The sequence below is a fragment of the Microtus oregoni genome, unplaced genomic scaffold (assembly GCF_018167655.1).
Source record: "Microtus oregoni isolate MIOR12 unplaced genomic scaffold, Mior012 000002F_ref0000024, whole genome shotgun sequence".
NCBI classification, from domain to species: Eukaryota; Metazoa; Chordata; class Mammalia; order Rodentia; family Cricetidae; genus Microtus; species Microtus oregoni.
Genome location: NW_024543061.1, coordinates 70,451,054 through 70,522,240, shown reverse-complemented (window position 1 = coordinate 70,522,240; position 71,187 = coordinate 70,451,054). Strand labels below are relative to the sequence as shown.

At 41.4% G+C, this 71,187-nt stretch overlaps 3 protein-coding genes across 6 annotated transcripts; 1 reads left to right on the top strand and 2 right to left on the bottom strand.

The window, feature by feature from the left end:
- Window positions 1-11,467: 11,467 nt before the first annotated feature.
- On the bottom strand, window positions 11,468-20,783 carry Gabarapl1 (GABA type A receptor associated protein like 1). Its single transcript, XM_041641277.1, has 4 exons — window positions 20,443-20,783; window positions 16,221-16,299; window positions 15,127-15,245; window positions 11,468-12,694 (listed from the first exon to the last, which is right to left on the bottom strand). Exons 1-4 carry the CDS (start codon window positions 20,530-20,532, stop codon window positions 12,629-12,631), a joined length of 354 nt encoding a protein of 117 aa, XP_041497211.1. The 5' UTR covers window positions 20,533-20,783; the 3' UTR covers window positions 11,468-12,628.
- Window positions 20,784-32,592: 11,809 nt separating this feature from the next.
- Window positions 32,593-56,783, bottom strand: Tmem52b (transmembrane protein 52B). Of its 4 annotated transcripts, XM_041639068.1 has the most exons (7): window positions 49,542-49,566; window positions 40,079-40,207; window positions 39,203-39,351; window positions 38,034-38,077; window positions 36,024-36,062; window positions 35,394-35,560; window positions 32,681-33,838 (listed from the first exon to the last, which is right to left on the bottom strand). In XM_041639068.1, exons 3-7 carry the CDS (start codon window positions 39,284-39,286, stop codon window positions 33,594-33,596), a joined length of 579 nt encoding a protein of 192 aa, XP_041495002.1. In that variant the 5' UTR covers window positions 39,287-39,351; window positions 40,079-40,207; window positions 49,542-49,566; the 3' UTR covers window positions 32,681-33,593. The 4 variants fall into 4 exon arrangements, with proteins under 4 accessions (XP_041495021.1, XP_041495008.1, XP_041495002.1 ...); XM_041639087.1 differs by lacking the exons at window positions 40,079-40,207; window positions 49,542-49,566 and adding an exon at window positions 32,593-32,649 and having other exon boundaries at window positions 33,694-33,838; window positions 39,203-39,728; XM_041639074.1 differs by lacking the exons at window positions 40,079-40,207; window positions 49,542-49,566 and adding an exon at window positions 32,611-32,649 and having other exon boundaries at window positions 33,580-33,838; window positions 39,203-39,728.
- Window positions 46,897-63,113, top strand: Olr1 (oxidized low density lipoprotein receptor 1). Its single transcript, XM_041639096.1, has 7 exons — window positions 46,897-47,013; window positions 49,934-50,035; window positions 52,839-52,933; window positions 56,693-56,843; window positions 61,204-61,343; window positions 61,952-62,067; window positions 62,344-63,113. Exons 1-7 carry the CDS (start codon window positions 46,929-46,931, stop codon window positions 62,486-62,488), a joined length of 834 nt encoding a protein of 277 aa, XP_041495030.1. The 5' UTR covers window positions 46,897-46,928; the 3' UTR covers window positions 62,489-63,113.
- Window positions 63,114-71,187: the final 8,074 nt, after the last annotated feature.

Below are 71,187 nucleotides of genomic sequence, written 5' to 3'. Positions count from 1 at the left end.
AAGGTGTGACCCAGATTAGAAGTAAATCTTTTCATGTCCAACTCAAAATATTTGGATTAAATGTGTATCTTCCCACTTGAAAGATCAGGACAGAAGTGGATCTTTATTTGGTGTGGACTGCATGCTGCTTGACAAAGTTCCAACATGTCAACATTATAAGTCACAGTTCTGGAACACATTTTTAATTTCATTTTTAGTGATTCTCACTACATGTTAAGGAAGTTTCCATATACCTTAACCTTCGGGAAATTTTGGGTGGGCTTTGGGGAAAGATGAATATATATACAATGGCAGTCTCTTTAAACAAAATAATTCTTTGGGAAAAAAAATCCCTACCAATGTGGAACCATAGAGCACAACAATTCTGCTTACCCTCCCCTCACAGGATTCTCATTGGTCTCCCCTGCACCCCATTGACCAGGGAAAGAGAAGTTAAAGATTTACTAACTGGACATACCTTGAAATGAAAAACATAAAATGGAGAGAAACAATCCAGATCCAGAGTCTGAGGCCATTTGAATTAAGAGTTCTGTTAATAAGTACAGAATAGTGCCCATGGTTAATGACTTACTGGATGAATGGCAAGATCTGATCTGCCCCACTGGAACAGATTCTATTAAGAAGTTAGACTGGCTTGATCCCTGTCAGATATAAGAGCATACATTGTGGGAATTAGAATGGTATGAAATAATGGGAAAAGAGTAAGATATCAGGACCTTCCCTTTTGAGAACATATGAGGAGAATGGGCTCATAGTATAAGGCAAAGTCCCAGAGAAATGCAGCTAGGAAACACTGTGTCTGTTGTACCACATGGCATAAGCACAGTATCAAGCCCCTCAAGGAATGAAAATTGCTCTTATGGGTTAGTTTCTCAGGACTCAATGTCTGTTACCTCCAGACCACAAAGGCTGAGACCCTGCAGGAGGAAGCATAAGAGGGCACCTGGTGGGGTTACTGAAACTTAGAGAACAATAGGCATTTAGATTCTTGATAAACTTGCTGCTTTTTGCTTCAAGAAAAATGCAGTAATGATGTTTATAACTGCTTTCACACTAAACACATTAAGTATGCTTTCAATATCGCTTGTGGTTAAACTATAATGCAAGTATAGGATACAGAAGCTGTAGTCTAATTTTAATAAACAGCCATCCTGATTTACCTTCAGATCTTATCAGTATCCTTTCCTTTTCAACTCCACACATTCTCCTTGGGACATGACCCCCGCTGCTGCTGGACTTCAGTATTTAGTAGCAGAATTATTTAATAAACTTCCTAACTTAATTAATAACTTGCTCTGCTTCAGGTGCTATGATTCTTTTTTTTTTGAGTTTTTAATATTTATTTATTTATTATGTATACAGTATTCTGTCTGCTTGCATGCCTGAAGAGGGCACCAGACCTCATTACAGATGGTTGTGATCCACCATGTGGTTATCATTTTTAACCAACAGTCTCCAGAAAGCAACTTAAAGAGCAGAACTAAATCCTCAGTAGTGATAGGTAGGTTAGGAACATACCCAACTGACATGGTCAAAAAAAATTGTAAGTAATTGAATGTACATTATTTGAGAAGATTTAAGCTGAGAAGATGATGGTGAATTTGTTGTCAAGTAATAATACACCCTAAATGACTACAAGGTGACTATTGTTGTATTTTATCTGGAGCTATGTTTAAATGTTGCTCTTCTTAGGTTATTTACTATTAAGTTAATCACTCATTTAAGGATTGATTAGATAACCAGGAGAAGAGACTCTCACCCATATAATGAATGACCAATACCTCAGGAGAATTAATGAGCACAGACTTTAAGTACTTTGTCTACATAATATTGGCAGTCAATGGGTCTATGTTCATCCCCTGTAGTAAAATTTTCCACTGATATTGGGTCATTGGTTCTTGACCATTTAAAGCAGGAACAGAGAATACAGAACATTCCTTATCAGGATGTAAAGGAACAGAGCAAAAACAGTCTTTTCAGTCAAGGATAATAGTGTAATGTCCTTACAGAATCAGAGTAGGAGCAGGGGTCCCTGGAAAGAGAGGCCCCATTGTTTACATAGCTGCATATGCCCTTAAGATCATATAATAGTAAAATTTATTTTTCTGTCTTATTATGGATTACAAAGAGAGTTTCAGGTACTAACTGAAGGTTCTATATATCCTAATTCCAGTTGTTTATGTATAGGAGTTGAGCCTGTTTTAATTTTTCCTCATAAAGGGATCATTGATCAATCTATACTGGGTTATTTCTGGTGTGAGAAAAAAAACAGTAATCTAAGCTCTGGGGCAGTAGGGCCCTAGTATTCACACAGAGGCAAAGCTCACCTGCCATTCCTTAGAATTTAGGTGTTGAATCAGATACCATGCCATGCTTAAACTGGGAAGCAGAATGGTCCACATGGCAGTACACAGCAGGTGGACTCTTCAGTTCCCATCAGATCACAAGCGAGGGAGAGCCCCATGCAAATGGCTCAATGACCACAGGGAAGCTGGAATAGTCCTGGAGTCCACTTGGCCCACCATGCCAAAGCCTACCAAGATGTATCCTGCAGAGAGTTTTCTCTCCCTTTTTCAATGATCCTCTTAAGAGAATCAAAACAATATGTTACTGTACTCCAGCTTGCAAAATGATTGTCAAGGATTTGTATCTCCCCTCTCACTCTTTACATTAGTTCCCATGCTCTTCCAATTATCAGCATCAAGGATTCCTTGTTTAGAAAACCACGGAATAAATTCTATCATTACTTGGGCAGGCTGAGTTCCTCTGGATCTTAACAAATATCTCAGCAATTGTATAAAATTCTTTGTCTCAGAGGACATGCTCATTTTGTTCTCTCACTTACAGCTGTAACCTTTTAGGTGAGAGATCCAATCTCCTACCCACTGTTTCTATTTAAAGAAAAAAAAATTATCTTCTCTGAGAGTTAAACTTTTCATGGTGGACACCAGTTGTGGGGGAGTTTCCAAACACCACAGCCAGCAGAGTGTCAATTCAGGTAAGGCAAGAAGGAAAATTGGTTCAAGATGACTACACAGCCAGTGTTGGCTCAAACTTCAAGAGTCTGACAGCAAGTAGTTTATTTAGGTATATTTAAACACAGCAAAACTTGGGGGGCAGTTTTTTAGTGATAATTAACTAAATTCCAAGTATACAACAAAACTTAAGACATGATTACATCAAAACTCTTGTAGTATACATGTGACATTGATGTGGGAGTGTCATATATCAATCTGTTGATTTCATTGGTTAAGTAATAAACAAACTGCTTGGCTCATAGCTTAGAACATAGGTGGGTGGAGTAAACAGAACAGAATGCTGGGAGGAAGAGGAAGTGAGCTCAGAGACTCCACAGCTCTCCTCTCGGGAGCAGACACCTCAGAGAGACGCCATGCTCCCAGCTCCCAGGCAGATGCACGCGATGAAGCTCCGACCCAGGATGGACATGGGCTAGAATCTTCCCGGTAAGCGCACCTAGGGGTGCTACACAGATGATTAGAAATGGGCTAAATTAATATGTGAGAATTAGCCTAGAAGAGGCTAGATAGAAATGGGCCAAGCAGTGATTAAATGAATATAGTTTGTGTGTTGTTATTTCGGGCATAAACTAGCCAGGCAGCCAGGTTGCTGGGGACGCAGCCCCGCCACCCATATTACTACATGACATCTTCCATAAAGATAGGTTCTATGCAATAACTAAGAAAATAGACCTAAGGTAAGCAAAGTACATGAAAAGAATCTGGGGAAGGATAGCACTATAGATTGACCAAGATAAACAGGCTCAAGATAAAGGTCTAGGGAAGCCAATGTGGCCTGGCCATACAGATAGTGCAGACATCAGGCTATTATCCACCTTGCTCCCTGTCTTCTGAGAATAAAGCAGGTTTTACATCTCTCCCTTTGAAGAAACCTTGTGTGCTTAACATTTCTGGTTTCCCTAATACTTATCTATGAGCACAAGTACCCACATGCCTCTTACAAATTAATATTATAATTTGTAAAAATAATCTAGTCTCTTACTAGCCTTATAATAAACCAAGTACATGAATTTAAGACTATCAATGTATTGCCATGTAATTATTAAATTGAATTCATTTATTTATAGTTGTACCAAAATAGTGAAAAAAAAAAAAACCACAAAAACCAAAAACCAAAACCAAAACCAAAAAAAAAAAAAAACCAAAAACACGGAGTCCTAAAAACTGCCACTGGGAATTCAGAGGAATTTAGAGGAAAGAGTGGGAGGTCTATGTGTAATCTCTCTAAGTGGCCACTGAGGAGGTAATCCATAAAGCTCAGTGAGTAGGGCAACAAGTACATTTGGAGACCCCTGGGATTTAGAGATGCCAGGAACATGAAATTTCTACCAAGAAAAGCATGAGCAGGCTTAAAATGCCATCCCTGCTACAATCAGCAGGGGTGTAGGGGTAGACTGTCCAAGCCTTTGGAGCCCACATTATATCCTCATGAATCCCATATGCTGGATATAGAGGTATAGAGTTTAGTGTTTGCCTTGATGGATTTCAGTCTTGCTTTAGGTTAACTTCCCATTGTTTTCCTAGTCTTTCCTTTAAGAATGAGTATTGCCAACTGTATCTTGTAAGGATATAAACTCCTTTCTTTTTTTCCTTTTTTACAAAGACTCACAGGTTGGGTTCTCCTTGAGACTTAAGAGGGTAGAACAAGGGCTTTAGATCTGTTAAGATTTGGGGGACTAAAAAATGGATCACATGCTATATGTATGTGAAACAGACATGAGCAGTGTTATAATTTGGATCTTAAATGTCCATGAAATAAACATACTAAATGCTTGGACCTTGTGTTTTAATGTTCAAGAAGTGAGGCATTAAAGCAGTGTTGGCACATTCCTGAAAAGACTATTCCTTAACTTCTTCCTCTCTCTCAGTTTTATGGCTGTCATAAATAAACAAAAACTCTACCACCTACTCTTGGTATGATGTTCTACTTTGCCATAGTCTCAGGGCTAAGCAAGCTGTGAGGCAAAATCAACATTTCTTCCTGTAAGTTGATGGGTCTTGTAACAATACTTTCTAGTTGGGACAGTCAGTCTGCAAACAATAACACAGACACTTATCATTAATTATGAAATCTTGACCTTAGCATAGGCCTGTTTCCAACTAGCTCTTATAACTTAAAATAATCCATTTCTATTCATTGACATTCTGTCAATACCACCATCTTGATTCCTCTATGTCTTCTTCTGTGCTTAGATTGTTCTCTTCCCCTCTCTTCCTCGAAGTCATGCCTATCTCTCCTGCCTAGCTATTGGCTGTTCAACCTTATATTACACCAATCACAGAAGCACCTCTTCACAGTGTGCAAATATCTCACAACAGTGTCTACAATATTTTGCTACAGTGATGACAAATTAACACACTTTAACTCAAAATCATCTCACTAAAATAAGTATGCTTTGGAGGAACAATTAGTGTGAACGGTTAATGGAGAAGAGTGTAGAGCAACTTGAAAAGCTAAAGCGGGTATTCTCTGAAAGCAAGTGAGCATCATATGATCATTTACTATTGCCTTTCTCTGACAGACATTGGCTTCTGTTGTAAGAGACCACTTGTTTCCTGGCTACCCAACAACTCATTATTCTGAAATAATCACACAGAAACTATATTATTTAAATCACTACTTGGCCAATTACTTCAGCATATTGCGAGCTAGCTCTTATGACTAGAATTAACCCATCTCCATTATTTTATATTCTACCATGAGGTCTGTGGCCTACCAGGAAGGTTTCAACATGTCTGTCTCTAGTGGCAACTCCATGGCTTCTCCTTGACCCCACCTCCTTTCTCCCAGCATTCAGTTTAGTTTTCCCCACCTAGCTCTATTCTACCCTATATGGCCAAGCCACTTTCTTTATTAACCAATGGTATTCACAGCATATAAAGAGGAATCTCACAACAGGCTTCTACATATTTGTAGATTCCAGTATAATGGAGACAAATAACACATGGTCCCAGGCCTTGCAAAAACTAAGATATAATTTGGGAAGCAATTTTGGTTAAAAACTAAATAAAAAAATGTAGAAAAATATATAGGATGCTTTAACAGAAGTATTATGAGACAGGCTGCAGTGGCTGAACTAAGAATTAATTTGTAGATTTTCTAAGACAACATTGGAGAAGAATGTGTGTGTGTGTGTGTGTGTGTGTGTGTGTGTGTGTGTGTGTGTAATCTTTTTCACAGTGATAAAATTCTTAGTCGCACAGATGGCTGTCCAGAATAAGGACCATTTCCCAATTCCTTACAGCTCCATGTGGTCATGTTACCACATTCTATTCAGCAGAGACAAATAGAACTCCTTAACAGCTACAGAGACCCTTAAGAGAAAGCTGATCTGTCCTACATCACTTCTTCTTTATGATCCTCGGAGAGGCTGTCTTGGATGAAGACTATGCCCAGTTGATGAGGAATGGAGGCAGGAGCAGCCTGGGTCTGAGGAGGTAGTCTTCAATCCATACCTAAGTTTTTATGTTAAAGTAGAATAAAGTACTGTTTCAACTACTCTACCATTTAAGGTTGCTCAAAATCTTCACACAGAGGTGCTTCGGGAGAACTCATTAGGGAGATGGGACAAAGAAAGACAGTCAATACATTGAACGGTGTAAGGAGAGGGCTATGGATGTAAAAATAACCTGATATGTCTGTGGCAACAAACAGAAGCATCCTAAGGAAAAAGGATCATCACAAAAGGAAATAGAAACACTTAGTGGTATCAGTATTTGTCCCCTTTTAAAACTCACAGATTAATTCAAACATCCAAATTTGCCTTGACCATGGTGAGGAACCATCACACACTTGTGCAGGGATACCTGGGTTTAAACTCAACTCTGTGGATTCAATACAAGTACTTTGAAAGTACTGACTCTACAGTCAATACATTATTTACTCAATTGCTTATTGTTTAGCAAAGAAGTTTATTATTAGCTGGTAGAACTTCTCTATACAGTCCTCTAAAATGCTGAGCTTCTGCATGGCCCTGCAAAGGGAACTGGAAATCTAGTTGATCAACAAGGGTTCTCTCTCCCTACCTCCCCCAACGCACTACAGTTCACTTCTTGCTTACCCAGGAGTGTGTTACTGAAAAACTTGCTAGTTAAGGTTTTCAAGTTGATTTCATGAAGGCATAAAAGGGGCTGGAAAGGTGGCTAAATGGTCAAGAGTATGTACTGCCCTTGCCAAGTTCAGTTCCCAGCACCCATGTTAGGCAACTCACAACCTGTTACCTCCAGCTCCAGGAGGTCTGATGCCATCTTATGGCCTTCATGGGTACTTGCACACAGGTGCACACTAATAAAATAAATCTATTTTTAATAGGCATAAAGACATATGATGTGCTGTTTTGTAACTGGCTTTTTTGGAGAGTTAAATTGAGCACAGATGGGAGAAAGAGTTTCTGCCAAGCAAGCAGTTTTGGACTCTGAGGATGTTGAACTGAGTGCAAATGTCTTGGAAAGGAAGTGGTTTACTGGCCATCCTGAACATTAATGGATAGGAGTTGATGTGCACACAGTGTGCTTGTCTGAAAAATACTAGATAGTACAACGTCTGAAAAGATTTATGATATTCTGTCCTAGTGGGGGTGAAACAATACCAGTTTACTCCCTCTCAGAGCTAACTTGCTGATGATACTCCTGTGGCAAAGTGACCTACAGTGACACCTTTGAGGACAAGCAGCTATTACTGGTGCAGAGAATCAGCAGTAAATAGGGGGTCTAACAAAGTATGTAGAAAGTCTAGAAAGTATGTCTTTCTAGGTGTCTCCTTCAGCAAACTCTGCCTCAGTTTCCCTGATCTTGCCACATCCTGCATTTTCATCAGTAATGATTCTAAAAGATTTCTGAGAGCTAAATTGTTAACATCAGTCATAGGCAAGCTTTTTTCTTTGTATAAGGATGTGCGTGATATGGATTCTAGGGCAGGGGGTGAGGACGAAAGGGAAAGGGGGACTACAAGGATGTAAGGGGAAAGGAGGAGAGTGTAGTGACAGGAAAGACTAATAGTGGAGGTGAATTTGACCGAAGTATATAGAATTTAAGTGTAGAAGTGTCACAGAGAAAGCTGTTAAAACTAATGTATTCCAAGAAGCAAAACAAATGTGTTTCCATCCAGAAATTACCTATCCATGGATTCTCAGAATCATTTTATGATTTTAGGAGCTAAATGTGTGTGAGAGCAGGCACATACTGTCAGTTCTCTCCTTCCACCGCGTGAGACCCGGAGATGAAACTCAGATTACAAAATCTGGCAGGATGCACCTCTACTCACTGAGCCATACTGCTGGTCATGGAGTAAGTAACTGTAAAGAAATGTCTTCAGTACCATAAATGCACTATGGTTACAAACAGGACTGCAGTGCAGACGGTCCTGTGATGCTGATCATGCACAATACCGTAGGACATCGGTCACTGATGAAAACTGCATGCCTGCCAAGGGCATGGTAAAATGCATCATGCGATTACTTCTCAGGGTGACGACTTCCTGCTACTTCACCCATGGGAACTGCTTTGGTCATGTGGTGTGTTTACCAAGGTCCGCAGCGCCCAGAACCAAAAAACTATTAGAGGTAGGGAATATAACACAATGGGACAATCAAGTTCACACACACACACACACACACACACACACACACACACACACACGCACACCAAGTTTTCTAGTTTTGGGGTAGAGACTATTGTGTTTGTATCATTCTTTCATTAGTTAGCTAGCTGGCCATCTTATTAGGCTGAGAAAAACAAGCTGTTTTCCAGATGTTCCCAAGAGAACAAGCTACAGGCTGGAATTGGTCGTATAACTTGCATTGAAAAAAAATATTGAGGCAAAGAGGGGGTAACAGGCAGGAAACAAGTACCACCTAGGAAGAAAATAATTACTCAGGATGCACTGAGGAAACAACTCACTCAGAACCAGTTGAGGGAGAAACATACCAGCTTCTGAAAATACTGAGTGGGTTCACACATCTAAAAAAAATAATGAGCCAGGCGATGGTGGCGCACGCCTTTAATCCCAGCACTGGGGAGGCAGAGGCAGGCGGATCTCTGTGAGTTCAAGACCAGCCTGGTCTCCAAAGCCACAGCGAAACCCTGTCTCGAAAAACCAATAATAATAATAATAATAATAATGAAAACTTGCCTTTTAAAAATAAGACAGTTAATGGTTTACCCAGAAAGCTGGGGATACAACCAAGTGATAGAACACTTACCTGCACATGTGAGGTAATAAGTTCATGCCCAGCACTGAGAAGCAAATCACAAAGGGAAAGCTAGATAAAAAAGAATTATCAATCAATCGGGTTATTTTCCAGAATGCCTAGCTATTTTCATTGTTGAACTTGACTAGATGTTATCTCCCCAGACATGTACATCCATACCCCTGTACCACATAACATGGCTACTTTATATGGAATTATAATCTTCATGCTAATATTCTCAAAGGGTAGTGTCTCAAGGGTCAGAGCAGCACCTGGGAAACAGCACCTGACCCTGGAGAGTCACCTGCAGGCTGCTGTTAGGATGCCAGGAAGTACACTCATCAGCCTCATCACTTACATTACTTAACATCATGTTTCATTATTTTGTAATCTTGTAAACTCTGAATAGGCAATACAGCCTATACCTTTAAATTGGTACAGGATGCTTGGAGGGAAGCAAGCAACTCGGCACTAGAAGAAAAGTAAACTACATCCTGGTATTCAGAATTTCAGAGATTCCCTGTCTAGCTTCTACTCATGTGGGGTTGTGGTCCCCACTGGGATACATAACCTAAATGTATCACCACTGAGCATCTCACGGTGGAGACTTCTAATGATAAGGAGACCAACCAACTATTTTATCCACTAGGAAATCTGCAGCAGTGAAGGAACCAGTCATAAGAAAGGATTGCCCTTGGCAAATGTCAAAGTTTACCCTTGCATACAGTCAGACATTTCCAGGAAATACAGAACTAGACTTGTCTCTGATGATGACATCACATGGCGTCTAAGGGAAAGAATGATTTGTTGGATGTATCATTTAACTCCCATCCTGACAAAGCAGATCTGGAGTCAGCCAATTAATGTGAAATGGAACAGAGTCCAGGTTACCAGGACATTTCCCATGTTGCTTTCAGCTCATGGAAAGCCAGCAAGGCCTTAAAGGCATTAAGCAGACAAGACTGGGGAAAGTATGAGGTGCTAAGACCCTGTGTTCAGGAAACAGGACCTAAACAGGACACTGGAGCCAAACTTAGCTAAGTTAATTAAAATTTTGCGTATGTAAAATGGCACTGGTCTAAAATAGCAATGACACATCTAATAATTTTATTTTTCATCTGAAAAAAATCTAGCAAAAAAGTGGAGCTAGAAAAAGCTAGAGCCTTCTGGGAGACAGTCCCTGAATTCGAAGGTCCAGTTCAGCAAAGGCCCGATGTGTTTCAGATGAACCTGGAGGGCACAGGCTCTGCTGTGTGTGTGTGTGTGTCCTTCAAAACACTCAAGTTTTATTCCCAGGTAGTAGGTAATAGTTTCAAAAATAGAATTCATCTCAACAGCCCAAGTATCGGCCTCCTGTGGCTTGTCCAGTAATAGCACACTGCCATTTCTGTAACCACAGGCATCTATTTTCAAGGTCCTGATGGAAAACTTCAAACCACTTCCAACTTCTAAATTTTTTCTTGTTCCCTGGTCCAGGCTTCCCTCTCCCCTTTCAATGCTAACTGAATTTTCTCCATCACTGATGGGCAGATTGGTAGAATCAAGGCGTAGACCTATGACTTCCTAATTCCTTTCTAATGACTCACTTAGTTCTTAAAGATAAAGAGGAAGCCACCACCTAGGTGGGGAGTTGCCAAGAAATCAGAGGGAGAGAAACCGGACTGGGGGTTCTTCACTCGAGTGCTGATTGTTCTGATTTTCAAACACACAGGCTTCCTGACTCGCTGAAAGACCCACTCCTAGCCAGAAGACACTGAACTTATTCTTGACCCCACAAGCCAGATTACTTCCTGCCCTGAAAGGTCTTAGCTTCTTGTGAAGTATAAAGGAGAGAGTAAGTTGTGTTTAGGACCAGCAGTGACGCCTGGAGCAGACTTGAAGGCTCAGCAGTCTTCTGAGGCACTTGTTCATAATTAGCAGCACATGCAGCTGCCAGCCAAATCTGGGATGAGGCCTAAACAGTGGCATTCCTAATTAGCACAGCACACAGCAGTCCTCCACCGTGAGGTAGGCAGACTCTAGCTTTGAGAAACACATGAAGCAGCGGCTTGCACTTACTTGAGACACACCAGGCAGGCTACACTAACATTCACCCCTGAGCAACAACTAAATGAACACATATACATCTGACTCGATGTTGGTGTGCACTACCAACCCCACACCCACTTCCATCTCCACGCAACCCTTATTCACATGCAAACCAAAAGAAAAAAGGAAGTGACAATTCGGAACTCAGGTGGATTTTTAAGGTAAGCAATTATTTTATTTTCCTGGCCTGACATCATTGACTTCAAAGAATCGGAACCTGCAGCTGGCAAAGCAGACGTACACATTGCTCCCAACAGGGAGGACGCTCTTCATGTGTTGAGATGAATTGAAATGTCATGTGTGAGTGCAATTCCTGCTCCCACCCCCTCCCCACATAGCCCCTAAATGAAAATGAATGAGTAAAACTCCCCATGAAACCCTGCAGTCCTCACTCCATCTTTCCTGAAGAGCAGATGGCATGGAGGCAAACGGCTGGCCAATCACCTAGTATTCCAGTGCGTGTGAGACTGAAGAGCCCGCAGAAGGGGGAAGATAAGTGGCAGGTGGGTAATCTTGCTTACCTTGTGCCCTGAACCTTCCACATGTAGACACACTGACCTGGCACATGAGAAAGCTAAAGGAAATGCTAGAGGACTGATCGTGAGGTTCCTGAAATTCTAAGGTTCTTATGGGATGAGGAGCAGAGATGCTCAACCCCAAACTCCAGTTTAATGCCATTCAATCTACTGGCAATCGTAACCACGTTTTCGTACAACTCTATTTCCCCCAAAAAACTCCATCTAAACATTTGTGTGAATATCCACTGCCACAACTGGGGTGGTGCTGTGACACCTGTGTGGAAGGAACAAAAGGACCAGGAGAGGGAGGAATTGGAGACAGAGGTCACAATGCTTCAATGACAGTGAGTATTTTTTGGTCCCTTAGTATGGTCCCCTACAGCTCCTAAAGCATTTCCCCCTTTCCCTATGTGGCTTGTGCAAATGCCAAAAATCAAACCTCTGCCCAAAGAGACAGGAGTTGCTGCTGAACTGTATTCTTCTCTAGTGGCCACCTTCCCTCCTCCCAACCCTCTGATGAAACTGCACGAAAACTCACAGCAAGGCTGTGAACGATGTCGTCCCCATCTGGCTCTCATAGCCAATCCAATCCAAGTTCTTCCTGGGCTGAGGAAGCAGAGAAAACTAACAATGGAGCTTGTGAAAAAAGACGACAGTGTGTGCGGGATGATGTTTTCCGATGTCTTCACCTTGCGTCTCTTCCATGGTTGGGAGCCCTCCCTCTGGTTCCCTAAGTCCCATGCGCACCCCACCCCTACCCCCAAGTCCAGGCGCTCCTATCTGCTGGGCTTCTGCCTCATTTTCCATAGACACTTTCATCACTGTAGGCCACATACAGAAAATAGTCTTCCTCGTGGTTGTCCTAAAAGGAGACAAGAAGACAGTAGAAAATACTTAACATTCATGTGCATTGTCTCTATGACTCTGAGTCTTGCACAACCTTGTGGAGAAGACATATGGTCATCATTAGTCCCCATTAAAAGAATAGAAGTACAGCCAAGGAGTAGAACACTCTCCTAGCATGTGTGAAGCTCTGGGTTCAAGATCTAGGTCAGGGAAAAGGAAAAATAAAATTAAAAAAAAAAAAGGAACAAAGAATAAGAGGTGTCAACTACATGCTGAGCTCTGGCTTCACAAACGCAAGATTTATAGAGAATATAATTTTTTTTTTTTTTTTTTAAATATTTTTTTTACAGTTTATTTAACTTTATTTTTTATGTGCATTGGTGTGAAGGTGTCAGATCCCCTGCAACTGGATCTTCAGACAGTTGTGAGCTGCCATGTGGGTGCTGGGAATTGAACCCGGGTCCTCTGGAAGAGCAGTCAGTGCTCTTAACCACTGAGCCATCTCTCCAGCCCCTAGAGAATATATTATATCATCAACAGCAGAAAAATAACCATATTAAGCCATAGTCGTAAAAAACATTCATTCTGTAGCCATGGACATTTTCTTTTTTCCTCTTTTTTTCTGGGGGGGAGGGGCACGGCGGTCTCAAGACAGGATTTCTCCGTAGCTTTGAAGGCTGTCCTGGAACTAGCTCTTGTAGACCAGGCTGGTCTCGAACTCACAGAAACCTGCCTGCCTCTGCTTCCTGAAGGCTGGAATTAAAGGTGTGTGCCACCATAGCCTGGCAACATTTCCTTTCTCAGTGTGGCTACTGAGACTAATACTGGTCAAAGTGCAATAATAAGTGATTAATGTTTGGCCACATATGGTTTATCTAAACTGCCCCCTCCAAAGTTTAGGGAATACTGTGGAAGAAAAGGAAGAAAGAATGTAATGGGGGCAGGAAGTCACTGGGAAGGTGTCCATATTTCCGTAAACACTCTTCCCATTGGCCTGGAAATGAGCCTGGCCATTAGAGGTCTAGCTGACAAGAGAAGCAGCAGTAGGAGGGAAGAGAGACGGTAAGGGGCAGGGATGAATGTGACTGAAATATGATATGTACAAGTACGGAAGTCCAAAAGTATGTGCAACTTCAATGTGAGCAACCGAACCCTGAAAGCCGGTCTACATTTTCAGTAAAATTCTTTCAACTTGTTTTTTTGTTTGATGTTTTCAAAGCTTTAACAAACAAAACATTGGGAAATAATTTTTAACTTGAAAAGAAATATTTTATGGCTGGAGAAGGAGTGAGGCTAGTCAGTCAATAAAGCACTTGCTTTGCAAGCCCAGAGGACCTGAGCTCAATGCCAAGATCCTGAATAAAAATGGCATGAGCAGTGTTGTGTGTTTGTAACCCCAGCTCTTGAGAGAGAGAAAGAGAAGGATCCCTGGGGCTCATTGTCTAGACAGGCCAGCATACTGGTGTGCTATAAGCCCATGAGAGACCTTGTCTCAGATGGGGCACAGAGTGATCTTGAGGATGACATCCTAAATTATCCTCCAACTTCCACCTGTGCATGCACACATGTGAGAAAAAATGACAACAACGACAACAACAAAAAAAACCAAAGAAACAAATAAAGAAAACCCCTTCACTCTAGCAAGGAAAGCATGGATATCACAAAATACAGACCGACATGCACAGTTAGGGGAATAAATGCTGTGGAATAAGGACTACACCAGGGGCTCCTAGATGCGCACGTGACTAACGAATGGGGCACAACGGGAAGGCAGCACCTTGTGTGACAGTGTTCAAGGAGAAGTACAGTTGCAACCTTAGATCACATCATTTATATATGAAGTCCTAACTACAGCTTTTCCCCACTCAAATTCTCCCTTAATTTTATACTTTAACTTATTCACTGTATGTACCCAGACAATGGGAACTCTCTGTGGTCTTAGGTTTGTTCTACAAAGAAAAGCGTCTGGATGTGGTTGACATAAACCAGATCTGCAGAGTTCACGTGGGAACTAACTGTGATGGCAGAGCTCCCGGTTCAGACTGTGAAAAGGGGTCAAGTGTAGCTGGTGTTTCCTTTCTCAAGTCTACCACTAGATGGGGATGACCGACAAACAGGTGGAGTGCACAGTTCACTAACAAATTGTGCTTCCACATATAGAACGAGGACCACCCAGGAAGCCCCTGCTACCAGGAACTGCTCAAGCCAGCAATAAAGCACTATTGTCAGACCAGATTGAAAGTAGGAGATTTCAAAAGATTAAACCGAGAAGGTGCTCCATCCTGAAAGGACAAGGAAGGGGTATCTAATCTAACAGCTTCACACTGCTGTGTGTAAGAGGATCCCCATTAAAAACACCTCCTGCCCTACTTCCCAGGTGTATTAACAAACCCTGGAACCAGAGCTAGGGGAGGCCGGGCTGCTCGGTATTGTGACCAAAACCATTACCTCATACAGCTGGCCCATGGTAGCACTCGTGGGAGGGATAGTGTTGTTGACAAAGAAGAATAAGGCGTCCTCAGGTCTCAGGTGGATCCTCTTCCGGATTAAGAAGTAGAACTGGCCAACTACATGAAGGTAACAGAGAGCAGGGCAAAAAAAGAAAAAGGACTAAACAAAGAGAAACTCTCAGGAAAACCAAAATCTGTATCTATCCCCCTTTAGGCTAAATACAAGCTTTTCAGACCCAAATACCATCTAAGATCCTTAGTGGCAAAATAGAAACTGAGGCCTGTATAGCCCCTGAAACACCAGTGGGACGGCTTCCCTTCCCCCCTATTCAGCCTCAGACACAAAGTCAGCATACCAGCCCAACCTAACGACAGCTGTGAGGGAGTATAATGCAGACTGAAGCATTCCTGTCTAACATGGACCCCTGATGCCTTTCCAGCTCCATTCCCACCCTGAGAGCTAACAATACGAAGAGATCCCTGGACTCTGGATATCCCAGCACAATGAGGCAAGTGTCAGGGAGGTGAGTGTATCCAACGGTTAGCCTTTTCCTGAAAACAATGTATAGTTTTTGGAAGGCTAATGGACAAATGCATGAAGTCCAGGGCAAAAGAAACCTGGCGTTTCATTAAGAACAAGGTAAAGTCTAGAAACCTGTAATTCAAAATAGAAGATATGCTAGGGTCTGCAGTTTTTTATCTCACAAACAGACCTACATTTAAGAGATAAAGCATTTAGATAGGAATCTCTAAAATGAGACCCTCCCAAGACACTGGGCTGGCTTTGGAACAAATCGACCTCAGGACCAGGCTGATGTTTAATGTTATGTAAATTACAGACAATTGCTCCTTTACCCCACAGTACTCCATTGCTGTGTCTTCAGGAATAAGGCACGTGAGTAAGGCATTGGGAAATGCCAAACAGCTAGAAACAGGACAGAGTGTGCTCGTCAGCACTGGTCCACTCCCTGAAGAATGGTCCCAACCCTTTTGGTCACTAACTTTGACTTGAAATAAACTAACTTGGACTTGAAATAAAGATCAAGAAAGCTTTGCCTGGAATGGAAGGTCAGAAGAAGGAAAAACCATTACCGGTGAGGTCAGAGGGCACAAGGTACTTCCTCTTGTCCAGATCAGGGACCCTGGCTTTGGGAGCCTTTTCCACGATGACCTGGAAGAACAGGAGAGGGGATGAGAATTGCAGACCCTAGTTTTTGTCTTTTTCTTTCCACACCTTAAATTTTTCCACACTATGTAGGCTCAATGTAATTTTTCAGTCCTTGCTTCCAATGTTCCTTGACCTTACACAACTACAAATTATTTATAAAGAACAGTAAAAGACATTTACCTTATGGCATTTTATTAAAGAAGCAAACAGTTGTTCTCTGTTTCTAGGATAGTCTAATGATCTATTTGCTTTTTTCCCCCTATAATACCACTTATGGACTGGGAGATGACATGGTGATAAAAGCAGTGTATCTAATGACTGACTTCAGATCCCTCAAGTCCCTGTGAATGCCGGGAGGATGTGCAGGGGCCACTGCCAATCCCAGTGCTGGAAGGCGGAGATGGAGATCCTGGGCCAAGCTGTCTGGCTGAAGTGGGAGGCTCGGGTTCAGAGTGAGTAAAGTGAAGAGCAACCAAGAACTGTATGTGACACCAACCTCTGGCCTCCTCCACATGCACGCATATCTGCATACAATCACGCACATGCCCCCTCACGTCTGCACACCCTTACACACACGCACACAGAGGGAGAAATGGCTTTTATAGACACACAAGATTACAGCTTCGATCTCCACTGCCTGCAAAGGTCCCCGTGTTAAAGAAGTGCTCCTACCTTGGCTGTGCACAAGTGGTAGAAACTTTGAGGGGTGGGACCTCATGGGAGGTTTATGTTATTGAGCCCTCCGTGCTTTCACCAGGATAGGCTGACTCACCACCAGCCCAAAGAATGGGGCCAAGTGAGCACAGACAGACTCTGAAACCAGTTGCCTTCTTACCTTCTAGAAGTTGACTGTCTCAGACATTGCTACAGTGATAGCTAAGACACACAGGCAACTTGGCTCAGGTTTTAATCTTTGCGAAAAAATGTTCACTGCTAAGTGAAAACTACTATGAATTTTTTAAAAATGAGGGACACTTCATCAGGGCAGTGCACTGTACAATTCAGCGTTATTAACTATGTTAGGAGTTTAAGGGATTTTTCAATATCTACTTTAAATATTTTCATAACATTTTTAAAGATTATACATTTTGTAATGAAGAAAAAGACACATAAAATCTTAGATGTTTATGTATTTACTTAGAAAACAGAAAATATATTCCAAAAATATTAACACTGGATTTTTTTGTTTTGAAAAACTCATCTTAGATGTGAGAAATAGGAAATACCAAAAAGCAAAGAAGCGGGCCGGGTGATGGTGGTGCACACCTTTAATCCCAGCACTCGGGAGGCAGAGAGGCAGGCGGATCTCTGTGAGTTCGAGACCAGCCTGGTCTACAGAGCTAGTTCCAGGACAGGCTCCAAGCCACAGAGAAACCCTATCTCAAAAAAAACCAAAAAAAAAAAAAAAAAGCGAAGCAGAAATAGACACTGGACGAGTATCTCTAAATGCTGTGTGACCTCCTTCAGGATGTCTGTGTCCTCTCTAGACTTCTGCACAAGCTGTACCCCCCACCCCCAAAAAGACCAAACAAGTAAGTACATGTAAATGCCTGGGTACACAGGTGAATCCAAAGCTTCAAATTAAATAGAAAAGAGCTTGGCAAGGAGACAAGAAATGGACCAAACAAGGAAGGAAAGAAGGCAGGCTACATAAGACAGGGCACAGAAAGCAGGGGGAGCCCTGGTATTTACCACAGGGACTCTGAAACCTGGCAGCTCCCACCAAGAGAAAAACTGTTTTCTTCATCTGTGGCAGGTGCTCTACCACAGGGCTGTTTACAAATGTTTAAAATTACTGTGTCCAGCAGTTCCTGCTATTGCAGGTTCCTAACAACTGTTATTTTCAGATCCCATGACCCCCCTCTTCCAAGGCCCAGTCTTCTGAGGCCAAGCTTAAGTTGTGAGTCAGACTGCCTTAGAAACTTAATGGCTTTTCGTAAACACCTGAACGTAGTTAAGATTGAGTTCTGTGCCCAAGGTACAGGAACTCTAGTTACAACCCTGAAACAAAACCACATCTCTGAGGCTAAGGGTAGAGATAGAGAGGCCACTAGGCAAAGGGCTCCATCCCCAGTGCTGAACTGTCCCCCACCCTAAACCAAATCTCTGGCATTTAGCAGAGTTCTGTCACAACCAATTTCAGAGCCATAGGTTGAGAATCTCTCAGGTTGAGGATCCATGAGATTTGACTGAACTTTTCTTAGCTTATAAATTATCACTGAAATAAAACATTCAACATCAAGTCATAAGCAGAAGAATAAGGAACTAAAATATTCTGGGTGAGTGCAGTAACCAACCTAATGAGAAAGGCTCCTGGTTCGAGGAAATAGAGGGGCTTCAAGTGAATTTGAAGACGGGTACACTTCACAGCCTGTATTTCTGTTAAAGTTCTGAATAATGGGGCGTAGACATTTGCTGAAGTTTCCTGGCTGATGCCTGGGGGTGGTGGTGCACGCCTTTAATCCCAGCACTCGGGAGGCAGGCAGATCTCTGTTCGAGGCCAGCCTGGTCTACAAGAGCTAGTTCCAGGACAGGAACCAAAGCTAAGGAGAAACCCTGTCTCGAAAATCAAAAAAAAAAAAAAAAAAAGTTTCCTGGCTGACACTGGCCTACCAGCTGAACTCCAGATGCCAGCAAGACTTAACCTACTTCCAGGGGTCAACTGCATAAGGTAGACACCCTATTCTGGTTAATGGAACTGTACAGACTGGGAAAAGGCGGCAACCTGAAGGTCAAGGACCAGGAATGTCAGATCTTTGGGTGGTGACTTCACTTCCCTGTGCTTCAGGCTACGTCTGTAGAACAGGGATTTTAGTTGTGTGAGGTGAGCCAGTGAATATGCAGGCAAGGCATTCAGAGTGCTGCCTGCTATGTGGTCCACGTGTCATTTTAAAATACTAAGGGGGTGGGGCTGACGAATTCAGAGAAAATTGAAAAGCAATCCTCCACAGAAATAACATGTGAAGGGCTGCGTACTACGGAGACACGGCTAGTGTGGTTCCAGCTTTTCCCTTAAGACCGTTGTGTGCAATTCCTGGAGAATGGTGAAATATTTAACTTCCCCCCTTCCTAACAGGAAATGGGTTTGAGTACTTTTTCCAGTTGGGCCTACGTTTCTTCTAGTAGCCATAGCTGAAAGTCGGACTGAGCAAGAAACGCCCCAAAAGTACTTATGCATCAAGAAAAATTAATAGGCAAGTCCAGCTCTTTTTACCCTTTAAACTTATGAGCGATGCAAATCTAACATCATTGCCTGTACAGAAACAGAGAACGATTTTAAAGTCCCCTGCTCCTCCATCCACCACATCTAACAGTAATGTCGCCCTAGGCTTCCAATTCTGCTGCGCAGCCTTCAAAAGAGGAGAAAAAGCAGGCACGTGGGCGGGGGAGGGAGTAAAGGGAAAAACACCCGGATGCTGAGGGCTCCCTTAATATTTTTCTCCTTACTGCGTGAACTAGGTTTTGGCTGTTTAAATGGAGGTATAATTTGTGGTGGAAATGGTTCTCAGTCCTTGCTCTTGGGGCCCAAGGACCCAATCCATCAGCAGTCCAAGGCAAGACCTTCTTTAGCATCGCGTGGCCAGGGAGACAGCAATGATGAGGCAAGCTGACTGTGGCGCAGAGAGCGTGACCTTGTTTGCAGGGCCCGCCTGGTCGAGCTCCCCGCCTCCTAATTCTAGGAAAAGGCAGGGCAGAATCTACTGACTTCTCAAGTTTTACCACCTACGCTCAAGGAAATGAGGACGAAACTCGGATTCATGGAGAACCACGAAAGGCAGACATGGGTGGGCACAAGGTTCACCGCACCTGACACTCCAGGGTTGCGCACGTTCTAACCGATCCGATCTGGGGCCCCCAACCAGTGACTCCCTCACACTGAGGCCGCGCCACCCGCACATTCCCCACCTCCAAGAGAGCTGAATTCTGCTGAGTCACCCACCTCGCAGGTTGCGCTTTTGAGATGCCAAAGGTGTGCACAGGCCGCTTAGGATTGATTATGTAATTCCGGGGACCCTCCTGTGCCAGGGCCACCCGCTAGTACCAGGCTACCCTCCTGCCACTGGCCAGCGCTCGGCTAACCTCCAGCTTCCGGGCAACCAGCTCCCCAATTCCCCAGCTTGCCAGCCCCTACCCGCCCCCACTCACCGGCACCCGATCCGGGTATTTCTTCCTAATCTTTTCACCTTCCTTTTTCCGATACTCGAAGGGATGGTCTTCCTTATACTGGAACTTCATGATGGACCGCAGGTTTGGGGGCTCCCCGGACGGGGCCTGCTCCGCGCGCTGGTGACTGTGTCTCGCGTCTGGCCACCCCTGGTCAATGTCAACCTTATCACAATCGCTCCACACGCGTCAGCTACCACGCGCCCGTCGCCGCACTACGTGACTAAACGTCTGGATATCTCCCGGGAGGAAGGTAAAGGACCACCAGGTAAAGAAATCGAGAGGATTTTCCAAGAGCTGGGAACACAAAAACACCAGGGCGGTGTTGTGACATCACGGAGCCCCGCCTCTATCCCGCCCCCGGCGCAAAGGATTTGCTCGATAGGGGTGGACAGAAACCTTGATCATTTGAGTGTGTGTCCTTCACGCCTAAGTTTTTCTAAATCACTCTAACAAAACTCAAATATTAGTTTTTATTTTTATTGTTCTTATTTTATGTAGAAAATGTTTTTTAACCCAAAGAATTCTCTAACAAATGTCTTCATCCCTCCCCTTCATGTTTCTTGCTTGGTGCCCAAAACAAACACACAGGAAGAAAATCCAGCTGTTTCCAGAGCAGTGAGGTATCAGTAGTTTGGTAGAGGAAAATCGCCAGGCGTCACGAGATCTGTAGCCCAGAAAGAAACGTCCTGTACTTAGGTTTTGACCTTTGCCTGGCACCCGTGGCTGGCCTGGGTTCTCCACCCCAGCTCCTCCTCTTCACTCTGGCGTCCTTTCGTTTGGATCTGTGCTGGAACTGGTACCGAGACAACATAAACAGAGCGTGACTCAGGGATTTGAAGAACCCATCAGGGTGAAGAGCATGATGTCATTAAGGTTACAAGCTATGCCGCGACGAACACCGGGCTTCATGCATGTTCAAAGGAGAGTTGAATCCATTCACTTTATCCTGTTCACCCATAAGTCTGGTCCTGGGTTCTTGAAAATACAGAGGTCAAGCAGTTTAGGTGACTGTGGTCTCCCCAACAGTAGTTTCCTTGGGGTGAGGGAGTATAAACTGCAGGACAGTCGTCATAATGGAAAGAGCTCATGGGAACCGAAATCTCTAGTGGAAGACCCTAAGGCGTGCAGAGAGGATCAGACTGCCCAGGCCCCTCTGGCACACCCAGGAATCCTTGGATGCTGGGTCAGCCTTCTGATCCTACTGGTAGTGACTCTCCAAACCTATACTTGGGGAGCATTAGAAATGGTAAAGAAAGAGGTCAGGGATGCTTTGTGTTGTTCAAATAAAATGACTTCTAAATGGTACCAGGCAAGGAGCACTTGTGGCCCGACTTTTTTCCCCCTTTCAAATTACTCGCAGTGACTTGGACTTCAAAAGCCCACAAAATAAAATGAGCTAAATTTAACTACCCAAACAAGAAAATGAAATGCATAGCCCCCTTCTGGTTTTTCTCCCAGGAATCCTTGAATTGTCCCTACATATAAAGACCGATGAGTCAATGCACCACATTGATATGTTTATATTAATAATTTTCAGGTGTTTTTCCAATTGAAAATAGTTTAATACCCAGTTAATCATTTTATGTTTGACTCAAATACAATTAAGTCTTTCAGAAGAAAACTTTCCAACCAGTTAAGATGAACCTGGGGATTAAAATAGTAATACTGTCGTTTTCTGAGTGACCTTCAGTGTTTTTTTAATAGATGTACAATCTCAATTAATTGAAGGGCAGTTTCTCCAGTCTAGTCTGCAGTGTATGAAAAATAAAAGGCTAAATATTGGTTAATCATCTAAGGGTTTTCTGAATGTTAGTAGTTTACATTAGAATACAAAATGTAGAGCCAGGCGGTGGTGGTGCACGCCTTTAATCCCAGCACTTGGGAGGCAGAGGCAGGCAGATCTCTGTGAGTTCGAGACCAGCCTGGTCTACAAGAGCTAGTTCCAGGACAGGCTCCAAAACCACAGAGAAACCCTGTCTCAAAAAAGAAAAAAAAAAGAATACAAAATGTATTGGGAGCAGGAGAGATGGTTCAGTGGTTAAGATCACTGGCTGCTCTTCTATAGGACCAGGGTTTGATTTCCAGCAGCCCCAAGACAGCTCAAGACTATAACTCCAAGCCTAGGCAGTTTGGATGCTTACCTTACTAGGCCTGGATGGAGGTGGGTGGTCCTTGGACTTCCCACACATCAGGGAACCCTGATTGCTCTTTGAGCTGATGAGGGAGGGGGACCTGATGGGGGAAGGGGAGGGAAATGGGAGGTGGTGGCGGGGAGGAAGCAGAAATCTTTAATAAATAAATAAATAAATAAAAATAAATAAAAAAAAGACTATAACTTCAGTTCCAGGGATCTGATGCCCTTTTCTGGCATCTGCTGTGCACTGCATGCTCATTGTGCATATACATACAAGTAGGTAGAGCACCCACACAAATAAAGCAAAAATCACTTGAGAAAGACAAAACGTATCCATTTCTATAATTTTACTATTTTTTTCTCGGAAGACTCTTTAAAATGTTTTATAGACATACATTAAGAAATTAACAATCAAACAGATAAAAATTATTTAAAATTCCTTTCTTCAGCCAGACAAAACATGAGGCTAAAAAGATCACATTTTTCTCAGGTAGCCACTCCAAAGGCTTCTTGTACTGTTCTGGCTTTTATATTTATGAGATTGAAACTTTTTTAACTTTTTTATGCATATTCAGTCATGTAGAGGATTTCAGACAAGCAATACCATCATGCCCACTGCTTCAACTGTTTTCTTTCTATTTGAAAGTAAATTGGATTTCACCTCTGAATGTGAAGATGTGGTTCATCATACTACATCTTAAGCATTGCTGGTACCTCCACAATTAGGTGACGCTGCACAGAGTTCATACCCAGAGTTATATGCCTCTCATCGAATGCATTTCATAATCCTCAGTCACACATCGCAACTTGAAACTGAATATAAAGTTAAGCTCTATTTCTTCATTTATGATCATTTCTATTATCATATATGTCAACGAATAAAAAACAAAAATAGGCCACTAACTTAGATGTAACTAGACATAAGTTAATGCCAATCATCAGAAAATGTTCTTGTTAAAGACTTTTAAAAAGAAGCTTTGTTTTTGTTTTAAGTTTTAAGTAAATGGTTACCTACAAATTAAATTCTGAAGATCATGTGGATGAGACTTGTTCATTCCCATGCCAGGAACCTTTCTTGCCCCTAATGTCTCCTTCCTAGACACAGTGAGCGCTCTTCTATCTTCTTGATGTGTTTATCACTATGAGGTAGAATGGCTTCCTCATTTTACAGAGTGTTCTGCTTAGATTCAGGAAAGTATCTCAGCACAGAGGAGATGTTAACTCACGGACCTGCTTTAAAGTCACGATTGTCACCCACACTCACTCCTAATGGCTTTCAATCTTGTTTTCGTCACTTGTGGGTGGTGCAAAGACAGACTCAAATGCCAAAATACATGTGTTAAAGATGAGTTTTCCCTGTGTCACGCGTTTCGCCTTACCCAGCTATCAGCCTGCAGTCGTATGAAGAAAGTCTAAGTCCTTAGAAGTTCAATTATCTGCTCTTCCACAGACAAAGGTCAGAATTTTCTCCAAGACTGCCTATCCTCACAGGTCCCTGTGTACTTAGTTCACACTGGTAATGCTGTTTTCAGAAGCACATCCTGAAATTTAGGAGGTGGGGCCCAAAGAAAGGCTGAGGTCTCTGTGAGGCCTCTTTCATAAGGGCACCAATCCCTATTATAAGGTCTTTGCCCTCATGATTCGATCATCTCCCGAAGGCCTCACCTCTCAGTACCATTATTTTGGTGAATGGCAGAAATGGGGTCGGGTGGGGGAATTAATCAGTAAATGGATTTGAAGGGACAATACCAAATGGCCAATGTTCAGGTAGTCTCAGGTAGACACTAGATAAGAAAGACAAACTTGACACTCAGATAAGGTAGACAGATAGTTTGAGTCTTAACAGCTTTCAGGGTCCTGGTTTCAGGTAGCACCCCTTTAGGAAAAGCTGTCCCTCACAGGTTTAGACAATCTCCAGTCATAGTAAAAGTCTCAGTCAGACCAGACTGGTACCCTGACTAACCAAACCAGCATTCTCTTCCTTTAATGGTTTGAATACCCCAGGAGGCAACACCCCTCTGCCTTCATCTCCTCAGAGCAACCAGAGATCACCTGAGAACACACTGGAAAGCTCCTGGCAGAAATGAAGAGAGACATGCTTCTCAATCCATGAGACTATTGAAATAATGAATCCCCAAAATGGAGGTTTCCCCAGGAAACGCATGCTGAGAGCAAGAAAAGCCACCAACTAGAAGAGGAATCTGTAAGGCGGAGAGATTTCAAACAGTTCTAGCAACTTGTCGCGTGACCTTCCAGGATGAGACTGAAGCCAGATAACGGTGGTGGTGTGAGGGACCACACTTCAACTGGGATTCATTAGATATACATATCTTGGCCCTCTATTTGTACTGTGATCCTGAATACGAACTTGAGGGATTCGTTGGAGCTCTTTGCCCCTCTTCCCAATGTCTCCTTTCTCTGATTTCCAGTACTGATTTGACTCTCTTTATTGGCTTTTGAGGATGGGTGGCCAGACCAAAAGTGGGACAGAGGCTATGACTCCAAGTTTGAAGGAACAAGACACAATTTTGGGTTACCTGTCACTCAAAATGAGCTGACCCCAGGTAGAGAGGAAAGATGGATATTCCCAGCAGTTGTTGGAGTAATTTCCTCCAGAACCGTTTTCATCTTCCAATTCAGCCTCCACTACTCCTTATCTCCATTTGGTGAAACTAAAAAGCAACTTGGGACTGTGTTTAGGATTTTCAGCCAAGTCTGACCCTTGGTAGTCCCGCCTTGATCACTTCAGGCACTTCAAGGAGCACTCCAGGCTTTGTTTCCCTTTCGATCCTTTTGAGTATTTTGGGGTTCTTTTTTGTTGTTGTTCTGTTTTGTTGGGGGTTCTTTTTAAACTATTTGGGGAGTTGCCATTTGGTGCTCTTCTGTTGAAAAGTGCTGGGGTACAAGAAAACAGAAACACAGTTGTGGCTGAGGCAGCAGCCTTCCCCCATTCATGGAAAAAGACAGGTATTCTACTGAGACAGTGTCTATGAGTCCCTCTCCACCATCAAGATGACAGGATCTCACTTCCTGCTCCACTACCCTTTCCTTGCCTCATGTCTGTAGGGCCCGGGTCTACCCCTGCTCCTGGGGTTCATCTTGAGGACAATTTCTGGTCAGCCAGCTAAAACATCCTGTTTGTTCCTGTGCTCCCTCTGCCCCGCCTGGTGATTAGCTGTAGGGCGTTGTTTACTCCATCTTGGGTGTGGCAATTTCCCACCTGCAGGGGCTGGGGGGAATTCCTTGTGCAGCTATGTATTTAAGGATTTCTCCAAGGTTGAATAAACTGTTCAGCTGATCACATTCTGAATGACCCAGGTCTCTTGTGTGTTCTTTCAGTCTCCAGGCCCTTGCCCCGCTTGCTTACGGTACAGTGGCATGTGAACTGTACCGAGAGGGTAACACAGAATGGGTGTTGCACATGTCTGGGAATCAGAGAGTTTGGTCAAGGGTTTATGCTGTGGAACTTCCCAAGATCCACAGAAAGCTATAGGAAGTGTCTCAGAGAGAGCAAAGCAAATATTCATCTAAATCTTACGGTACCTTTAAAATCTAAAGGAAATCATTTTATTCCTAGAATTTCACATCAAGCCAAACTAGTCTTTAAGTGTGGATGTAGGTCAGGACACTGGTGATGTGGGGGGTAATCCAAGCATTTATTTCTCATGTACACATGCTCAGGAAATAGTGCCAGTAGTGTACAGAAAGCAATCAAAAAAGGAAAAGTCATCAGATAAAGGCAATAAAATGTAAGCCAATGGAGGAGGTGCCTATAAGAATAGACAGTGACTAATTATGGATACGTTAATACTCATGCACTGCTGTAAGTTTGATTTGATTTATGGATACGTTAATACTCATGCACTGCTGTAAGTTTGATTTGATTTATGGATACGTTAATACTCATGCACTGCTGTAAGTTTGATTTGATTTATGGATATGTTAATACTCATGCACTGCCGTAAGTTTGATTTGATTTATGGATACGTTAATACTCATGCACTGCTGTAAGTTTGATTTGATTTATGTCCCTGTGGTAACGAGATGCAGGCCTACACCTTGTGTCACTATTTAATCATCAATGACGTAATGAGAGCCCCGAATGATCAAGTGTCTATCCGAACACTGGGACTGAGATTAAAGGATAGAGTCTGAATTTTAACACTCAGAATCTGGTTTCAGAATCTTAACTACTGACGATCTTTCTCTGCTCTCCACTAAACTGTTCTGATCGAAATTATTTGTCTCGATATAAAATTTGTCTCCTTCAAATTGGACCTGTATTATTTATTGCTGTCTGGAGGAAAGGATAATTCAGCTTTACTACTTACACAGTCGTTCTGGAGAGAGGACCAGTAGTCAAGTGTAAAGAAGACTCTGGTTGAGATACTTTGTGTGTAAAGTGAAAATCCTGAGAAGTTTAGATTCCTGGAATGCCAGAGCCGCTAAGCAGGAAGGAATAGGGACAGCATTCTCATTCAAAGGTTAACACCCAGAAACTAAAATGTAGAGAAAGACCATTAATTTGTGGCTACATTTAATATCTTAAAATAATTCCAGCTTCTCTTCCAGGATTCATTCTACTTACATCATTCTCAGAATTTTTATTATTTTCTGTAATTCAAATTTTCTTTCTGTTATCTATTTATTATTGTTATTAATTTTCTTTTAGCCTTTACTTGTCACAGAAACTGTCCTTCTATTGCCCATTTGGTATTTAAATTTTTATTACTTCTCATTTTGAAATTCAGACACTCATTTCCTGGTACTCTTTCCAAACATTAAAATTGTGAGGAATTCTGGGGTAGAAAGTGATGCAATTCTGGGTTGTCTAAGGTGTGTATGCCAATGGAAGGATGGTGGCCAACATTACTCAGAGCAAGTCAAATATTTTCCAGAGTTAACACTTGATACTTCTGGAACAACCCATAAATCAATGAAGTTATTTTCTCATTCTGCTTGCTCAAGGACAGATTCTCCATTCTGGTTGCTTTATTACCTTTTAGCTGATTGTATTTTAACCAAAGAATGGTAAGGCAAAACTGATGATCTCTAGACTTTGCTAAACAATGTATTGTTTGCTCTCTTTTCAAAGTCTGATCTACAACTGTTGTATCAATGAAGCTGATCCTCTAATTAGGACCATAGAGCCAGCCACATACATATGATAAACCAGGTAAGAATCTACAGTACAGTTCCTAGCCTAGACCTGGGCCAGCAGAAGGCCACAGCAGAGTAACTTGTGGTTCTGTTTGCTCCCCCTCCATAGAGAGCTACTCCCTACAGCCCAATTCACCTCTCATACTCTCAGTCTTCACAAAGCACAGTCTGTTGTCCTCATGGGAAAGATTATATATCTGTTTTAGGAATCCCCACACCATAAATGCAAACCTCCTTGGAGGAATTAAGCTATTCTAAGCAAGCACTGTGTACCCTTCTTTGATAGCCAAACTATTGACCATGTACCCCAAGAAATTGGACAGTTCCCTCTTTATGGGAGAGGAAAAGGTTAAAGAAGCCTAGCTCCAGCCAGAAGGGGAACTGGTCTTCAGTTCTGAAAACATACCAGACCACCACATAGGAAAGACAGGAATCTGGTGATTAAAGGTAGGCCCTGATTACTTAGGTTCCAAATTGAATACTTCTGGCCCTTTATTTAAACCTAAACCGCATGTTAGGACCTGGGAGGTGGACTTGGGGTGGGAATTGGCTTATGAATGTCAAATGTCATAGCCTTCAGAGCCCGGGTTCTCACCTTCTGATGACTCCAGTCACAAGAGGAGCCTTGCACTGGCAGGTCTCTTTGTCCGACTGTGTAGATAGGGACCCTCTTTCACAATCAAGCATCACACTAGATTCAGTTCGGACTGCTTGGAGGAGCTGTATTTTGGATCAATGTGAAAGGAAGAAAGGTCACTGTGGTCACCTCAAGAAACTCCAGAGTAAGCAGTAGAGGATGTGGAGTAAATCTGTGATGAGTTTGTGTGGGTTGGGAAAGCAAAGCCAGTGAATCTTCACTGATTCAAATTAGAGGGCAGAGTCTGAGAACAATCAGCCAACGTCTTTGTTTCCTGACTGATTACAACTTGAGCATGGCTAAGAATGTAGTTTAAAAAGAGAGATAATTACCATCATTTTACACACACCCCATATTCTTTTTCACCCTCTCATCATTTTTATCTTGGATTTTATGCTGCCTGATAGAATGAAAATCCTCTTTCCTCAAACTTCACGCAAGGATTCAAAGGTGCATTACAGTTTCTTTGTAAAACAGTGATCATGTCATGGAGCTCCCCGGCCAAAAAGATATTAACTAGTTCCTCATTGACATCAAGTTCTAGTTCAGCAGGTCAATAGTGGCACACACCTTTAATCCCAGCACTCGTGAGGCAGAGCCAGGCAAATCTCTGTGAGTTCAGGCCAGCTGAGTCTACAGAGTGAGTTCTAGGACGTGCTCCAAAGCTATAGAGAGAAACCCTGTTTTGAAAAAAAAACAAACAAAAAAATTAAAAAGAAAAGAAATATTTCAATGTTCAAATTGCTTAGCACTAATCCACACAATATGCCCTTTCTCTTCTCCAATTCATTGCTTCCTGCCTCCCTTTCACTATGACATAAATACCCTACATGGAAGAAGCTGCAAAGAAAACAAGTGTGGCCGGGCGGTGGTGGTGCACACCTTTAATCTCAACACTCGGGAGGCAGAGGCAGGCAGATCTCTGTGAGTTCAAGGCTACAATAGCTAGTTCCAGGGTAGGCTCCAAAGCAACAGACAAACCCTGTCTCAAAAAACAAAAACAAACAAAAAACAAACAACAACAACAACAACAACAACAAAGCAAGCAAGCAAGCGTGATCAGGGTGTTTTATGGGAAATTCCCAAATAATCAATAAAATACTATGTTAAAAAAAAAAAAGAAAAAAAGAAAGCAAGAGCAAAATGAAGGAAAACACTGAGGCTGGGGAATGGTCACCTTGCACACGGTTCCAACTAATCGACTTGCTGTGATGTGATGATACTGTTCCCAGCACAACTCAAATCCCTGCATTTCTCTACATTCCCATCTTTGTCACAACGGATAGCAGTTTTAATTCACTCTATTCCTCTCGAAGACTTGGTGATTTTAGTCTCTAAAGAAACAAACAGAACAAACTGTCTGAATGTGGGCAGCACCTTCCAGTGTGGGCTGGTGGCCTGGGGGAAAGCAAATCAAGAAGGGCAGCAGAGTGAACAAGCCTCATCCTTTTCTGATGTCTTCATGAGGCTGCCATCCCCTGCTGACATTAACTCCAGCTTCGGCCTTTTCACTCAGGTTCTTGTGTTCAGGCCTTCAAGAAAGTCTCATCACAGCCACCAAAGACCTGAAGGAAACTACGAATCATCAATTTATTTAAGGATATAAAATAATATAGTGTAAGCTGGGTGTGATTGCTCAGATCTGTAAGCCCAGATGTTTGAGAGGTTGAAGCCAAGAGGATCTCATGTATAAAGCCTGCCTGACCTACAGAATAAATTCAAGGTTATTCTGGTCAACTTTATGAGACCATTTCTCAAAATAAAAATTTTTTTTTTTTTTGGTTTTGGTTTTTTGGTTTTTTTCGAGACAAGGTTTCTCTGTGGTTTTGGAGCCTGTCCTGGAACTAGCTCTGTAGACCAGGCTGGTCTCGAACTCACAAAGATCCACCTGCCTCTGCCTCCTGAGTGCTGGGATCACAGGCATGCGCCACCACCGCCCGGCTCAAAATAAAATTTAAAAAAAAAATTGAGAGATGAGAATCAAAGTTTTTGTCGTACACATTCTTCTTCCCTGGCAGGCTCTTTGCTATTCTTGGCATGGTATTCCTTAAATAACACTTCTTGTTTTGAAAGATCCTGCTGTATTTTGCTTGTTTTGCAATGCAAAACACCATAGTAATGGTCTTTCTAGGGAGGAGAAAGCACAACATTATCAATGGGAGTGAAAAAAAAACAACAACAACACAGGAACAGGATGTGTAGTTGCTTGGGGCTGCAGGATAGAAAGTTACCCAAAGGTTTTCATTTCCTTCTGAACCAAGCCAAGAGCCTACCTAGAATTAGTAGATTGATTGTGGGGCATGGGAAATGTGAGAGACAATGACATTTGAATCTGTATCAAAAGGAATACAGAAGTTACTATAAAAAATGGCATTATTGCTAGATGGCCCAGGAGGTATTTAAGACTGTGAACTTCGGTTTGATGAGTGGGGTTGTAAGATCTTTTTCCAGCATTGTTCAGCAATGTAGGCATTGGGAAGAAATCATGTAATTTCATTGAACCAAGACTTAAATTTTTAAAATTGGTATGAAACCAATTAAAAGAAATTAAGAACTTGAAACACTGATGAAAATGACTGAGGTGATTGGCATATGCCTTACGTTGAACAGAAAAATGAATTGCAGAAATTTTAATGTCAGTCAACCTCTTAATGTGTTTAAATCTGTATCATATTGAACAATGAAAAACCAAGGATATTGAGTGGAGCATAGTGGTATACTTTTGCAATCCCAGCACTTAATCCTGGCTCTTAAGAGGCAGAGTTCAGCAGGAAATTGGTCTGCATAGGAACTTTGAGACTACCCTAGATTACACAACAAAGTACCATCTCAAAAGAAAAGATGAAAAAAAAAAAGGAAAGAAAGTGACTATTTTGTAGAATGCATGATGACTGGGTAGCTTGCCTGGTGGTTTTGGTAAAAGAAGGTCCCCGTTGGTGCTACTAACAAGTTACACATGTCAACAGCTTCCCCAGGCACTCTGATTAGTGATTGAGGAGTTCCAATCACTAGTAGGTTACACTCATATACGATGCTTTTCCCTCCAGGCTTCAGTGAACATTGCAAGAATGTATTTAATGAGGTTCAGCACTAATCGATGCTTCCCTGGGTCTGATCTTCCCCCCCAGAGAACCCCAGCTCATCACTACAAAACAGGCAGGTTTTTCAAATACCCCTCTGCAGAGCATGTTACAAAGAATAACTTAGATTTTTGGCTGTTTATCTCAATCAAGTCATGTTTATTGATAAAATAGAATCACCTTAGGTATGACTTTACAATAACATAATAGACAAGCAAAAGGACAAACCAGAATGTAAAACTCAACGGAGTCACCACAGGCTGCTGAAGAGCAAATGACAACAGAAGGAATAGTAAGAAGTAACTAACGCACACATACTTTACAAATCATGCCTTGGGTATTGGTGTTTTTGGTTGTGCACAATGTTGTCTAATTTCTAGATGAGAAAAATCCATCTTCCAAGATTTCAGTAACTTTCCTAGGTAGTTTTTTTCCAGGGTACATCTTACTTTTTTGATTGTGATGACAGTATTTTAGAAGGTAGTATGTGGCCATCATTGCTTGGCACTACTCACTCCTCAGGGTGGTACCGTGGAAGGTTCTAGGCTTAGGGTAGCATTTAAGTACTTTGAGCACTGGAGAGGTGCAGAGGAACTCAATGGAGGAAATGCATTCTCCGCTATAGCTCCACTAGATGGCAGTAAGGCCCAGTAGGAGTCGCTCTAGACTTAAATCTTTTTTTTAAATTTATTTATTTATTAAAGATTTCTGTCTCTTCCCTGCCACCGCCTCCCATTTTCCTCCCCCTCCCCCAATCAAGTCCCCCTCCCTAGTCAGCCCAAAGAGCAATCAGGGTTCCCTGCCCTGTGGGAAGTCCAAGGACCACCCACCTCCATCCAGGTCTAGTAAGATGAGCATCCAAACTGCCTAGGCTCCCACAAAGCCAGTATGTGCAGTAGGATCAAAAACCCATTGCCATTGATCTTGAGTTCTCAGTAGTCCTCATTGTCCACTATGTTCAGAGAGTCCGGTTTTATCCCAGGCTTTTTCAGACCCAGGCCAGCTGGCCTTGGTGAGTTCCCGATAGAACATTCCCATTCTCTAAGTGTGTGGGTGCACCCCTCGCGGTCCTGAGTTCCTTGCTCGTGCTCTCTCTCCTTCTGCTCCTGATTTGGACCTTGAGATTTCTGTCCGGTGCTCCAAGGTGGGTCTCTGTCTCTGTCTCCTTTCATCGCCTGATGAAGGTTAATATTCAGGAGGATGCCTATATGTTTTTCTTTGGGTTCTCCTTATTTAACTTCTCTAGGATCACTAATTATAGGCTCAATGTCCTTTGTTTATGGCTAGAAACCAAATATGAGTGAGTACATAGACTTAAATCTTAAAACAGGAAGAAGCAAACCAATGCTTTTTTCTTAGTCTAAAAGGAAGTGCAAGTCTCTCTCTCTCTCTCTCTCTCTCTCTCTCTCTCTCTCTCTCTCTGTGTGTGTGTGTGTGTGTGTGTGTGTGTGTGTGCACGTGTGCATGCATATGTTTGCAGGACAAGGCTCTGAAGAGTTTCTAGGACCATTTCTGTTCTCTATACCATATGTCACACTTGTGTATAGGACCAAAGTGATAGAAAGGTTTTGACATGTGGCACAGGCTATTCTATAGTCTCTCCTCTTATTAGCACCCCCAGCCCTGCAATCTACAAAGTCCAGGTGACCATTGTTGTTCAGTATAATGGTGGTCATTCCCTAGAAGGAAAGATGCATGTGTTTGGTGCACTGATATCAATGACTGTACCTGCCTTGTCTTTCCCTTCAACGTTACTGCAGTCAAGCAGAGAGAAGAGCAATTTGCAGTATCATTTGGTTAAAGGAACTGTACATGAATGCCATAGTTGAAGGATTTCAAGATACCTTAATGTTCCCCTGCTTTGGTAGTAATCTACATAGCTAGAGGTGAGATGCAAACTTTGACCATTGGATAAGGAGTTAGAATTCCAATTAGAAAATTGTGTCTCAAAAAAGCATATTTTTGTAAATAAAGAGTGGGAACCTATCTTGTGGACAGAACAATATCCAGATGGCATCCTGAACCTTTCTGGGCGGTACAAAAGAAGGCGTTCTATATATCTGGGGATCTTTCTCAACTCCAGGATGTCTTAGATATTAGGATACCATCAACGTGCCCATCAGTGTGATGGGAGTTCCAGCTGAGGAGAGTCCTTCCCTGGGGGAGGCAGCTGCTTTTCCTCTGGCACTGAGGGTAAGTCAGGAGCTTTGGGCCCGCACCTTGCCACTGTGAAGCGGCTCATGCGAAGAGCTTCCTCGTAGCCTGGGAGTGTGTCAAGGGAGGGGGGCAGCTGGCCCAGGGAGCTGTGTGCATGAGTCACCGCCAGTATTCTCCGAGCTGCAGGGCCAAACACAGACTGAAGTGCTGTGAGGGAAGAAGACAATCTATATAGAGATGATGACATACAAAGGTAATGAATGTCCTTAGACACGGGGGATTTACATCAGACCTAACTTTTCTTTGACTTTAACCTATTTCCAAACTCATTGTCACAACGTTGGACAAAGATTACAAAAATCCTTCAAAGATTCTTTATGACTAACTGTATACCCTGCAGGAGAGCCTGCTTTCCCATTATCTGAATAATCTGAGTTGCATTTTTATCATTCATCCCTTTTTTCAGGTTTTGGCTGTTTTGCTATGCTAGGAAACAAGGCCACATCCTCACACAAGCTAGGCAGCACTATTCTCTTGAGTTCCACCCAGCTCCACCTTCAGATTTAGATCCCTTTGTACTGGCCTCCCAATACTACAATCTCAAATTTTTCTTTTTCCTTTTCTTTTCTTCTTTCTTTCTTTCTTTCTTTTTCTTTCTTTCTTTCTTTTTTTTTGAGACAGGGCTTCTTCATGAAATTCTGTCTATTCTGGAACTAGTTCTGTAGACCAGGTTGGTCTAGAACTCAGAGGTCTCCCAAGTGCTGTAATTAAAGGTGTGAACCACCACCACCACAGGGCACAAAAACCTCTTTCAAATACTTATTCCTGCCATATTTGTCAATTTTTAGCTACAGGTTATGTTGCTCTTATGATAAGTGCCACAGTGTCTTATCCTCTGTCGTTCAATCTTGACTTTGCTCCTCACTTTTAGGGAAGAATAATTTCATAAAGAACAGACCAAGTAATGCAGGTCTGTAATCAACTGTTTGAGAGGCTGAGTCAGGAGGATTATATCTTAAGACCTGCCTGACCTACAGTTGAATTCAAGGATAACCTGGTCAATTTACCAGTACTATTTCTTGAAATAAAAACAATCTAAGAGTCTGGGAGCTCACATAAGTAACATATTTTTCCAGTCTGCGTGCAATCCTGGCTTCTACTCCCAGTCTCACAAAAAATATAAGAAAAGCAAAGAAAGAGAATGCAGCCAGGTGATGGTACAAACTTGAATGTCAACATTCCTGAGGAGAAGGAGGAAAAGTAGGAGAATCAGAAGTCAGTCTTGGTTATATGAGACTCTATTGGGAAAGAAAGAGAGGAAGGAGAGAGAGAGTGAGACAGAGAGAGAGGGAGGGAGTGAAGGGAAGGATGGAGGGATGGAGGAGAGGAGAAGAGAAGAGAGAAAGAGAGAGCGAGGGAGGGAGGGAGGAAGGGAGGGAGGGAGGGAGGGAGGGAGGGAGGGAGGGAGGGAGGAAGGCAGGCAGAGGACAAGAGAGGGAGGAAGGGAGGGAACAATAAATGAAGGAAGGTGAACCTTGGCTCTAACATTTTACTTTGTTCATCGATTTATTAGCAGACAAAAAACTTGATAATACAGGCATCAGTGATAGCCCAGGTCACACAATGTGTTTCTGGCAATTAAAATTACTCTGAATTCCCAAACACACAATGCTAGCTGGCAGTTCTCCCTACACCTCCATACCTTTTGTACTTCTTTGAACCTGAGCCCCTTTTCTTGGTTATCTAAGTTGAGTGCACTCACATGTGATGGTACTCTGGAGAGTGCTGTCATGGTCAAAAGCAATGACGGTCACTTCATAGGGTTGTGGGGTCCCATCTTCCCCATTTTCCGGACGGCTGAGACAGCAGCGGAAGCATACTGAAGTCAGGCCGCACAGGAGAAGCAACGCACCAACTACCACCAGCAACCTGCAAGAGTCCACCTGTTAAGTCCAAGCTGTGATGGGCTTCTTTCCTGCTCTGACATAACTACCCCTTAATGTATGATCTTGATCGCTAGTCATCTTTTATATGGCTTGAATCATCTGATTTCATTTTGCATATATCAGTCATTAATTTTCAGCAAGACTGTCAGTCATGAGGGCAAACAGTACTGAAGATAGTTTGAAGTAGCTGCTTCTCACTCCGCTGTGCAAAAGTATTTCTTAAGCACATGCTGGTGGAAAGACATTATAACCCCTCAATGTTGATGAAGAGAGTATATTGAAATAGGAAATCATGGTGTATTCTCACAAAGGTGAACCAAGAAAACTATACTGTGAATTAGAGCTACACTTTTATTTGTACTAATAGTTAGCATATAAAAAACTGAAAAAAATAATGCACCTGAAAAAGGAAGTCTCTTTGTGGGTATTATATAGCTCAAACTTACCATATATACCAGAGATGCACCCAGTCAGTGGACAAACAACTGTGGAGAAAGAATGAAGTTTATTATATTAAAAATCAATAGTGTGAGCTGAAATAATCATGTTGTTACATTTAATACTATGTTATAATCACAAACATCAAGACAAGTTTCTTCTTCTTCTTCTTCTTCTTCTTCTTCTTCTTCTTCTTCTTCTTCTGCTTCTTCTTCTCCTTCTCCTTCTCCTTCTTCTTTTTTGCAATGATTCACTTTGTAGCTTTGGGTGATCTGAAACTCACTTTGTAGATCAGACTGACCTGGAATTCACAGAGATTCTTCTGCCTTTCCCTCCCCATTGCTGGGATTAAAAGTATGTGCCACCATGCTCAACTAAAACAAACATTTTTAAAAGTCCAATGTAACTAGTTGAATAGAGTTTTGTATAAAAAAAATGGCATTGCTGTGCAAATCATTTTCTGGTCCCTAAATACTGCGTTAAAAAGAGTGGCTATGAAAAGAATTAAGGAGCCTGAAAAAGGAAAAGAAGAAAAGAGAAAAAATTATAACAAATTTTGTTTGAAAAATGGCATGATGAAACCTAATTCTTTCTAAACTTACATAAAGGAAAGGGAATAGAAAATTTCCACATGGCTACTGTGAGCAGCTCTGTTGGAAATTGTCAAGAAAGAATTTGGCATACACATTTTTAAGAAGTAACTTGGAAAACAGACAGGAACATTAAATTCATGTGAACATGCGGCCAATGAAATGTACACACCAGGAAAATGTCAGTTGAAGGCATGAAAGAAGTCACATTTGTAATTTATATTTCACAAGTTCTTGCAACATCCTACCCCTATGAAGGGCCTACCCTTTCACATCTAAGGTCAGATGGGCACATGCACTGAGATGAAACAGGAAGGGAGACAAGGCACAGGCCGGATTCACACAAGGAGAGCTAACTAGCTTGGGCAGTTATAAACTTTCTCTGCAGAGATGACAAGGAGGACAGCGTGGGAGAGACTAAAATCGAGAGTCAGAGGAACATATGTATCTTTAAAGATGTAGCAGTTTTGTCATTAAAATAATAATTTAAAGAAACACTGTCTAGCCAGGCGATGGTGGCACACGCCTTTAATCCCAGCACTCGGGAGGCAGAGAGGCAGGCGGATCTCTGTGAGTTTGAGACCAGCCTGGTCTACAGAGCTAGTTCCAGGACAGGCTCCAAAGCCACAGAGAAACCCTGTCTCGAAAAACCAAAAAAAAAAAAAAAAAAAAAAAAAAAAAAAAAAAAAATAGAAAAGAAAAAAAAAGAAATACTGTCTACTAAATGTGTATTGAGATCTCTTCTTGCATTCCATTTTTGGCCACAGTTCCATAGAAAATGCAGCTTGTGTTTCCCCTGGAATAGTGTATCATCTTGCTCCTCCCACTCATTATTTGTTCAAACCTTTCACTTCTATGTTAGACTCCATAAAGTGGCAGACGTCCAAATCCTCAAATGTCTCGTAGCCAATAACAAATATACACATGTCAAGTCATCGTGGTGATCCTTATGCTTCATACCCCTCACATCTGAGAGAGTTGGCTTCAGGGAAATGGTTCTACAGCAAATGTGTGTTTTTCCTTAGATGAAAAGGATTGTTACGTCTGGCCTCATTTGAAGCTAAGGATTTGAAGTGGATCTGCTACTATGAGAATCACCCTGAGATAAGGCAGTGACTGGCTGTTGAGCCCAGTCTGCCCTGATGAATCACTGGAAAGCACAGCTAAGGAAGCCATTTGCAGGTCTCCTTGACTACGTGTATCTAAACTACTTGTGCTATGCTGATGGGAAGAAGACAGTCTCACAAAAAGTGCTATTGGCCGGGTTATTCTGAGCACTTCGGATGACATACATGTCTGTGCGGGTGGGTGGTGCCCACTTAAGTAGAAGGGGAAGTCGGGGCTATGTACTGACGTTTTAGCCTATGTTTGGGTGTTGGTGCTTTGTCTGTCTTTCCTTGCTCTCAGCTTGAACTCTCAGACACTTACTGTTCAGCGTTGACACAGTTCTCCTCACATCTGGCTCCAGAAAGCTGTGGGAAAGAAATAATCACAGACAGGAAAATGGTCACATCTGCAGCCTTCAGCAGCCTGACAATCATCTCTTAGGCCTGTGCTGTCTCAGACCTAGTTGTAAAGACAAGGACATTGCCATAGGGTTGGTCTGCAATAGCTTGTGACATTGTTCATTCATTTGCCTATGGCTACTTCTCACAAGTCACAAGCTCCTTGCGAGGGCAGGGATCTTATATGTGGTTTGGATAGTGGCTGAGCATCACTACCTTTGGGAATGATGGACAGCCCCTCTTTCAGTTTGTCACCCTAGAAATCTCCTGACCCATCCCCTAGGTCATTGGGATTGTCTTTCTTGTCCTTGCCCAGTTGGAACTTAGGAACAGTCTTTAATATATCAGTAACTCATCAAACAAGAAGAGCAATAGAGGGACAAGATGTTACAAAGAAAGAAGGGGAACGATGAGAAGAAAAAGAGGAAGCCAAGAGAACATACAAGAAAAAACTGTACTTTCATGTATCAGTTAAGTTGTGTGGGAAGTCAAGCAGACAGGCTGCTTCCTGCATAGGAATGTGACCCAGCTTAGTTTCTGCACTGTTTCTGTCCCTGCTAGACTTCCTACTGTGTGAACTTGGCCCTGGTGTTTGTCCAGAAACTCTATCTATCTAGCCTTTTCTCAACAAATGGATGACTCACGGGCTTCTCTTTCACCATGGGGGTAAAATAAAATGTTTAAAATATTAAAATAGTATTAAAGAGTCTGGGGCTAATGAGATGGTTCAATGGATAAGCAAGAGGACCTCAGTTTGAATCTTACCAGCCTTGTTAAAGCAGGATGTAGCAGCATGTACCGTCTCTAACTGCCCTAACTTCTGTCGCTCTTTCCATGGACATTGTTCATCTCTCTCTCTCTCTCTCTCTCTCTCTCTCTCTCTCTCTCTCTCTCACACACACACACACACACACACACACACACATACACACAAACAAGACTCCTCAGTACTTAGGGACCAATGTGTGATACTCTTTCCTCACTACATCTGTTTATTATCCCATCCATCTCCTCTCAGAGTCAGTATATAATAATAATAATAATAATTAAACAAAAGAAAGGTTCTTCTCACCTTTTCACAGCTGAACTCACCTGGATGAAGTAAACCAGGACAGAGGTCATCACCACTCGGGTGCGGACTGCCATTAGACTGAACACCTGGTCCAGAAACATCATGCTGGGTGCATCTGCTGTATCCTATCCATGCTCGGTGCCATGTGGATCTTCGTGGTCCAGAATTCCTAAAGAGAGAACTTTTCTCAGCAATAAATCAATATCCCTCTCCCTCTATTCCTCTTGCCTTCAAATTCCAGGATTTCGCCCTCCTTTTCCCTTTTAGTTTCCTCGGTTTTCTCTATTTTTCTTCACATGGTCTCCCCATTTGTTTCTTCTTCCTTTCCTTTTGGTTATCAAGCCTTTCTATGTATTTAATCTTTCCCCCTCTGCCCCTAATGGAAAGGCATTGAAGGATACATTTGTCCTCTGAATTAGACTTTTTTCTAGTCCATAATGAGAAACTTAGGTTTGAAATAGGTCAAAGGCAGATTGCGAGTGACCAGATGCGTTCTTGTGTTCATCAGGAAACTGGTTACAATCTTGGCTCCTGGATGACCGCTAAAGTCTGAAAGTCATGCTGCCAATCTCCCTCCGCCCCCTCTCCGTGTGATTGGCATCCCCCTCCTTGATCCTTGAAAACTCCCTCACTATGTTGATCATCAACCCTGCTAGTTCTGGGTCATTTATTGCAACCACTCAGCAGGACTGAGGGATTCCAAATGAGCCAGAAAGCCGTCCCATCATTAGAGTAAGAAATGGGTTTTAAAACTAGACTCTCCGGTGCTATCAATCTTCCCAGTCCCCAATCTACATCAGTTTCAATCCCATCTAACCAAACTGGACACACAGGCACCGTATATAAAACTAATTTCCAAGAAAACCCCCTCTGTTTCTGTTTTTTGTGATACCCACCCCTCTCAAAGCAGTACTGTGATGTTGTCACTTGAGAACCAGGCACAATATGTACAGCTGCGGTTTCATCGACTCAGGAGGCTGAGGCAAGCGGATCATTTGAGTCTAGTTCAGTAACATGAGACTTTCCTAGGAAACAGTAAGACTTCTATCTCAAAAAACATATTATCCTCAATAAAATAACACTTACAGTCATGTTTAAAAATAAGTGCACCACAATGGAAAAGATGGAAAATGGTTATAAAGAACATTCTTGTATGGAAACAGTGAATATCACGTGAATGTCTGACATTTAAGCAGGAATTCTTAAGCAGTGCAAAGTGCTAAGTAAGAACATTCAGGGTTAATTTACAGCGATATGTCCGTTTCAAAAGACTGAAGAAAACCACATCTCAACTGTTTTCTAATTCATGAGGGGAGGCTGCAGGGTGGCATCCTGTTGAGGGGAGGCTGCGGGGGTGGGGGGGGGTGGGCTCCTTCACACTCAGAGCCTCACAAACCCTATGATCACACTGTGACTATGTGATGCAGGAATGTAGAATTTAAACAGTTTCCTTTTCACAGCTAAGGAAAGCAAACAGCGAGGGAACTCCCTGGTACAATGTTGGTCTTCCCAAGTCTATTTGTCTATTTTTAAAACATAGGCTATTGAGTGAAAAGTGTGTTCCAGACTTCCACGGAAGTTTCTGTGAGATGGAAGGACTTTTGTAGTGACCAGAGAGTGAAGCATTAGTTACAACCTTTTACTAGGCCTGGCCCTACTGCTCCTAGTCATACAGTAGGGAGCACAATGGATGTTCATTAGACTTGCATTTGCTTTTGTTTAATAGAGAAAGGACAATTCCGGACAAGGAAGCCTCTTGCGTAGAATATTTCTGTTCAGACACCATGTAGTGGAAAAACCCCACGGATCCCTCCCTTTTCCTCTTCTTCTGGGAAAAAGCATAAACAACCATGGCTAAAAGCATAGCTCAGGGGGTTGAGGCAGCTGCTTGTTTAACCCCTTGTGAGCTGTTGGATTATGGACAAGGCCTTCCATTCTCTGTCAACTCAGTTTGATTTGATACAAAAAGTAATTTAGTTCTCAGCACCCACATAGTAGCTCATGAACTGGAGTGGCTCCAGTTCCAGAAGGCTCTGACACTTTCTTCTTGGGGACCAGGCAGGTATGCAGTGAGTATATATACACAAAGGCAAAATACTCATAAAGATAAACTAAAAAAAAAAAAAATGAATGTTTATGATGCATACCACAGCTCTGGTAGCAAGCATTTGATATTAGTTAAGGTGTTTTTAATTTAGCTCTGTTTTATATGCAATGGTTCTTTCCAGTATGCTGGATCATTAATGTCCACCATGCCTATCCCACTTTTCTACCAGCCCTCTCTAGATTGCACTATTCCTTTCCTTGAACAGTTCCCATGGTTAACCCCACCATTATGTCTACCCATACCAGCCTTCACCTGAATAAACAGGTTTCCCAATTACTTTGACTTTCTCCCGGTGGCAATTTCTGACCACATGATTGTAATCATCTTTCTTGCCCCCAAGCTTCTTAACAGGCCCGAACAAAACAGGCTTCGGTTAATGACTGCCTTGTTTTTCTTTTTCAGAATTACTGGTACCATTTTTTCCTATCTCCCAAGGAGATAAAACTTAATTCATTTATTTTAATGTGTCATGCCCTGTGACACATTAGAATCACATCCTTTAAGTAAGAAACAATGGTAAAGGAAAGACCAGTCAGAGAAGAAAACTGAAGGTCTCCATGGCATAAGGATGGGGGTGGGCATGGAGCTAGGGAAGATGGAAATATTCTTATTACCAACCTACATTTCCCCATCCCATTAAGCTTGTGAATCATTACCTTATATTCATGTTATAAAGAGCTGGGACCAGGGCCAGTGGGAGGTACCCAAACACAGACCTCTTCACCTGTGCTTCAGGGAATTGTTATACAACCACTCTAACAAGTGTAGCCAAATAATTACTAACCTGTGGTTCCTTTGATTATTCTCCTTTGACCTTGGCTGTCAGGGGCTCCTTCTATGCTCTTCTTTCTTTCCATGCCTCAATTAAACAGAGGCCAGGACTATGGGTACTTAGAGACACTAACATCAAGATGCATACGGCTGAGAAGTGGTTTGGCCCACAAACATGATTTCAAGAATAGAGAAGGAGGCAGAAGTCAGTTTCATTCTAAAACTCCTGGGTGTTTCACTAGGAAGCGTCTCTGCTTTTGGAGCCAAGATCAGAGCATAGATACTGAATTCCAACCTCAGAGGCACTGAAAATTAGTGACCGGATTAAACTGAAAGTGTTTCCACCCTTGAGACATAGATTCATGTCTGACCTCAAACTTTTTTTGTAGCTAAGAGTGACCTTGGCTTCTGATCTTGTCTTTACCTTCCCAGTGCTGGGATTACAAGCATGTGCCATCACTCCCCCTTAGCGCAGTGTTGGTGATCCAACTCAGAGATTTGCGCTAAACTTAGAGTACCAGACAGAAAAATTAGGATGTCTGGTTAAGATGTCATGAAGCTCATTACTACAAATCGTATGAGCAACAGTATAAGACAACACACACACACACACACACACACACACACACACACACACACTATGAGTAGCATTCCCAGCAGGGCAAGAAGTCTGTATACAGTTTAGCTGAGTCTATTGCTTGGAATTCTATAAGGCTGACATCAAGGTTTCTGGTTAACAGCATCCTTGTCAGAAGGCTGTCATGGTAGAGGGCCCACTTGCAAGCTCTCTTAGGTAGAATGTATTTCTTAGTGGCTATGGGATTAATGTAATCATACTTTAAAAAGATTTAGTTGAAATATAATTACATAATTTCCTGCTCATTCCATTTAGTATTACTTGTATGAACATGGTTGGCTGATTTCAGGACTGACCACTTGGTGTTGGATGATCACTGAGGGAGCTCTTCCATGGAGAAGTTTATCTCTCCTCTCTCAACATCAGTATCACTCATGGAACCTTGAAAACACAGTGCCTAAACTGGACCTCAACACGGGCAATGGAGGTGAAAGTGGGAAGTCTCACAGGACCCCACTTATGGACAAAGAACTTTAGGCAACTAATAAACATTTCTTTACATTCTAATGATGAGTGTGGAGACAGACACAGGAAAAGAGAGGTTTCAGCACACTCATCATGCGCCTGAAGTAATTCCTTCTGCATGACCACCTGCATTCTTTGACCTTTGCTACATTTTAAGTTATAGCACTGAGAATACATCCTCAAAGAGAAGCTGTGACACCAGGAGGTAGGGGTCATGGAGCATCCTGTATTCGTTTAAGTCTTTACAGTTTCTTGGAAACTTATCTCTGAAGATGTTTGGGAGCAAGAGAAAAGGCCGAGTGTGGTGGTGTGGCATCACCTTAATTCTAGCACTTGGGAGGCAGAGACAAGAGGGTCTCTGTGAGTTTGAACCAGGACTACATAGTGAGACCCTGTATCAAGAGCAACACACACACACACACACACACACACACACACACACACAGAGAGAGAGAGAGAGAGAGAGAGAGAGAGAGAGAGAGAGAGAGAGAACAAGATAAACACATCAACAAGTGAAAAGATAAAATACAGTAGTCTACATAAAGAAAGGGGATTCTAAGCTGTGCTGTAATATAGATGAAACTTGAAGACACATTTTTCAGCAAACTAACTCAAACATGAAAAGAAAACTGGCAGTTTCTTTTACTAACATGAGGTAATAGAGATTGAATGTCCTCCAAAGGCTCAAGTGTTGAAGGACTGGTTTCCAGTCTGTGTCCACTGTTAGGAGATTGTAGGACCAAAGAGAGGTTCTAGAACAGGTCCTTGAATGAGACTGCCTACTTTCCTAGCTCCACAACCTGAGCATCTTTTCATGCTGATTTTCTGTCTCACCACAGGTTCAAAACCATTGGAGATAATTGACTATTGATTGATGATGTTTCTGAAACCAAAAGCCAATATAAAGCCTTCCTCCTTGTGTATTCATTACCTCAGATAGTTTGTTCCGGAATTAGAAATCTGGCACCAAGTACAGTATCAAAATTCAAGGGACAGAAAATAAAGGGTTGATTTCAAGGAGGAGGGGGAGTGGTCAATAGAATGTTTCAGAGAAGAAGAATTGATGGAATGTGCGGATATGAAGACAGAAGTTTCTAAGATGAGATTGTTTCATGTGACAATAGGGGTTGTCTAGTCGGAACCTGCAGAGCTACCTAGAAAAATGAGGATGCAGAAGAATCAAGGGAGGGTCTAATTCCTGTGCAAAGACCAGTATAAAGACTAGAAAGAGCAGGTGTTGAAACCGAAGCCCAAAGGTCATATGTTAGAAAATGTTTCATTACACAGTGGCGGATAGTTGCTTCTGTTCTTTTGGCCTTCATATTTTGAATCTCCTTCAAAATATAAATAGGCCATCTATCTTTACTGATTGATTGATGTGTGATTTTTCATGGCAAGATGTGAACAAAATCTGTTCATCACAGATAGGGAAACAAGGACGGACCAAAGAATCCATCCCACCCTTCCCTCATCCACAAAGAAATGTTTCAATTTAGAGGAAATAGGTATACAGTATTAACCTCTATTCCCAAACATTTTGTCTAGGTATCAAGTGATCCAGACAAGGCAGGAAGTAGAATGAACCATCACTGGAACTGTGAGAACATTTTTAGCGAGAAAAGATGGGAACACTGTGCATGGGTGGTGGTGACAGCTGTATGACAATGTGAGTGGACTTAGTGCGACCTTAAGCAGTACATCTACAGTAGCTAAAATATCAGTCATTGCGTAGTTTATATTCTTCGGTATTGATAGTGTCTGAGATAAATGAGTCACTGTGGGAATAATAAAGCGCCCTTCTCATCGTACTGCCGTTTCAGGGATTGTTAATTCATCACTATAAGAAATTTCCTGAGATTCTACTGAATCTTAGTGAAAGTGAAACTGAAAAGGCCACTTTGGAAATTGAGGAATACAGTCAATTCCTGGCATTCACTCCTCAGCTAGGAAACAGGGGTAGGGAGTAGGTAAGAGAGGCATTGCTTTTTGTTTTTATCTTGGATAAGGTTGTGTTGGCTCTGTCGGCTGTTTTGTGAACTGTGTGACAGAAGCAAATTTTAAACGGCAGAAAAGTTGTTCTCAGCTTGTGCTGGATATCCTACACAGAAAGAGGGAAAACAAAACGCTCAGCATGGAGGAAGGACAAAAGTCAGGATTGGTGGTTTTTCCTATGTGATTTCCTAGACGCCTTACCCATTCTTCTTTTATCTCTCCCTTTCCCACTCCACTTTTTCTCTAAGTGGTTTAAAACAAAATTTAGCTACTGTAGAATTGTATACACACAACCTCCAGAAAACGTGTTTAGCAGGTAAGGGATTCCTTTTTACAAAGGCTCACACAAGAACTGGACTTAAGATAGGATCTCCAGAACTCAGTTAATGCCCATTACAGACTCCCCTGTCTGTAATCTCAATACTCCTTCTGTGAGATGGAGGGCAGAGATAGGAGAGGATCATGGAATCTTTCAGATCAGCTAGCCTGGAGCATGAATCAGCAAATAAGAGACCTTTGCTTAATCAGTGGGTGACCAGGGTCTATCAATACCTGTGTTGTCCTCTGACCTCCAAATATACCTGTGTTGTGCATGCATACAAACAAACGCGCACACAAGCACACACACACACACACACACACACGTTAAAAATATAAATTATTTCAAAAAGATATGTATTATTTCATGATGAGAAAACAAGTGAAGATTCCTTCTATGGACAGGTATAGGGGTTAAAATCCCAGGAAGTATTGGTCAGACTAAAACATATTTTATTATGGTCAATGTAACTATCCTGGATATAAGAATTAATAGTAATTTTACTTATTATTTCTGAGTTTTATGTCCCACCTACATTTCTCACAGTATCTTTTAAGTTCCTATTGAGATATTATAATTCCTTTTTTTTTTTTTTTTTTTTGAGACAAGACTCACTATAATGACTTTGCTGTCCTGGAACTCAGTATTTTAAACCAGGTTGGCTTTGGACTCGTGTAAATCCACTTGGTTCTGCACCTCCCACACTAAGTGCTGGAATTAAAAGCTTATGCCACTATAGCTGGCTATTGAAACACTATCAAAATATACATTATCCTCAAATCACAGACAAATATATAAATTCAATATAAGCATTTTTCCAAGATGACAGATTCAGGAGAAGATATAAAACCTTACTCTATTTAGTACCAAAGGGCTCATACTGTTGTTGAGAGTCACCATGGTCAAGACTGCCCCTACTGAGCATTATAATACCCATGGTACTATGGCTAGACATGGGAATCTTCCATGATTTATATTACATTTCTAATTGCCAATCAAAGCAGCGAAAAGTAAAATGTACCACTTATAAAAAGGTAGCATACAGCGACAATCTGCTTGAGTGAATCAGCAAACGGAAAAATGTGGAAAATTAAGTCACATTCCTTTCTACAAACCTGGCTTGAAGCATGTGCTTCTTTCAGCTTCAAAGAAGCTTATCTGATAAGTCTACAGTGTCTTTCCTATAATTGTCGTGGACCCTGCTTTTTGCCTGCTGTCTGTTTCTTAGGGAAAGGTCACGAAACAGGACTGGAATTACCATTCTCCCCACCCACAACAGACACAACCTAAGAATTCGTGTTAGCCAACTTTCCAATATGAAGCAAAGTCTCCCCTTCCTCCTGCGACGGTTGAGTCATCCCCTGCTAGATAAGAACGGCTACTTAAACTGCACCAGAAGCTCACTCACTGGCAGTTGGTTGAGGTCCTTGACTGCTTCAGCTTCTCATTTTTGGCATGAATTTGGAAATGACTTTTGATGGCAAGATGAAGTCTGTGAATGAGCAGCCTGACCAGAAGTCATGTCATAAGAAGGCTAAAGGTACCAGGGATGGGTGGGTGCTTACAGAGATAGAATGCCAGCTCAGCTTAGAAATTCAAATTAAATGTTCAGGAGAATGACTTTAAAAAGCAAAAACATTAGAATATCAGGAAATACAAGAGGCTAATACCACTTATTTAGAAGAACAACAAGTAGAACTCAAGCTAATAACTTGCCTTTGCTACATCTTCACTGTAAGCTGTTATCTCTTTACATCAGTGACTTCTCATTATCCTGAAGGCTTCAAGAGTGCTGCCAATATTATCTCCCTCTACAGAGAGCGAACCCAGAATCAGGATTAATGAAGTCACTTATTTTTTGCGGAACCATATAAAGAAAAACTATAGGGAATGCTTTCATTCACAGCACACAGTATTTTTATGTGTGTTGTTAATGTACTATAAAAATCTGACGTGCTTTATGCATTATCTAAAGTGATTCAGTATATTCAGTATGGCTGATCACACATTAGACTTGGTTGTCTATCATTGCTTAGAAAACTTATAGTTTATGTTTGGCCATAGGTTTAATTGATAAGCTCAATTATGTAGACAACTACAGAAAAATGCCTATTATTTTATAAAATTAAGAGAAAAGAGGCTGGGAAGTGGTGTTGCACACCTTTAATCCCAGGAGGCTGGAGGCTGGAGGCAGGAGCAGGCCAGCCTGATCTACAGAGTGAGTTCCAGGACAGCCAGGACTACACAGAGAAAGTGTGTGTGTGTGTGTGTGTGTGTGTGTGTGTGTGTGTGTGTAGGCGGGGGCTGGTGTGGGTACAAAACATAAAAAGTGGAAGAAAGATAGACTGTGTCTGTAAACAAGACTGGAATCTTTCCGTGGGTAGAATAAGGGTGAGTATGGTGTGATTTAATATATGAGTGGCTGAACTAGCTCAGAGTGAAGACAGTACTGGGGTTTAGTTTAAGTTGAACTAGCTTGTTGTGAAGAATTGCAAGTGTTGAATAGTAGATTCAGGAGATAATGTCAGTAAGTGATTTGTTCAACCATTCATTCATTATTTGTGCAATAACTATTGCTTGCCTGACTTTTGCGATAAATATGACTAATTCTTTAAGGTCCCTGGTTAGATTAGTGACCTACTGTGAACTGTATGTACTAGGCACTGAATTCAGTGAGGAAGTATTTGTTTGTTTCTTTATTGATTGACTAAGGGTTGTTTTCTGACTGAAATCCGTAAGTCAGGTGAATTAGACCACAAAAATTTCTGCCGCTGAGACGGGGGGAAGGTATCCTGTAGATAAAAGGAATAGGTGTCTCCGTTTCACATGGGTGGCTCACGGGATTGGTGTTCTCATTTGAGCCGTGGGTATTACAGTGTTGAATGAGTACTGGAGTGTGTGAAAGATAAAGGTGTTCTTACACACAGCTCCATGGGGCCAGGTGTCAGGATTAGGTAACCCTTTGTAAAAGTTATTACTCTCTTCTATTGTCTCCCAGCTCACCACAAGTACAGAGACAGAAATAGTTGAGGCAGAGAATAAGCTGTGTTTCCTCCAGTCACAATTCGTATCTTTAAAAAAAAAGTATCTATAGAGTCTAACAGAAATTATTAAAACATGAGAACTCTGTGAATATATTTGACCCTTGATTGACTTGAACATTTACCACATTTATACTGACACCTTGGTAATGCAACACACCAAGCCTTGTGGTTTACTAGTATTAGATTAAAGGCCTGTATTTGGAGTCAGACCTGGTACTGCACTAGGGAGGCTGAGGCAAGAAAATTCACCAGCCTGAGGCCATCCTGGTCTACTTAGTGAGTTCCAAGACAATGTGGAGTAAAAAGTAAACATTGTCTCAAGCAAGAACAACATAAAACCCAAAAATCTACCTCCTAAGTTTTATTGCATGTGTGCTCTCAAGCTAGTGACTGAAGCTTCTGGTTTCTTCTTTACATAGAAAGGAGAACATTATCAGTGTTCCGTTTGTCTTACAGGGGAGGAAGCCTAATACATTGTGTGTGATGTTTTTCTCTTGCGTCTGTAATTCCTTTGGTTATTCAATACTGGGATATATAACTGTACATTCTCATGTCAGAGTTATGTCTTACGTCAGAGCTGCATGGCTCGTTTTCATAAATAAGGCGACTTTTTCTCTGGAGATAATAGGCCTAGATACCTGAGCTTACTTCATGTCAGCCACCGTCATTATCAGAATCCTAGCTGGAATAACGATTTTAGCTGACTTGCTACACTTCAGGGAGGAAATATCTAATGATCTCCTGCCGTACTGAGCACTCAGTTTTATTTTTCTACTTAATGTAGGGGGTTTGCCACACTTAACCTAAGCACAAGGCAAGCTATTGCTATCAGTCAAGTGCATACCGAGGCTTTCTCCCTAGTTTCCTTTGGTAAATAACTCTAGTTTCAAGAGGCAGTTTTGTTAGAATGAAAATTGAATGGTATGATATCAGGCATAAAATTTCTTGAGGAAATCTCAGGTGACTGATTAAAATATTTTGCTTGACGTCTGACAGCAGTTTGCACTATATTACTTAAGAGTACCTGTACACATGTGTATGTAAATGTCAGATGTTACTTAGGAACACCTGTGTCCATGGGTATGCAGAAGTCAGGCTTTCTGCACCGTAGATGGAGTTAGGCTGCACTGAGAGTTCTTCCGAGGGCACTGTGCATAGAACAGATGAAGTTAAAGCTTTAAATCAAGTATTTGGTGTTGGATGCCCCACTGAACCCCAGCTGTTATTTTATCCCATGTCAGTCCATTTGCTTCAGTTCCATAACCATCCATTGTTCCACCTGCACATATGCAGGTCCTGTGAGGTTGGGGAGGGGGCTAAGCCGTGCAGAGCACAGAGCAAGACAAGATCCAGAGCCCAGCGTGATGATCTATCTGCCTTTGCTGTCTTCAATTTTCTGGTTCTCCTTCCCTGCAGGTTTGCTTTTTCTTTTGTCCCCATGGTGGTGCCCTGCTGCAATGGTTCTCATCATCGTGTGCCTGGGGTTATCAGTGACCCTTATTTTACAGTGGATGCAATGTAAGTGTTAAAATAAGGGACTGGAGGTGGGGGATGGGCTTGATGAACACATCTGGTAATAACGATAAGTGTGTCTAGATTTAGACTTATTTTGGGCAAAATGCTTGGAGAAGAAGCCAAGAGTTTAATGAATATATTGTGTTCTTACCTCCACCAGAGAGGAGCATGGAATGGAGATTATTCACAGTGGAGTGTTTTTGTTTTGTTTCATAATTTCTTGGATGAGCCTATTTGCATTCTAGAATAATTTGATAATAACTTGAAGGTTATAATACATAGGGTTATCTGAGCAACTAAAGAGGAAATGAAAACCCATTTAGCTTCATTTGGATGGATCTTATAAACTGTTAAAAATCTTAGTTGCCTCCTGAAAGTAAGTAAAACATTAGCAGCAAAAAGTACTTTGAATTTATAACATGTAGGAAATTGGAGATACTAAGAAGGAAAAAGAAGGCACGAGAAAAAAGACCAGAGTGGCCAAGAAGGAAAGATAAGGTTGTCTCTGCATTAGCCTGCAGGTTTCAGGACTGAATTATTCTGCCAGCCAGATTCAAAATACAAGGTCCCAGAAGCACCACTTGTTTCCTACGTGTCTAAGTCTGGGCAATTTTTGTTTTGTTTTTGTTTGTTTGCTTGTTTTAAATTGTCTGTGGGTGCCTGAGGCCTTTCCTAATGAGGTGCATGGGATCCCACTCGATGGCAGCAGTCTGAAGTGGGGTGTACATCACTATTCAGCAGACTCAGATCAGGCCCTGAAGCAGAGGGTCAGCAGCAAGTTGCACTAGAACTGAGCTGAGTTCCCAAAACAGAGTTCATTTCTGCCTGGTTATACAACATTTGTTCTGTCTCCACCACCCCAAACTGTTCTATGGCTCAAATAAAATTTACTGTCAATGATACCGTACAGAAATTCACAAATATTTCATGGGTGGTTGCCTTAAAAATGAAAGCAATTGTCAGAGTTCCTAAATAAAATTAGGAAGTATGTGGTATAGACAGAGTGGGAGGAGCTAAAGAGGAAATAAGCGAATAAATTGCTAATGGCATTTCCTCCTGTGCATTAGGGTCTAGGGGAGAGGTGACTACTATAGATTGCCAATATTATATCTTTTCCATTATACTATTTCTTCTTTTAACTTACTTTTTTTTAATATTTTTTTTTCGTTTTACACACCAACCCCATTTTCCCCTTCCTCCCCTTCTATGACTTTCCACATCCCCCATCCCACAGGGCACCCCACTCCTCAGAGGGGGTAAGGCCTCCCTTGGGGAGTCAATGAAGTTTGGCATACCAAACTGAGGCAGGACTAAGCTCCTTCCTCCTGCATCAAAGCTGAGCAAGGTATCCCACCATAGGAAATGGGATTCAGAAATCCAGTTTAGGCATCCAGGATAAGTCCTGGTCCTATTGCCAGCACAAACCCCACCCCCAAACAGATCAAACAACATAACTGCCATTCACATTCAGAAGGCCTACTTCAGTCCATTTCCCGGATGTCAGACCAGCGTCTGTGAGCTCCTAGCAGCTCAGGTAGGCAGCTGTCTCTGTGGTTCTCCATCAAGATCTTGACTCCCGTTGCTCATGTGATCCCTCCTCCCTCTCTTCAGCTGAACTCCAGAAGCTCAGTCCAGTACTTGGGTGTGGATCACTGCATCTGCTTCCATAAGTTACTGGATGTAGGTTCTATAATGACACTTAGGGTAGTCAGCAATCTAAGTAAAGGGGAAGGCCAGTTCAGGCACCTTCTCCACTGTTGCTAGGAGTCTTATCTGGGGTCACCCTTGTGGATTCTTGAGATTTCCCTAGCACCAGGTTTCTCCCTAGCCCCATAATGCCTCCATCTATCAAGTTATCTCTTTCGTTGTTCTCCATCTCCATCTCTCCCCCAACTCAGCCATCTCGATCCCTCATGTTTCTATCCCCCATCCCCCTCCCAGTTTACCCAGGAGATATTAACTATTTCCCCTTTCTGGGGCCCTCCATGAGCATACATTTTATGGTCTTCCTTTTTAATTCTCTCCTTGTCATTACTTAAAAATTTTTATTTTACTTCCTTATTGTTTGAGAATTTTGCAATCATATATATATAATCCATTTTGATCAAACACACCCCCATTCTTCTCCCACAACCCTCCTTTTCCTCTGAATTTCATGTGTTCTGCTTTTAATTTTAAACCACTTACTGCTGCCTATCTGAGCATGGGTATAGGGCCATCTGCTGGAGCATAGGGAATCTCACAGGAACAACATTCATGAACAAAACTGACTCTTCCTTTCCAGCAGCAACCAATTGCCAATAGCTCCTCAAGTAGGGGTGGGATCTGCAGAGCACATCCTCATTCTTTGCCTTTATTTTTTTCTCTCCAAACTAAACATAGAACCCAGGGGCTTTAGCATGCTGACTAAGCCCTCCCCCATTGAGTTATAACCCTACCTGTCACCCCTTCGCCACCGCCTGCACCTTATTACCACTCCCACCATTACGTTTATTTTGTACATAAATCTCAACAAAAATAAAGCTGTTGAATTTTTTATTAAGAAATATCTGCATGGTTATAATGAAAATTGCAATAGATATGCAATTACAAAAACACAATTGAATAACTTCTAGGTCCATAAATCCTGAATAAATTTTGGTAATTGCCCAACAGCCTTTCAAGTACATTTGTTCTTCCATTGCTGTTCAGATTTATGAAGTATTTCTGTCAACACTCACATGTTGAGAAGAGAGATTATTTGAGTCTGTGTTGACAGCATTTGTACTAGAGAGGAGAGGCTGAGTTTTAATTCTCTGTGGTTTAGTACTCCAGGTATCTGACCTCCTAAAGCAATACCAAGCAAACCTTACTCACCAAGAACATATCCTGGAGGGACAGATCTTAGCCCAGCAGCAAGCAGCAAATGCTTCAGAGAAGAAACTCAAGAAAACTATAGACACCCTTACCTGGGAGCTGCAGGAGAAATCCAAAGAACAGGAAAAACTTCTGCAACAGAATGTGAACCTCCAAGAAGCCCTGCAGAGAGCTGAAAACTTTTCAGGTACATGAAAGAGGCAGTGAGGAAGGGTGGTGGTGGATGTTCTGCTCAGTCTTAAATAGGTTTCACACAGCTAGTGCCCCACGTATAGGCCATGCCTTTAGAATGCCTTACACAAGCCCTTTGCCATTGCCATTTCTACTCTAGTCTGTGTTAAGTCTTGTAAACATCTAATTTGACGGAGCCCTCCTTTTCTTCCTTTTTTCTTTTCAATTTTAGCTTTGAGATTTGTGTGCCATCCTGTCCCGTCATTGCCTTTGCCACAGATATGTTATTATTTCCATCCAAGTACATCTTAATCGCTGGCTTCCCTGTCCTTGAGAGTCTTCCTGTTATTGTAATTCCTTATCACAGCTCCTGTGTTTGCTCCATTCTGAGGCACTGTTTCTTAAAAGGGCACTACATCTGTTTAAGTACAACCCATGGAGGTCAGTTGACTTGGAAGGTTTACGTAGGTACTTCAGGTTGAGCAAAAATAAAAGGTCTAGAAAGTGAGTTTGTATAGGAATTAAGATGACTCCATCTGTCTAAAGGGATTTGTAATCTAGGGAACAGACCATGTTGGCAGACAATGAACAGATTGTGCTGCCAAGTTTTGTGCTAGTACAGAAACTTTCTACATTATCGAGTTTTTTGCACTCTGTAATCAAGCGAGGTATGTGCTTCTAACTACGGAGTTAGGTGTACAGATTCAGACAACCCTTTCTTGGGGAGTGCACGAATGAGGATGCTCTTTTCAGGATTAGAACTTAAGCACCTTTCAAAAGCAACTTCCCCACCTTGTTGCTTGTCTGCCTAAAAGTTCAGTTGTGCAGTTTTGTTAAGTAAATATTATATAGTAATGTATGGATAGCCACTTTATTTTGTATAGACAAAAATGTTGAGAGGAGGATAGATTTTAACAATAATGATAATGTGTGGTTTGATGTAAAGTTACTCATTTTGTAAATCTTTTCAGGCCCAGCATTGTGGAACATACCTTTAATCCTAACATTGGGGAGACAAAGTTAGGTAGATCCCTGAGTTCAAGACTGGCATTGTCTACATAGTGAGTTGGAGCCAGGGCTACATAGACAAATAAATAGACAAATAAACCCTTTTAGTATTAAAGGGGCAATTTAACTTTGCAAAAATAATCAGAAAGTTTTAGAAAAACTGACTTTTGACTAGTGTCATGCTGGTGACCATGTCAGAGAAGCAGTAGGTGGCAATTAACTTCAGGATGTTAACATACCAGGAGGAGCATCCTTGATGGTGAATCTTGGATAGGCAAGATCCTGAGATCATAGACCACAGAGTGTCTTTTCTTTTGCTGTTACTTTACATATTTGCCCCTGCCATCTTCCTCTGTTATCTGGTATGTGCCAATGGGTGGGGTGAGATGTCCACTGTCTGTAATGTAGTATGTTTATCTCATGGAAACACCCTACTCTATTGCTGTTTTTTTTAAAGATTTATTTATTAATTATGTATACAACATTCTGCCTCCATGTATGCCCACATGCCAGAGAAGGGCGCCAGATCTCATTACAGATGGTTGTGAGCCACCATGTGGTTGCTGGGAATTGAACTCAGGACTTCTGGAAGAGCAGTCAGTGCTCTTAACCTCTGAGCCATCTCCCCAGCCCCTCTATTGCTGTTTTTTAACCTGTGGATCATTATGGAGATAATTCATTCCTAAATTATACTGTCTAATTGATAATAGTAGTATTAGTTTATACAGAGTTCTGGTGATTAAAAATAGATACAAGGAATTGTCACACAGCTAGAGACTATGAAATTCACCTATGGAGCTGAACAAGATTGCAGTTCAGGTTAATGATTAAGGAAAATAATTGAGTCCTCAGGAGCCAGACTGTCTCTAATTCTCTTAGGACTGAATGATGTATTTACAGGTTTTGGAGTGTATCATGAGTTGAAACAAAACCTTAAAATAACTTCAGAATAGATCAAAGGTTTTGGTAATAGCTTTGAGATGAAAAAAAAAAACAAGACAATCTGAAGTTCACAAGGACACATAGCCGAATTATAGGTTCAACAACACAAAGCAACTTTCAATTGTTGCTAGTTGTTACATTTTCTTTGCTGGGTTTGCTTGGTAACCAAAGGATATAATTACTTCTTTGTGCCCATTTTTGCCCTCAATCTCCCGATATAAGAAACTAAAGATGAGTGGGTGTATACCCCCTAAAGACTTAAAGTAGAACTGCCTGATTCTTTTTCATATATAAAAGTTTAGGTTTGTGATTCCTTTTAGTTTCCTTATATGAGATTACCTTTCAAGATAAGTAATAAAGTAACTGGTCCTTTTTTTTTTTAACTGCAAAACTGCAGCTTGCCAGTAAGGACCTGACTGAGAATATCTTGCTTGCCTAAATGGTAATCTATAGGAAGTTGACTGGATATGAGTGTAAGTGGATTCTTGGGTAATTTGCTTTCCACCTGTCATATATAAAATGTTTACTCTTGTAAGGGATGTTGAAAACATTATATTTTTACTTGTATTCATTCACTTGAAAAAATAATGCAAGCATGATGGAGGAAGGTCATTGGTTAAATAAAAAGAAACTGCTTGGCTCTCATTGGTTAGAGATAGGTGGGAGAAGTAAACATAATAGAACGCTGGGAGGAAGAGGAAGTGAGCTCAGACTCCACAGCTCTCCTCTCGGGAGCAGACGCCTCAGAGAGATGCCATGCTCCCCCATCCCGGGAAGACAGGCAGACGCATGCGATGAAGCAAGCCGCCAGGTTAGACATGCTGAACCTTTCCCGGTAAGACCGGTGCTCACAGATTATTAGAGATGGGTTGATCGGGATGTGAGAATTAGCCTGTAAGGGCTAGAGCTAAAGGGCCAAGCAGTGTTTAAATGAATACAGTTTGTGTGTTGTTATTTCTGGTGTAAAGCTAGCTGTGTGGGAGCCAGGCAGGATGAAAAGCAGGCCCGCCGCCCATATTATCACACAAACACATGATAATTTTTATATATAATATAAAATTTATATTTATATTACAGTTTGTAAGATTTTGTTGCGATATTTAAGTTATAAGAAAAAGAACAAAGATAGAGTTAAAATGGGCTAAAAGGAAGACATCAAGATTGAGAGTTAGAAGTGCAACATCAAGAATGGCAGAGTTAAAAGGAACTAGAAAGGAAACATTAAGGAAAAAGAGTTAGAAAGTTTCAAGAAGGAGAGAAGGAAATCACCAAGAAAACAAAGAGTAGAGATGCAAAAGAAGAATAAAGGAAGGTCTGAAAGCAACCATCAAGAGACTTGTGACTGTCTTTTTCTCTAAACCCTCAGATAAAAATGTCTAGTATGTGCTAACACTGTGTGGATTTTCTTTTGAGCCCTATGCTGCAGCAGCCTTTCAAGTACATTTATTTCTCCATTGCTGTTCAAATTCATAAAGCATTTTTGTCAACACATGCTATCAAGATAGGTTATTTAAGTCTGTGTTTTAATGTTCTGGGCATTCAGTAACAGCGTTTGTACTAAAGAGGAGAGGCTGAGTTTTAATTCTCTGTGGTTTAGTACTCCAGGTATCTGACCTCCTAAAGCAATACCAAGCAAACCTTACTCACCAAGAACATATCCTGAAGGGACAGATCTTAGCCCAGCAGCAAGCAGCAAATGCTTCAGAGAAGAAACTCAAGGAAACTATAGACACCCTTACCTGGGAGCTGCAGGAGAAATCCAAAGAGCAGGAAAAACTTCTGCAACAGAATGTGAACCTCCAAGAAGCCCTGCAGAGAGCTGAAAACTTTTCAGGTACATGAAAGAGGCAGTGAGGAAGGGTGGTGGTGGATGTTCTGCTCAGTCTTAAATAGGTTTCACACAGCTAGTGCCCCACGTATAGGCCATGGCTTCAGAATGATCTACACAAGCTCTCTGCCACTGCCATTTCTACTCTAGTCTGTGTTAAGTCTTGTAAACATCTAATTTGACGGAGCCCTCCTTTTCTTCCTTTTTTCTTTTCAATTTTAGCTTTGAGATTTGTATGCCACCCTTTGCCACAGATATGTTATTATTTCCATCCAAATGCATCTTAATCGCTGGCTTCCCTGTCCTTGAGAGTCTTTCTGTCATTGCAATTCTTTATACCAGCTCTCATGCTACCTTCATTCTGGTACACCATTTCTTAAATGAGCACTACATCTGTTTAAGTACAACCCATGGAGGTCAGTTCACTTGGAAGGTTTAGGTTGGTACTTCAGGTTGAGCAAAGGTAAGAGGTCCAGAAATTAAGTTTATACAGGAATCGAGATGACTCCATCTGTCTAAAAGGATTCGGAATCTAGGAAGCAGACAATGAACAGATTATGCTGACAAGTTTTGTACTAGTACAGGAGCTTTCTACATTATTGAGTTTTTTGCACTTTGTAATCAAGCAAGGTATGTGCTTCTAACTACGGAGTTAGGTGTTCAGAGTTAGACACCCTTTCTTGGGAAGTGCATGAATGAGGATGCTCTTTTCAGGATTAGAACTTAAGTGCCATTCAAAAGCACATTTCTCCACCTTTTTGCTTCTGTGACTAAAAGCTCATTTGTGCAGTTTTGCTAAGTAAAGATTATATAATAATATAACAGATAGCCACCTCTTCATTTTCATGTCCAGCATGGTGGAACATTCCTTTAATCCTAACATTGGGGAGAGAGAGGCAGGCTGATCTCTGAGTTCAAGATTAGCACTGTGTACATCATGAGTTCCCACCAGGACTATGTGAAGATATCAAACAAACAAATGAGTCCTTTCTGTCCTTTTAGTATGAAAGGAGTTATTTAACTTGGCAAAAATAAGCAGAAAGTTTTATACAAGCTGGCCGTTGACAAGTGTCAAATATATATTTAAACTTTCTAGGGAAGGACCTTTCAATAAAATAAGAGATGCAACTCTTCAAACCAGATTTAAGGGAAGGAGGCTTAAATATCAAAGAAGGGAGTATACACATATTCAGACAGTTAAAATCCCAAACAACAGACTTAGCCATGAAACAGTTTTGCATTTATCAACTTTAAACTGTATGGAATTCAGTCTGTATACGGACAACGAAGAATCTTTTCCTAGAGATGCCAGTCATAAACAATAAATCAGACATAGAACTCACATGCCTTTTTCTGGCATTTATGTTAGGCCTTTTGTTCCATTTTTTTGAATGTTAGATATGACCAATTAGTAAAGATTCCAGATGAATGTCTAATTAATTATGTTGCTTTAAGGAGAGTCTCTTGAAAGTGTCTAATTCCTTGCAATAAACTTTCTCAGTCTCAGAAAAAAAAAAGAAAGAAAATACTGTAGTGCTGAAATCCCAAGTGAAAAAAGCGATGTTACTTTTCTCAAATTTGAGGCAGCTTCTTTCTGTCTTACAAACTGATCAATAGAATGATTTGCTTAGAAGATAAGGAGAAGCAGAGTCTTCAAAAAGATAGATCTCTGCATTTAGCATCAGAATTGGTGCTTTTTTTTTTTTTAGCAACTATGCAAATGCAAATAGATTGATAAAATGGCAGGTTCCACTTAGGTCCCCAAACCCTGGGCTCACAGCAGACTATTTCCTCAATTAGTTCATCCTCAGAGAAGTTTGAAAGGGTGTGGGCTACTGCTGCTATAATAACAGGACCATCAGGATGAGTATTTACTAAGAACAGATTTTTTAGAATGGTTTGCATAATATGTCTGGGAAATGAAAAATGGTTATCTCTCACTGGGTGGGTGGAGAATGTGACAGCTGTTTGGTCTGTGAGGCTGGATGTCTTAACTGTCAAGGTCTGGCAGTGAAGGCCTGGAGTATTCTTGGTGGTGATATTTTGTTCGTGCTATAACAAATAAAGCTTGCCTGAAGACAACAGTGCAGGGTGAGCCACTAGTTACCCATGGAGAACAGGCAGATGGATCTCTGTGACTTCAAGGCCACCCTGGGCTGCATTAAATTGTTTGAGTGCCAAAGAGAAACAGAGTCAGACAGTGGTAGCTTATACCTTTAATACCAGTATTTGGGAGCCACACACCTTTAATCCCAACACTACAAGGGAGGTAGTGTAAATGGAGACCTTGCTTATGTTTCCTAGCTGTACAGATCCAAATAATCACACAGAAACTATATTAATTACACTGTTTGACCAACAGTAATATTCCTAGCTAGCTCTTATATCTTAAATTAACTAATTTCTGTTAATCTGTGTATTGCCACAAAACTTTGGCTTACGAGTAAGGTTCTGGCATTTGTCTTCTTCAGCATCTGCCTGACTCTGCCTTCTTTCTCCCTGCATTCAGTTTAGGTTTCCCACCTACCTATATTCTGCCCTGCTATTGTCCAAAGCAGCTTGTTTATTAACCAATGCTAATAAAATATATTCAAAGCATACAAAGAGGACTTCCACACCAACTCCCCTTTACTGTCTAAATACAAAGGAAGGTTTTAATTTTTTTTTTTTTGATTTTTCGAGACAGGGTTTCTCCGTAGTTTTTGGTTCCTGTCCTGGAACTAGCTCTTGTAGACCAGGCTGGCTTCGAACTCACAGAGATCCACCTGCCTCTTCTTCCCGAGTGCTGGGATTAAAGGCGTGCGCCACCACCGCCCAGTGGAAGGTTTTAATTTTAACATAATAAAATTATATATCACAAATCAGGTAGAAGCAAGAATTACAGATACAGTATTTTTTGTGAGTCTAATGTTTTATATCTAATTTATCTTTTATCATAACTAAAAAAAACTATACAAACCACATTACCCTGGAAAGATTCCATAGGTTCTCATCTTCTGTGGAAACAAAAGTAGAACCTCTTTTCCAAAGTAACATATCCTTAGACTCAATTTTTGAAGTCAAGATACCTTTGTGTTGGTTTAGATTTGCAGCCACCATAACCAAATATCTCTCAGCAGTTAGCTAACTAACAGTCAAAAGATTCAAAGAATGTGAGTTTCTATGCGACAGTAAATTTTCTAGCATGAACATGTTTAAAGAAAAAAAAAGAAATAGAATTAGCTGTAGTGAAATATTTTACTTAGCCCAAGCACGTGAAATATATTAATTTAACATTATGCTATAAGGTTCTCAACAGGCTAGTCTGTTCTGATGCATGGATCTGATGAAGCTCTCAAAATCACATGTGTACTTATATGCAAAAACAGGTGAATGCAAACTTACCTCATTTCAGAAACCACATTGGTGACTGTATTAGACAACACACTGATAAAAGAAGAAGACAAAGTAACCAAAACTAATTCTGTTATTCAGAGAAATACAGTTTTTTAAATGCATGCCTAGTTTTGTAATAGCAGAGTGGCTGAAGAAACATCCAGTTCTTTAACTCTTATTTTCATAATTTCAAACAAAATTTTAAAAAATATCAAATTCCAAACTTGCATACCAATTTATTCCTTAAGAAGGGAAATAAAGCTGGGTGATGGTGGTGCATGCCTTAGGAGGCAGAGGCAGGTGGATTTCTGTGAGTTCAAGGACAACCTGCTCTACGAGAGCTAGTTTCCAAGACATGCTCCAAAGCTACAGAGAAATCCTGCCTTGAAAAAAAAAAACAAACAGAATAAAGCAAAACAACAACAACAAAAAAAATGAAATGAAATGCTAAATGGGAAGTCAACCCAGTTTGCTAAAATCAGCATGCTTTAGTACTTCTTCTTCTGAAGCACCCTCTTCTTCTTTTATAAACATAAAAGACAGAAAGAGGAAGTGGGAGAAGTTTGAAGAGGGGAAATCATAATCAAAATACCTTGTACGAAAAAATATATTCAATAAAAGAAAAATGTATAAAGGGAAATAAGGATTGCAAAGTTGGCTCAATTTTTAAGAGCACTGACTGGTCTTCCAGAGGACTTAGGTTGGTTTTTCTGCATCCAAATAGCATCTCATGACCGATTGCTACTTCAGTTCTAGTGGATTTGATGCCCTTTTCTGGCCTCTGAGAGTATTACATGCATGTGTTGTACGTACATGTATGCAGGCAGAATACCCATACACATAAAAGAAAAATAAAATGTAAAAAATGATTTAACAAATGGAAACAAAGATTCTGACCATTCTGGTATTTGTAGAATGTGGGTATCATTCTATGGAAGAACTTAAGAAATGTATTTACTCAGAAATCATCTGTTCTATTAATACTTCCTAGGTCCTTGCCCAGAAGACTGGTTATGGCATAAAGAAAACTGTTACCTGTTCTCTTCAGAGTCATCTTACTGGACAAAGAGCCAAGAAACTTGCCTGTCTTTGGATGCTCAGATGCTACAAATTAATAGCGTAGATGATCTGGTGAGTCATTTGCGGCGATGATAATCAGGCTTAGGTTCCTGAGAGAGTGTCTTAGAGTTTTATTGCCCTTAATGGATGCCATGATCATGGCTGTAGCACTGGACCCCAACAAATGGCAACTTTTAGAAGGACAAATATTTAATTGGAGCTGGCTCACATTTCAGAGGTTTAGTTCATTATCTGCATGCAGGAAGCATGGTAACACACAGGCAGATATGGTGCTGGAGAGGAGCAAAGAGTTCTACATCTGGATCCACAGACAGCAAGTAGAGAGTAACATTGGGCCTGACTTGGACTTTTGAAACCTCAAAGTCCACCCCTTGTGACATACTTCTTCCAACAGAGCCACACCTACTCCAACAAAACACCACTACCACTCTCTATGAGTCTCTGGGGACGTTTTCATTCTAACCACCACAGGGAGGAACACTTGTTTGAGAGGGAAAAGAGCTGTTTTTCTGTCTGATTGCATACTTGGCCTTGGGTATATAGGATGTGTGATCTCAGCAGGCTTCTGTAAACATTGTCGTTAAACCGCCAAGGGATGCAGAAGATCTTTTTGATAATTAGTTTGATGACTCTAAGGTCAGAGTTGTATCTTTCCACAGAACTTCATCTCGCAAGCAACTTCCCATTCCACCTCGCCATTTTGGATGGGATTGCACCGGAAGAAACAAAACGAACCCTGGCTGTGGGAGAATGGCTCTCCTTTGCGTCCTCACCTGTAAGTCCATTTCTCCTCTTGGTGCACATTATGAGTGTTCTATTCCTGACTGGACCTGTTTTGAAGCCACTGTCACATGCCACATATATCCTCTTCCTGTCAGAATGAAGAGTAGGGAATCAATCAAAATCCCAAGAGGAATTACTATTTTCCTCTTCAGACCTTTTCTGGCATTTCTTCTCACATTATTGCTGATTTCAAACTCTGAGACAGGATTCGTTTCTAACACAATGATGCTAATATGTCATTTTTTCCCCCTTTTCTCTCCACCTGCAGATTTAAGATCAGGGGGATTCCTTCTCAGACGCATCCATCAGGCACCTGTGTGTACATTCAAGAGGGAGCTGTTTTTGCTGACAACTGCATTTTAACTGCATTCAGTATTTGCCAGAAGCAGGCAAAGCCATTGCCAATGCATTGAATTTAAAGATCCTGGAAGAACAGGAGAAGACCTTGGACTGTTGTTATGAAATTTAAGCTATTCTTGCTTACTTGAATGTAAAACATGATTTCCCTGACAGCTGTCAGCAAACTACTACCTTCAGTTCACCTCAGCAGAGGCAAGGACCAGAAGCAGAGACTGGGGATCCAGTTGGTTGACATCTTTGTTTCCAACGTTGTGAGTTCAATTGTTTAGCCACAGCTTTGCTCTTTCCAAGCCTCCCAGTCAGCCTACAATCCTTCATCCCTTTCCTGTTTTAAATGATGACTCCTGCTTGACCTGAAAAATCAGTCTCCTATACCTCAGAGGGACTTTTGGAGCTACATGGAAGGCAGAATATAGAGACCCTGCTAAAGTGCAGGCAGAAGGCTCAGGAGGAAAGTGTGTCTGAGAAGCAGCATGCAAAGAGACAGCACAGAGGAAAAGCAAACCTGCAAGCAGGGACTTTATCTTTGTAACTGTGCTCCATCTCCAGACTACACCATTTACACGTTTGCATTTTTAAATTTTATTTGATGTTTGTACAGGGTTGCCTACATGTATTTCTGTGTGCCACATGAGTGCCTGATACCATTGGAGATCAGAAGTGAGCATACTGTCTCCTTGGAACTGGAATTTACAGATGGCTGTGAAACATTATGTAGGTCCTAGGAATTGAACTCATGTCCTCTGGAAGAATAGCCAGTGCTCTTAAGCCTGAACTACCTCTCCAGTCACTGTGATTAGTTTTTGCATAAGTTATTTCTTCATCTTTTCTCTATCAAACAACAGTATTGTGAATTTAACCCTTTAAAATAGTATTGTTTAGAATGATATAATATGTGGCCCCAAAGCAAAACCAGACTTTTTTCCTCTTAAATTACATATCCTTTGTAGACAACCTCTCCTTGATCTCTATGCTATGATTCAGAAACGTACATAACCAAAATGGAAGAAACTAAGTTTTGGGCCAAGTTCTTAGAGAAATATGAGTTGGATATAAAAATAGTGTTCTTTTGGAACAGATGGACTTAGAAGCTTCTATTTTCAAAGCTTCCATTCTCCACATACTTCAGAGACCTTTCCACTTCAAAGGAAGTGTTCCATTGTTTTAGGCCAGCAATTGTGTGTGTGTGTGTGTGTGTGTGTGTGTGTGTGTGTGTGTGATAGATGCATCCTTGGGAAGATGAGAACAGGGATAATTTTTCACTGGCAGCTTTGCTGTGTAATAAACTTACACTAAACTGAATTTGTAAATAATGTAAGCTGTGGTGATCATATCACCATAGCCAAGGTGATGAACATATCTGTAACTTTTGTCCCTTCCCAATGCCTTCTCCCTAAAGCAAACACGGATCTGTTTTCAGCTTGCATTTCATAGAGTTTATATATTTTTTTATGACAGGGTCTCACTATGTAGCTCTTAGTGGCCTGGAACTCACTATGTAGACCAGGCTGATCTCTGACTCAGAGTTTCTCCTGCCTCTGACTCCCAAGTGCTAAGAGTAAAGGAGTGCACTGACACACATAACTCGTACAGTTTATGTGAATGGAATTACCTGTTATGTGTTTTTGGTCCAGCTTTTTTTTTTTCACTTGATGCTATTATTTTGGTAGGCATACATTTCCATTTCAGTGTTTTTATCAAATTCTCATTCATTTTCAATGTTGAGCATTCCACTATGGGTACATACTGTCCATTGTTTATCTTTGTACTTGTTGATATCATTTGGGTTGTTTAAGGTTGGGTTCACTTACTAATAAAGCTGCTACAAATGTCTATGAGCCAGTCTTTGTCTAAACCCAGGATCTGATTTCTCACATAAGCACCCACAAGTGTGATGTTCAGTTCCTGCCGTGCATAGATGTATGGTTAGTGATTTGAGAAACTGCTGGATGTTTTTCCAAAGTTAATGCACTTTGCATTCCCACCAGGAGTGTAGAAATGAACCAGTTCCTTTTCATCCACACCATAATTCAGTATGGTCAATATCATCACTTTAATCAATTCTTGAAAATTTTAATTCTCAGATTTTATTTTATCTGTAATAGTTCTTTCCTTGCATGCCTGCCACCAGAGGAGGTCAAAAGGGGGCACTGTAGCTTCTAGAACTGGAGTTACAGATGATTGTGTGCCATCCTTATGGTCTTGGGAACTGAGTCCAGGTCCTCTGGAAGCATAGCCATGTAGTAATAAGGGCGGCGGGGTTGCGTCCCCAGCACCCCAGCTGCCTGGCTAGCTCATGACCGAAATAACAACACACAAACTGTATTCATTTAATCACTGCTTGACCCATTTCTATCTAGCCTCTTCTAGGCTAATTCTCACATATTAATTTAGCCCATTTCTTATCATCTGTGTAGCGCCCCTAGGGGCACTTACCGGGAAGATTCTAGCCTATCTTGGGTCGGAGCTTCATCGCGTGTGTCTGCCTGGGAGCTGGGAGCATGGCGTCTCTTTGAGGCATCTTCTCCCAAGAAGAGGGCTGTCGAGTCTGAGCTCACTTCCTCTTCCTCCCAGCGTTCTGTTCTGTTTACTCCTCCCACCTATCTTCTAACCAATGAGGGCCAAGCAGTTTCTTTTTATTTAACCAATGACCTTCCTCCATCATTTCCCCTTTTTCGGTTTAAACAAAAAAAAAAAAAAAGGCTTTAACTTTAACATAGCAAAATTACATATAACGAAACAGTTATCAAGTAAAAGTTACAATAATCTTTATCATAACTAAGGAAAGCTATAACTATAACTAACTATTCTTAACTCTATCAAAGACTCCAGAAAGATAGAATACTACCTAAGCAAACAAGAAAAAAGCAACTTTTAAAACTCTAGAAATGACATAGACATCTCGCTGCCTGGACAGTCACCCAAAGTTCCTCTGTACTGTTGGGGCATCCATCTTCAGCCTTCAGGCCCATGGTATCCAGCAGACATTTCCATAAAGCAGGAAAATTCAAAGTCAGTTCAGTCACTATCTGTTGTGTCCTGCAGAATGTCTCACAGACTCTTTCATGAATCAGGAACCCCGAAAGATCATCTCACCTTAGGCAAGTTCAGTAGTCCTCTCTCTGTGGGTTCTCTGTGTCCAGTTTATGCAATAGTCCAGGCAAGAGCAGTTTCTTGCCCAAATGGCTATCAAACTCCATAACAAGCCTCTTCGATGCCCATCTTCCTCTTGAAGTAGATTCGTGCTGCCAGGAGCAGAGTGTCTCATTGTCATGAAAAGTCCTAAGTTATTAAAACATTTAAAACGCCGTATTCTATAATCTTTGAAAAATATGAAGAATGCCTATCTAAAATATATCTATGCACATCTAGAAAATATTAACTCACATGACTACAAACTTGACTATTATTTATGATTATCCATCAACAACCTATATTTCCTAATTATATATTACATTTTAATAATGAACTACACAATCACAATACCTTAATCAATATCAGTAATACATATACATATAACAAAATTGACCGTAAATCTCTATCAATAAAGCAAAATCTATACTAATGCAAATTATTCATACCTATATCATATCCCCCTTTAAATGTAAAAGAACATTTATAAACATTATTTGGGAACATGGGCGCAGTTTTTTCTCTCCAAACTGCTTCCTGCTGAATGGGGGTGTCGATAATTAGGTCTTTGATGGTATAACCTGTGTGCTAGTTTCATCTCAGTTGGCAGTTGAGCAAAGCAATTTTCTGAAGATGTTCACAGCAACCCTTCCGGAGGACGTGGTCCATCATACCAAATCAGAATAGAAGAAATGAACAGGGTCTCATCCTCTGTGAAAACAAAATAAGAAACTCCTTTCCAAAGCATCATGTCCTTAGATCCAAATTTCAAAGTCGAGGCATCAAAATATCTATGTTGGATTAGTTCAGCAGCATTTATAAATAAATATCTTTTAGCAGCTGTTGCTCTTTCCTCAGCATCCAAATAATTCAAAGAGAGCATAATAGCATACAGTATCAAAATTCTCTGTTTATTTTCCATCTTTGTACAGCTTTGTTTTAACCTCTATTTCGTTTCTTTTTACTTCTATTTTATATTCTCTCTATATCTTTGACCTGGAATAACTCTGTGGACCAGGCTGTCCTCGAACTCTCAGGGATCCACCTGTCTCTGCCTCCCAGGCATTGTGATTAAAGGTGTACACTCCTGCACTTTGAACTTACAGAGATCTGTTTGTCTCTGCCTTCTAGGCACTGGGATTAAAGGCATGTGCTACCACACCTTGAATTCACAGAGGTCAATCTCCCTCTGCCTCCCAAATGTTGGGATTAAAGGTGTGTACTACCACACCCAACAACTCTCTTTCATTTTTTACTTTTAAGAACTTTTAACTTTTAGCTTGCATATATTTTTAACACACTGTAAACCATTTAGAAATTTTCTTTGTCTTTGAATCTCTCTTTTTCTGACCACATGAGTCTTTAATTTACCAAGCAATCTCAGTAGGACTAAAGCTGTGGCTTTGCCAGCTAGATCCAGTCCATTCCTTAGCTTTCCAGCCTCATGGCTGAGGTACTGGCTGTAGCCAAGTTTACTGCCACAACTCTATGGTATTTCAAGGTTCCTGCCAGCAAGTAAGTTGCAGCATTATGTCCACAGACAACACACAAGTCCTCTCTCTGTAGTCGGCCTTCCTGCCTCAAACAGACAGAGTTTGCCCTGGCAGGATGGCCCAGAAAGCCGGCATTTTAAAACAACACAGGTTTTTTTCCTGCTGCTGAGTCAGGAAAATTTAAAAATGGAGGACGTACCATTTTGTGCTAGCTCTGGGGCCACCAGGTAGGAGCGGCCCTCAGCACTTTAATTCTGAGACTGAGCATGCAGCACAGAAATTCTTTTCATCCAAGTGACGTCCAAAATCTGACACACGGAGCACTGCACAGTCTGAAAACACGTCTCTGTATGGTGGCAGGAATCCGCCATGCTCTTCCGCCTGCCTAAGCCTGATTCTACCGTCTGCCCAGGTGCAGGCGGGGAGCTCTGAGCCATCAGCATGGTCTCAGAGGACTCTCCTTTCGATCCCAAGTGGGAACAGAAACATAAAGCCAGAGTTTGCACTGGTGGCACAGCCCCAGGAAGCCGCGCTTTAAAATAACTCAGCTTTTTTTCTGCTGCTGTTGCTGAATCGGAAATCTCTCTATGACATGCCACTAACAAACAGCAAAAATCTCTGTTAAACTCTCTCTCCCTTATTTTTAAGCCTTCTCAGGTTTTTAAGTGGATTTAGTCCATCACGTTGGGCACCAATCTGTTGTATTGCATAAACTGGACACAGAGAACCCACAGAGAGAGGACTGCTAAACTTGCCTAAAGGTGAGATGGTCTTTCAGGGTTCCTGATTCATGAAAGAGTCTGCAAGACATTCTTCAGGACAATCAGATAGTGACTGCCTTTGAAATTTCCTGCTTTGTGGAAATGTCTGCTGGAAACTATGGGCCTGTAGGCCAAAGATGGATGCCCCAACGGTACAGAGGAACTTTGGGTGACTGTACAGGCAGCGAGATGTCTATGTCATTTCTAGAGTTTTAAAAGTTGCTTACTTTTTGTTTGCTTAGGTAATATTGTATCTTTCTGGAATCTTTGATGGAGTTGAAGAATAGTTATAGTTATAGTTTTCCTTAGTTATGATAAAAATTATTGTAATTTTTACTTGATAACTGTTTTGTTATATGTAATTTTGCTATGTTAAAGTTAACGCCTTCCTTTCTTTTTGTTTAAACAGAAAAAGGGGAAATGATGGAGGAAGGTCATTGGTTAAAAATATAAAGAAACTGCTTGGCTGGCCCTCATAGGTTAAAACATAGGTAGATGGAGTAAACAGAACAGATTGCTGGGAGGAAGAGGAAGTGAGGTCAGACTCGACAGCTCTCCTCTCGGGAGCAGACGCCTCAGAAGAGACGCCATGCCCTGCTCCCGGGCAGACACACGCGATGAAGCTCCAACCCAGGATGGACGTAGGCTAGAATCTTTCCCGGTAAGACCGGTGCACACAGATTATTAGAGATGGGTTGATCGGGATATGAGAATTAGCCTAGAAGAGGCTAGATAGAAATGAGCCAAGCAGTGTTTAAAAGAATACAGTTTCCGTGTAATTATTTCGGGGCATAAGCTAGGCAGGTGGCTGGGGTGCTGGGGACGCAGCCCCGCCGCTCCTATTTCAACACAGCCAGCTTTCTTAACTCCTGAGCCATGTCTCCAGCCTTTTAGCTATTCTTATAGGTATACAACCATGTATACTTGCGGTTTTAATTTGAAAGTTCTTAAATTGCAAATGATCTTGTATTTATTTTCATGTTATTATTTAACTATCTATACACTTTCTATGATAAAATAACTGAGTACATAGTTTGAGAATTTTGTTTTCTTGGGTTTTTAATCTGAGGGATTTAGATATTTGAGAATAAAAACAGCCTGATATGAAACTGTAGAAGAGAGCTGCGGGCTGCATTCCTGCCGCCCAGCTCCTGGCTCCCTAGCAAGCTTATGCCCTGAAATAACAACACACAAATTGTATTCTTTTAAACACGGCTTGGCCCATTAGTTCTAGCCTCTTCATAGCTAATTCTCACATCTTGCCTTAACTCATATTTAGTAATCTGTGTAGCACCAGTCTTACCAGGAAAGATTCAGCATATCTGACCTGGCGGCTTGCTTCATCACGTCTGCCCTGGAGAGAAGCAGCATGGCGTCTGCTCTGGTGAGGAGAGGCTTGGCGTCTGAGCTCACTTCCTCTTCCTCCCAGCTTTGTTCTGTTTACTCCACCCACCTATGTTTTAACCTATCAGGCCAACCAGTTTCTTTATTAATTAACCAATGTCCTTCCTCCATCATGAAACAAAAGATTTTGTTTATTTCTTAGTTAGGATTTCTATTTCTGGGAAGAGGCATCATGACCACAGAAACTTTTATAAGGAAAGCATTTAATTAGGTGTCTTACAGTTTCAGAGGTTTAGTTTGTTATTATTGTGGCAGGACATGGCTGCAAACAGGCAGACAAAGTGCTGGGAAAGTAGCTGAGAGTGGAGAAGGAGCTACATTTTGACTGGCAGGCAACAGGAAAGGGTGTGAGCATATATGAGACCTCAAACAAAGTCTGCTTCCACAGTGACACACTTCCTCCAACAAGGTCAAACCTACCCCAACAAAGATACACCTCCTAGTAGTACCACTCACTATGAGCTTATGGGGGCAAATATGTTCAACTACCACAGTTTGTTTATTTGTTATTTTAGTTACAGCTTGTCTTTTGTTGTTTTTAAAATAGACATTGCAAAACAGAAATTTTTAATTTTAATAAAGTCTGTTTTGTAGTGATATTTTATTTGTAATTAAATAAGTACAGCTTGCCCAAAAATCAGTGAGTAAAACAGCTGCACTCATCAGCCTGAGGCAGTGGTGGCACTCATCTTTAATCCCTGTAGCCACATTATTTGCCATAGAAACAGGGCAGTAGTGGTGCACCCCTTTAATCCCAGCACAGGAGAGGAATATAAGATGGGAGGAGACAGGTCTCATTCTGAGGATTTCTGGAGGCAGGATCACCATTTTCAGACTGAGGTAGAGTTAAGAGTCAGTGGTTGGCTGTTTTGCTTTTCTGGTCTTCAGGTTGAACCCCAATATCTGTCTCTGGGATTTTATTTATCATACATCATAGTTTTCATATTTCAGCCATTATGTCTAAGTACTCACTGCCTAATTCAACACTATAAAAAACTTTCTCTTATGCCTTTTGGTCCAGAAAGTTTTCAGTTCCATGTTTTACCTTGAGGTCTATGACTGTTTTGGATTCTTTGCAGGCCTTGCAGTATATTCCTAGTTTGGCATGTGGACATCCAATTGTTTCAAGAGCCTGGTAGGGTTGCTGTTGCCCCTTAACCATACTTTACTGTTTTACATGCTCTGTCCCACTGGCTTCTCTGTGTGTTTTCCAACCACGACCTCTGCACTGTTTTGAATACTATATTTTTATAATAAACTTTGAAATCATGCAGTGATGATACTTGAACTATATTCTTATCCAAAACAGATTCAGCTGATTTGGGCTACTGTGTTTCCATACTCAGTTTTGAACTGGCTCATCAACTCCATAAAACCTTTTTTGGATTTTTTTGAATCTATAGATAAATTTTCAAAGAGCTAAAACCTTAAAATAGCTAATTCATAGCCAGACATGGTGGTGTACATCTTTTAATGCAGTACTTGTAACTTGCAGAAGCAAGTAACTCAATCACTATGAATCTAAGGCCAGCCAGGACTGCAAAGTGAGATCCTATCTCAAAATAAAATAAAATAAAATAAACAAAATAAAAAGAACACTGGTTTCCAAACAAAGCATGTTTATCCACACATGCTACATATTCTTTGAGATCTCTGGACAATGTTTTGTATTGTCTGTACAGGTTTCTTGCACACTATAGACTACCATTATGAATTTCATACTTCTCATCCTGTAGGTAGAATTATCACCTACAATTTTGATTTATAAGTATTTGTTGTTAGTGTTCAAAAGCAATGGATTTTATATTCGTGTACTCTGAGGCCTTGGTAAATTCATTCCATTGTTCTCAAAACTTTCTGCCATATGCTACTGGATTTTTCAGCACAGGTAATCTAAACATACTCCATACTTCATGCTTTCATGAACATCTACATTTTTGACTTTGACCTTAGGTCGCTAAA

Coding starts and splice junctions, on each gene's coding strand:
- Gabarapl1 (XM_041641277.1), bottom strand. CDS start 20,532: ATGAAGTTCCAGTATAAGGAAGACCATCCCTTCGAGTATCGGAAAAAG. Junction 16,300..20,442: donor AATACCCGGATCGGGTGCCG/GTGAGTGGGGGC, acceptor CTGTTCTTCCAG/GTCATCGTGGAAAAGGCTCC. Junction 12,695..15,126: donor CCATGGGCCAGCTGTATGAG/GTAATGGTTTTG, acceptor GTCTCCTTTTAG/GACAACCACGAGGAAGACTA.
- Tmem52b (XM_041639082.1), bottom strand. CDS start 39,286: ATGATGTTTCTGGACCAGGTGTTCAGTCTAATGGCAGTCCGCACCCGA. Junction 38,078..39,202: donor TCCTGGTTTACTTCATCCAG/GTGAGTTCAGCT, acceptor TCTTTCCCACAG/CTTTCTGGAGCCAGATGTGA. Junction 33,839..35,393: donor TCTCCAGAGTACCATCACAT/GTGAGTGCACTC, acceptor CTTCCCTCACAG/CACTTCAGTCTGTGTTTGGC.
- Olr1 (XM_041639096.1), top strand. CDS start 46,929: ATGAATTTGGAAATGACTTTTGATGGCAAGATGAAGTCTGTGAATGAG. Junction 47,014..49,933: donor ATGTCATAAGAAGGCTAAAG/GTACCAGGGATG, acceptor CCTTCCCTGCAG/GTTTGCTTTTTCTTTTGTCC. Junction 56,844..61,203: donor GAGAGCTGAAAACTTTTCAG/GTACATGAAAGA, acceptor AATACTTCCTAG/GTCCTTGCCCAGAAGACTGG.